This window comes from Lactuca virosa, chromosome 7 (assembly GCF_052849685.1).
Source record: "Lactuca virosa cultivar CGN04683 chromosome 7, Lactuca_virosa_CGN04683_v6, whole genome shotgun sequence".
In the NCBI taxonomy this organism is placed as follows: domain Eukaryota; kingdom Viridiplantae; phylum Streptophyta; class Magnoliopsida; order Asterales; family Asteraceae; genus Lactuca; species Lactuca virosa.
Genome location: NC_136432.1, coordinates 171215101 through 171287189, shown reverse-complemented (window position 1 = coordinate 171287189; position 72089 = coordinate 171215101). Strand labels below are relative to the sequence as shown.

At 38.7% G+C, this 72089-nt stretch overlaps 1 long non-coding RNA gene across 6 annotated transcripts; it reads left to right on the top strand.

The window, feature by feature from the left end:
• The first annotated feature begins 35916 nt into the window (after positions 1–35916).
• On the top strand, positions 35917–48246 carry LOC145123274 (uncharacterized). Of its 6 annotated transcripts, none has more exons than XR_013715081.1 (8): positions 35917–36108; positions 36217–36229; positions 36776–36856; positions 38337–40764; positions 46145–46262; positions 46691–46759; positions 47409–47468; positions 48167–48246. It is a non-coding gene; the product is annotated as an uncharacterized LOC145123274 (long non-coding RNA). The 6 variants fall into 6 exon arrangements; XR_013715083.1 differs by having other exon boundaries at positions 37060–40764; XR_013715082.1 differs by lacking the exon at positions 36217–36229.
• The last annotated feature ends 23843 nt before the right edge of the window (positions 48247–72089 follow it).

Sequence of the window (72089 nt, the reverse complement as noted above, 5' to 3'; positions counted from 1 at the left end):
ATGACCGAGGCGCACAACACTCGTTATTCCGTCCAACCAGGTTTAGATAACATGTATCTGGATCTTAAAAAGATATACTGTTGGCCTAACATGAAAGCAGAGATTGCTACCTTCGTGAGTAAATGCCTTACTTGCGCCAAGGTCAAGGTCGAATACCAGAAACCCTCAGGTCTTCTACAACAGCCTGAGATACCAGAATGGAAGTGGGAGCGGATCAATATGGACTTCATAACTAAGTTTCCCAAGACAACGGGTGGACTTGATACCATATGGGTCATCGTCGATAGATTGACCAAGTCCGCACACTTCCTGCCTATCAAAGAGACAGACAAGATGGAGAAGCTCACAAGAACCTACATTCGGGAGATTGTACGACTGCACGGTGTTCCCATATCCATTATCTCTGATAGAGATAGTAGATTCACTTCGAGGTTCTGGCAGTCGCTACAAAGTTCCCTAGGAACTAGGCTGGACATGAGTACAACCTACCATCCACAGACCGACGGACAAAGTGAGAGGACTATCCAAACCTTGGAAGATATGTTGCGAGCCTGTGTAATAGACTTTGGGAAAGCATGGGATACTCATTTACCCCTTGTCTAATTTTCCTACAACAACAGTTATCACACGAGCATAAAGGCTGCTCCATTCGAAGCCCTCTATGGCCGAAAGTGCAGATCCCCTCTGTGCTGGGTTGAAGTGGGTGACACCCAATTAGCTAAAGGACGAGTTCCTGACAGCACTCTCACGGGTCCGGAGATCATACGGAAAACGACAGAGAAGATCGTTCAGATTCGTGAACGATTGAAAGCCTCTAGAGACCGACAGAAAAGCTACACAGATAAACGAAGGAAACCGTTAGAATTCCAGGTGGGAGACCGTGTTCTATTGAAGGTCTCACCCTGGAAGGGCTTAATACGCTTTGGAAAGCTAAATCCAAGATACATAGGGCCTTTCGAGATTCTCGCTAGAATCGGCCCTGTAGCTTACAAACTTAACTTACCTCGTGAACTCAGCAACGTACATTCTACTTTCCACGTCTCGAACTTGAAAAAGTGTATGTCCGACGAGACTCTTGTAATCCCACTCGACGAGATCGAGATCAACGAGAGCCTCAACTTCGTGGAAGAACCTGTAGAGATCATGGACCGAGAGGTCAAGCAAAAAAAGCAAAGCCGTATCCCGATAGTGAAGGTTCGCTGGAACGCCAAGCGAGGATCTGAATTCACTTGGGAGTGAGAGGATCAGATGAAACTGAAATATCCTTGTCTTTTTACTTAGTTATTTGTAACTACTTATTTGGTTAAACTCTAATTTCGGGACAAAATTCCTTCTAACGGGGGGATGATGTGACAACCCGAAATTTCTATTATGTACAACCATTCACTTCAATAGAAGTTAGAACTGTTTCTGCTAACTTTTAAGCTTTTTGGAGTCAGTTTGAGTGTTTTAAAGCTTAGTACTTCAAGAGATAACTGGAGAGAGGATACTCTAGGGTTTATTGTGCATCAATAAAGTCTCAAAACTCCAAGAGTTTGGAGTTTACGGCCCAAACATGGTGTTTACGGCCGTAAATTCTAAGGAGTATAAATATGACACTTGGTCATTTTATACACTTTTTTACCATTTTCAAGTCTAGAAACTCATTTCTCTCTCAAGTAGCATCCGATTTTCCTTCTTGATCTTCAACTTTATAAGTATTTCTTGCCTTAATTAGTTGATATCCTTCATCATCTAGTGATCTTACATGATTTCATCCATGAAATCATTCCATTTGTTTAGATCTTCAAGCATTCTTCATTTCACCAAGAACACCAAGAACACACACTAGTGTTCTTGGGCCGTGAACACCCTTTCAAGCTCCTTTATTGTAAGTATTCTTACCCTAGAGTGTTATAAGGCTTGTTTCACTTCTTATTCAACTAGAAAACACAAAGAAAACACAAGATCAAAGGTGTTTACGGTCAAGACATGTTCTTGAACCGTAAACCCTAATGAAAGGGCCATTGTGAGCCCTAGTCCCTTACTAAGCCTTGGATACTAGTCTAGATCACTACCTTGAAGTGTTTAGGACCTTAAACATCAAAAAGAGCAAGAACCCATAGATTTTACGGCCGTAAACTCATGAGAAATGGTCCATGGGCCGTAAACTCTATAAATTGGTGCCATTGTGCCACCATGACCTCCTAAGGCTTGGACTTGACTACAAGATGCTTACCCTTGACTTGGAAGACCTTAAAACACCAAATGGTAGAATTTACCATGGGTTTACGGCCGTAAACCTATTGGGACCGTAAACCCAAAACCGTAAACCCAAAACCGTAAACTCATGAAGAGTTTACCCTTGGACCGTAAACTCAAAAGCAAAGCCCTACAACCCTTAGATGCAATCCTTGGTACTTATAGCACTTGAATCAAAGTCTTTTTCATATCCTAGGGTGTCTTAACTTGGTTAATTAGTTGTTTATTGACTAATTGGATACATATATGTGTTATTATATGTTAACTAGGATCCGTGTGTGTGTTCAAGTCTTCACTTGACACTTAGCATCCTATACCATCCGTTCATCCAAACCACTCACAACAGGTGAGTTCATACCCCTTAATCAACATTTTAAATGATTTTAAGTGCTTTTATGAGGGGGGGGATACAAGTTGAACTATTATAGTTATTATTTCAATCACATGTGATTAATAGCTACCAAACAAGTGGATTTCTTACTTTTCAAACTGTGTTATCAAACAAACTACTTCAAACTGTTTTACAAACTCTTTTACATGTTAAATACTTTCAATAAACCCTTTTAAACTTATATTTGTTAAATGTGTATCTATATAGATATAGTTATATAAGTAGGATTGAAAGGACTTAGGACGGATAGCTCACCTTACCTCCTATTCCTTGTTTGGTTGTGGACTTAGGGTATTGGTTGTTTGTCCGAAGGTGGTTTGAATCCTAGTTATATATTATGTATATATATATAGATATAAAAGTTCCTTCTTTCAAATCAATACCTTTGGGTAGCAAAGGTATACAAACATGTTCATACATACAAACAACATTAATAGTAAACTATTATAGGTATAGTTTAGGAAGTTACTAATACTATTACTAGAACAATGAAACATACAATAAGTCAGTTCATACATGAGTCAATACATACTATTATGAGAAACAGAGAGAACATACATACATACTAGACAGAGAGAGAACATACAATATAACTAGTACACACAATACATATACAAGAACACTACTACAGTTATGTGAGCTACGTAACGGGGCATGACATCACCTGTCATGGCTCGTTTTGTATCCAGAATCTCCTTAAGTGGAGAGCGTTGAGTTTGTGTATAGATCTATACTGGATTGACTATCCTACACCTTGCTGCTAGCTACAGTGGGACTAGCAAGTCTACGGGTGCCAAACGTCATTCCTTCCGACGTCTTACATCGTCGTGTTTCTAGTTGGTAGTATGGTACAGGCCGATCACATGGTACTTTAAATAACAATTGGTTTAAGGTAGTTAGTACAGCAGTAGTTACTTAATACAACACTGCAGTACTATTTTATTTCCCATTGCATTCACTTTGTGATCTTCACACAATGAACAGTAATGTAAAAACTATATTTTTGGTTAATGATAGTCAGATTTGGGAAAATACATACTCTTACAAGAGACACACATACAAACACTTGATGCCTTGGTAGAAGGCTACTTTTAGTAGAAAAACATAGGGTTTTCTAGGAGATTCAAACATTTTTCAAACATTTACAAACTTATACATCACATACTTACAAACACTTTCTTACAAACAATGACACTAAAATACTTATGATCTCAACAGCTTTAAAGCTGATAAACTCTTTCAAAATAACTTGTATTCTCAGGTCACTAGTAGACAGGTTCTGGTGCCAGATTTTGAGGAGATGGAGCTCGTTCAAGACTCATCTTTTATTTTGATTTATATTTTTGGTGTCTATTAAACTTGACAGAACATACTTGTATTAAATTATATTATTAATGCAATGGATGATGTTGTTGCTTGTTTACTACTATTCATTGTTGTGATACTGTTTATGACGTCCTCCACCCCCGAACGTTTCCGCCGTTCTGGTTTTGGGGTGTGACATAAGGTCCTATAAATAGGGTGCAAACCCTAAAAATTAGAGTTTCATTTCCTAGCTCCTACTCGTCGATTCCAGGTCCTCCGACTCATCGAGTAGATCCAATAATCCATGCGGGTTAACCCGCCTCTACACGACGAGTTGGGGGAAACCAACTCGTCGAGTAGGTCCATTAATATGTATATAATGCTTTAAAACTTGTACCTGTGATTCGGGGTGTTACAAATATACAAAGATCATTAGCTTCTTGTTGATGCTAATATGGTCTTTTGTTGTCGTTGGCATTGGTGTTGACGCTGGCGCTGGTGGTCAGTGTGTAATGTGTTTGACTCATCAGATCATAAAGTGTGACCTTACAATCTCCCCCTATCTGATGATGTCAAAACTAACCTTTAACATGTTCTTTAGCTTTAATGAATGCTCCTACCCCCCCCCCCCTGAGAAAGTGTATGACTCTTCCCATTTTTGGTTATCCGTAGTACAAGCAGTAAGGGCAATGGAAACAATCAGCGTATCATGGGTTGCAACAGAATGATAGAACGTTGATATACTCCCCCTTAGAATTATAACATCTGATGTTTTCTCCCCCTAAATATGAGAACTTCCTTTCTTGAATTTGATAGCATAGTTTATTCATAGATGAAGGTATACTGAAGATAGCGTATGGAAGACCATGTGCCATGTGTCGAAATGCCTGAAAATATGAATATGTTGTTGTGAATGTATCTCTCCCCCTTTTTGACATCAGTAGCATTATGCTACTGGCGGAAGTGATCAGTGTATCCGAATTACTCCATTAGTGGATCAAAAATGTAGCTGACAATCATGTGAGATTGTGATGTATCCTGATAGTATGTGTTTGAACTATCATTCACTAACATAGTCTTGCGAGGTCTTATCAGTTTATGGTTATATACGCTAAATAATTAATTTCTTTTATTAGAAGAATAAAGGGCAATAATGGAATGATGCGTGTAATACATTCTGGTATGAAATGTACCCATTGGCGTAGAGTGTCGAAGTTTTATCAATGTATGGCTAATACAGTGAATCATTAACCTCTTTAATAGAAGAATTGGTAGGAAAGAATGGGTAGGTGTGGGTAATACATGACGAGACGTGATATACCCATCGTCACAAAGTTTTCAAATTCTCATAAATGTCTGTTTTCTTACGCTGAAACATAAATTTCTAAAGAAGAATATATGGCTAGAATGGATTGGTACATCTGATAAGCTATGGTGCATAGCTTAACCATCGACAGAGATTTTTCAAGCTCTCATCAGCATATAGTATAGTATACTGAATCATAAAGCTTTAAAGAAGAATTTATGGGCAAGATGAGATTGGTGCATTGTTGGGTTTTAGTTCAAAAATAGTTTCATAAACTAGAAAATGTGGCAAACGGAAGACTTTAAATTTAGAACATAACATAAACATTTTATACCCACCAAGGATCTTCTTGCAAGTTAAAGAAAGATTTAAACACGAACCATACAAATGATGAAGAAATACAACCTTTGTTGTTCTTTGGGTCCTCTTGGGAGGCTTGGAAGTTGATGAAGAATGTGGAACCTTTGAGACACCAACAATGACTCAACTTAATGTAGGATGCTAGTCCTTTTGATGAACTCTTAAGCTTGGAAGCAAATACCCAAGTATTTGATCCAAGAGAGCTAATACAAGTAACTTTAAACCTTCTAATACTTTTGCAAGAGAAGAGTGAGAGGGAAAGGAGTGATTTTCGGTCATTTTCATCAAGCAAGAAAGAATGAGTGCAAGCCTCATCTTTTATATGCATAAAGTGAATTTATGGACCATAAGTCGTTAACACTTTAAGACAATAATGTCCCCATGTCATAAGAGTGTCCATGCATTCTTCCTAGACTTTAACGCTTTTGAATAGACAATTCAAGAAGCCATTCCTTTTGATTAAACAATTAGAAAAGTCCATACTCCTCCTTTTCATCCATTAGTTTCGAAATTAATAAGGAAAAGGGAATACACAACTTTTATATTTTATAAACCGAGTTTATAAAATATAAACTTTAAATTTTTGGTAAAAGAAAAAAAAGAATTCATCTAGTCCAAAATCTTGTGCATGACTTATTAACTCATACCGTATGAATTATGTAATGTTACTTGCTAATGAAAATTATTATTTCCATGAAATAAATAATTTCCAATTTAATTATAAAAGTTTATTGAATATTTATTAAAATCAATTTCTAATAAATAATCAATATATGAAGTTGTTATTAGTGTGACCCATTAGTATCATATGTTAATTAGCAATATCACTTTAATATGATTCTTGAGCATACTAGATCTTTCAATCTCCCACTTGTGCAAGATTCATATTAGACTGATATAGACAGTGGTGAACGTTTAGCAACATTTCACTGCCCCCATCAACATACGACTTTGTGCCATTCTATCAACACCTAATTCCCAAAAAGCTCAAAGCTACAATTGGTGTATAAGGTAAGTTTATCAATTATATCTTTGCTACATACATCATGTTGAACATGAGATACAGATCACGATCAATCTCATTAGTTCTTCAGCTTTTGGTAAGGCGCCTTAGATGTCTAACTCTCAACACATAAGAGGAACAAATCCCATCTTGACTACATAAGCCTCTTGCATAGTTCACACCATACCAGAAAATGGTTTTTATAACTGCTCGGTTAAGGAACAACATTTGACCATATCAAAGCATGGTACTCCCTACACTTAAGTCCCACTACGTATCTCAGGTGTTACAGATACAAATATAGTACCTTTTAATCAAGTATCATTCATGATAGCGATCCATGAGATGATATTGATGCGTGTCAGTTCAATAATAGTTCATTGACAAGTACCTATGAAACTTGGTTACAACTACTTGCGTACTTTCATCTAGTGAGAGTCAACCAATCCAATTCATATTAATATTACTTTATAATTGCTCCCACAATTATAACCGACTATGAACTTTTAGAATAATAGCATTATTCATGGATTAAACATGTTACTATAAAACACAACAAGTATTAATGTGATGACTATATCCCAATATTTCATAACATTATCTAATAGTTGTTTTTATAATGTTCCATTATCCAAATACTAAATCCAAATCAAAAACCCATTTCTAGAATAATAAAGTCTTATAGTTGAAGTGTGACCATTCATATACTTAGCTCAAAAGAATGACTTTATCAATGGATCTGACAAAATTTAATTTCTGTGAATTCTGTGAATACTATCATCTCCATACTTAACTATACTCTCGAAGTCACAAAGATTTTTATGTTATCCTCGAACGGCAGAGATCAACATAGTTTTTCAATGATCTCATTCATCCAATCATATTTGAATTCAACTTCTAAAGTAGTGGATTCTTATTATGTAGTAGATTTTGTCATTATGTTTTGCTTGGACCTCATTCCAACAAAACTTACGCTTCATTCCATAATGAAGTCAAAACTTAATTATAAGTTATAATTGTTTATTTCTATTTAGAAATTAACATCTTGTGCAGTTCTTTCCATAAAGATCCTTTCTAAACTGATTGTCTCATATACATTCTCTTATTTCTTCTAAAGTACTCTTAGAATGCTCTCTTAGTCATCTAGTGACTTAACCATGTATTCATTTAGTATCATATGACATGCTTACAACATGATCAAATAGCATGTCCTATGCATAATATGGCTTAAATGATGAATTCATTTGCCAAGCAAATGGAATATGAATCATTTCATCTAGTTCAAACCTATGAGTTATGTACTTTTGAAGCTAGCTCAAAATGGTGCCATATGACAATGCCACGAATTCTGCAAAAGAATCTTGTGTCTTGATCCTTTTCAAGATATTGCTAATATATGTATAAGGACACGAAACTTTTAACATTCATTTCATCTATCCCTTTTAGATTTCACATTCCAAGAATGTATCTTGTTCTTCTTAAGTCTTTCATTTTAGAAACACTTTCTGAGTCAAGGTGAAAACGACCTTGCTTAGTCAAAATGTGATTTCAAATGATTAAGTATGTCTCATTCATACAAGATTAGGAATTTCACTATGCTCCCACTAGTTCTTAGTAAACACACATGTTCTATTCATTTTGATATAAAAACATACATTGTGGTTTTATATTAAAATGATGATTGCAACATTGAGATGTTTGCTTTATATCCACAAGTGGATCTCAAGCTCAACACATTTTTTTAGGATAACATGGATTAAGAAAACATCTAGGCTAATCTATATAGATATCTTCTAGTAGATGTCTAATAAGAAAAGCTGTCTTTCTTGAAATCTATTTGCTATATCTCATATTGAGAATATGAATTTATAGTAAATAATATCCTTGTTGATCTAATCATAGCTACTTGTGAAAAAGGTTTGATCACAGTTAATGTCATAAGTATGATGAGGACCATAGTCAATGACATGAGTATGAGAAAATCCTTTTACTACAATCTTGCTTTAAATGTGTATGGTTATCCATGTAATTTATTCTTTTTAGAAGAATCATTTACTCCTTCTAGCCTTGCTATAAGGATAAATTTTAATCAAGCCCATAATTGATTCTCATACATGGATTACATCTTATGTTCATGACTCTAAGTCATTTATCATATTCGAGATCTGAGATAACATCTTTGTATTTGATGGATTTTCCAGAAACCATCATTAAAAGCTCATTAATGAGAGATTCCACATTTCTCAAGTCATAGATGATTTTTACCAATAATGCGAACAATTTGTGTTTGTGAATAGCTATTATTCAATTTTAACAATCATTGTTAAAACTAGTGGCAACTAATTTCTATATAAAGTTATGGTTCTTGAGCTGCTTCAAGTTCCATGTACCTCCCACTTGCTTTGTCATTAGAAGTTCGCTTTCTACTAACTTAGCTTTCATAAAAATAAGAGAAATTATTGTTGGCGGGTTTTTATATAATAATCTAGGCCACATTTAGAGTATTATACAAATATGTATTTAGTAGATTTTGGGTTTAGAAGCTTTAGTCCAACATCGACTTCAAATCCAAAAAACATTAAGTAAGATGAGGATGAAGCCCTTCCATACTAAATCTTATAAAGTGTTTAATCTACTTATTAGTTGGTATTTGTATTCAAGATACAATTAATAGTGATTGAAGTATTATCCCAAAAAGATTAAAGGATGATATTTCTACTGATTAGAAACTAAATCATACCAAGTAAGATTTAATTCATGCATTGTTAGGACATAATTATGTGGTTTGGGCTAGGCAACTATATGTATAGGTCATGGTAGGGTTTTGGTTGTATTTGGTGTTTGCGGTCAAGTTGTTCATGGTTGTTTGTTGTTCACGGTCGTGAACATGTTCACGACCGTGAACCCTGTTTGCGGTTGGTCTGTCAATATATATAGGAGTCTGTCAGAATATGTCAGTGTGAGAGTAGTGACGTTGCTCAGAGTAGTTCACGGTGTTGTGTGTGTGCTCAAGGTGTACCTGACGTTTTATGCTATAAATATGTGCATTGCTTGACTAATCCGTTTCTCTACCCCATTCTTGTTTGTTTGATTGATTACTTGTTTGATCACTGGTTTGGATCCTTGGATTTGGGACTTTACAATTGGTATCAAAGCAACTGTAAGTCCCAAATTTTCTTGACTTATCAATCAGATCCAATTGATGGTGCGGAATCCCAATCAATTGGATGATGCAAGATCAAAATAGAGAAGAAGGAGAAGAAGAATAAGATGAATCTTGAATGATTTGATGATTAGAATGAAGTTCCTTATAAGATTCATACACACACTATTCTTCTCTCTAGTTACTCTCTCTAGAACACCTTAGAGTACACACACTTAAGCTCATTTCTAGCCCTTTTTTGTTTTATTTCTCCCCCTAAATTTGTACATGGGAGAGAATGAAAATGAAATGCGCAAATTTAAACTACCTAAAAACAAAAATCAGTCCTCAAAACGTAGCATTTTTAGAAAATAGGGGTCTCAAGAAAATTCAAACCGTAGTCTATAAGCTGATCTGTGAGACACTCAACAAGCTACACTTTTACTCAGGAGCGTAGATGACGTTCTCAAAACTCAACACTCCATTTGTAACTCTTCCTTTCTGTGTGATTTTCCCTCCATCTCCTCCCGTGAAGGAAACATAGCCCCCATTAAAAGTCTGAATGACGTGCAGTTGGGAGATGTCTCCTGTCATGTGCCTGGAACAGCTGCAGAGGAATGTCGTCAGACCTTGGTAAAAAATAAGACATTTTGAAGACTAAAAAAAATTAAAATTAAAAAAAATAGTTTAGTTTAAATTTTTAGATTTTGTTTTAATTTTAATTTAATTTAATTTAATTTAATTTAATTTAATTTTATTTTTAAGTCTTCAAAATGTACTATTTTTAAATAAATTGTGGTATTGGGCTTGGATTTGAGGCATCTTGGGTTGCATCCCATGGGTGATGGACCGGGTTTGGTTCAGGTATAAAAGGAGGAGTACACGTCCGTTCACCCTTTCACTCTCACTTTCTGAATACGGCCGTGAACCCCTCACAGATTCTCTCTCTATCTCGATTTTTGATTCATCATTTTTCGTGAAATTGTTTGTTCCTTTGCACAGGTATGCTCATGGCGAACCCTACAAAGATATTTTTCAAGCAAATCCACCGTGAATCGTGGGTTAAATCGAAGAAAAACCACTGTTCGAGGTTCACGGCCATTTGAAGGGTTTACGGCCGTTTGAGGGGTTTACGTCCATTGAAGGGTTCACGGTCGTGAACCCCCTTCTAACCGTAAACCCCAATTTTTGGACATGAACTTTATTTTTCCAACACTCAATCATCAATTAAAGCCTAGTTAAATTGTTTAATGAGTAAAACCTTAATTTTATTTGTTTAATCATTTGGTTTTCTCACTTGGATTGGTTGGTGCAGATCAAAAATGGCTGACTTGAAATTCCCTGACATCCACAACTAGGCTATTTTCTTGGTTGATCCACCTGCAGTCCACACTGATTTCAAGTCCATGGTTCACGGATTGAGGAGATGTTGCCTAGCTTCTGCTCTTACAACCAGTCCTGTCATCTACCAAAGCCTGATCAAGGAATTTTAGAGCAAAGCTGTAGTGCAAAGAGGTGAAGATGATGCTGTCTCCCTAGAAGCAATTGTTAAAGGAAAGAAGATTACTATGACAGAGCAGGTCATCCGTGAAGTACTGCAAATTAATGACAAAAGGGAGTTTCCATCAGTCATTGACCTGGATCAGAATGAAGCGATCATCAAACAGATGGGCTACGAAGGGGTGTTTCCTCTAACTATCAAGAAGCTTCTGCCCCCTTACTAGAGGTTCTTAGCTCATGTGTTCGTGAGCTGCATTTCTGGTTGAAGATCAGGAGCTGGTGAAATCTCCTTACTCAATACGGGTGCTATCGCAACTCTTGCCACGGGTCTAGATTTCAACTTCTCCAAGTATATACTGAATGAAATGGTGGGGAACGTTGAAGGGGAGAAAAGAGACAAGTTTCTCATGTACCCAACATTTCTGCAATTGATCTTCAACAGCAAGCACCCGACGATCGAAAGAAGAGGAGAAACACTCGATGTCAAATCTCTTGGCTCCAACACCTTCGGCCTCATGAAACAGAACCGAAAGGGAAAATTCATGTTTGAGGGAAAGTACCCGTTGGTGAAGTTCGGAAACTTTGCTGAAGTTAGTGATACATCAGCGACTGAAAGCTCCTCAGGTCATATGGAAACAAAAGATGATGTTATTACTGCTTCCGAGCACGAAGAAGAGGAACATGATCATATGATGAATGTGGAGGTGCAAAGTGATTACAATGATGATGATGATGATGATGATAATGGTGATGAGATTTTTGGTGGTGACTTGTCGGGTTTCAATAAAGACTTCAATCTTTAGATCGAGCATAACGATTACTGCCCAACAAATGAAGACCTCGACTCCTTCTTCGACAATATCGATGATGTTGCAAAACATGCAACGGAGATAGGGGAGTTGAAGACGTTCAAAAGGCGACGCCTCCTATTTCAGAACAGATGGCCGATGCTACAATTGATACAGATGCAACATCAAGGATTCCTCCCCTTCATGTTGCCATTCCAACTTCTATGCCATCTGCGAGTGATCCTCTAATGACTAAAACCTTCCAGCCTCCGTTGAAAAGTAGACGTCATGATTCGAGACCGGGAGTGCTTATTAGACATCAGGCCCTGCCAACACAGCCTGCAACCACAGTCGCTACACCAATCATTCCAGCCCAACTTGTTTTTCAAACAGGTCCAAGTGGTGTTCGATCTTCTTTTGAAGCTGTGAGCTCTTCAGCTCCTGGGGGTTCCTCCCCTGCAAGGCCTGCGCATGATGTTGCCTCTATGAGGCTCGCCAGGCTCTTTGTAGAACAAGACTCAGACCTTCCTGCTCATGGAAAATATATATCTATTGGGGAAGGCAGCTTAGGGGGAGCGGACCCATCGACTCCAGAGCTAAGGGAGGAGATCACTATTCTTAAACAACAATTCATTGAAAAAGACCTTCAGATTGGGAATCTTGATATTCGAGTCTCAAAGCTCGAAGCAGAAAACTCTCAGAAGACTGATTAGATCTCCGACCTCCAGCTAGAAAACTCTCAGAAGGCTAAACAGATCTCCAACCTCCAGCTTAATCTTGGTGCCCTATCAGTAGGCTACTTTGACTTAAAAAACAAGATTATTGCAGAATTCGGTGATAAGTTCAAGTCTACAGTTGAAGAGTCTAATGCCACTGAAGATTCTCCCATCATCCATGTCCAGCCTAACATTGTGGATCCACCACCCGTTAGAACCACAAGGATTGTCGATCGATTTGAAAAGGAACATGCCCTAGCAAATCCATGAATCACCATCAGGCAAGCTAAAAGAAAGGTTACAGCTCAGAAGAAAGAGGGATTGCTCTTCATGAAGAATTCTGATGAGAACAGTCCTGGAGACCAGCCCCAACTTATAGTAACCGATCTTGAGAAACGGAAATTCGGTGACAAATTTGGCAATCGATCGGGAATCAAAATGTGGGGATATCACAATGAATTAAAACTGTGGGTGGTGAAAAGGAAGATTGGCAACCCAGAATATTACAAGGATACTCATGATTTTAGTTCTTTGACGAGAGTCGATCTCACGGAACTCTCCGAAGCTCCGTTCCACAACCCTTCTCACGACCCTCAGTCCTTTGGTTTCAAACGGTTTTTGGAAAGGCAGGTCAAGGAAAAGTTGGCTGGAATGAAAAATACAGAATCGCTTATTAGAATAGACCCGGATGTGCTTGATCCTCAAACTAACGAACCAATGAAGATTGTGATGTGGCCTCTTACCAAAAAATTAAAAGAAATTCCTATTCCCCAACACTTTCAAGAAGGATACCTAAACTCTATGTAATTTTGGGCTTTCGATGAGGCCACATTCACAGCAGCGATCAAACTTCCAGATAGCGTTGTTCGTCTGGTTGATGCGAAAGATCTTTTGCGGTTCAAGGAGCGAGATATACACACCTTGGTTAGTCATCAAATATACTGCAAATCGGAGCTTCTGGAGCCAGCGGCCAAAGAATTCACAAGTATGGTTGCGACTATCATTGAAAAGAGGTTATGGATGGGGGCTATTGATAAATCAGATGTGATGCTGTTCAAGAAGACCTGAGTTCATGCTTGTCCCAAACCAAAGGGGAGATTGTTAGGACATAATTATGTGGTTTGGGCTAGGCAACTATATGCATAGGTCATGGTAGGGTTTTTGTTGTATTTGGTGTTTGCGGTCAAGTTGTTCATGGTTGTTTGTTGTTCACGGCCGTGAACATGTTCATGGCCGTGAACCCTGTTTGCGGTTGGTCTTACACTATATATAGAAGTCTGTCAGAATGTGTCAGTGTGAGAGTAGTGACGTTGCTCAGAGTAGTTCACGGTGCTGTGTGTGTGTTCTCAAGGTGTACCTGACGTTTTATGCTATAAATATGTGCATTGCTTGACTAATTCGTTTCTCTACTCCATTCTTGTTTGTTTGATTGATTACTTGTTTGATCACTGGTTTGGATCCTTGGATTTGGGACTTTACATCCTTTATAATCATTAAGGCCTTAGATGGTTCTTACCAGTTTGTATCTCAACTTTTGAAACCTTCAACAAAGATTTCACAATTACTCTTTACCACATAAAATATAATTAAAACTACTATAGTTGTTAATAAAGTTGATTTGGTATCGTGTGCTTAATCTCAGACATTCATTAGAAAGGTAGTCATACACCAAAGTGTATAGTTCCTTAATTATTTTTCTCTACACTTTAGTGAAAATATCATTAGGAATCCTTTACATATAAATAAGGTTCACATATGTCAAGTAAACTACATTATTTTCCTTCAAAATCCCTTTCTTGAAGTTGGAATATGTGAATGCCATTTATATGATAAAGATAACATTGTCAAAGATGAGTTTGATTTAAAACAAGTTTAAGTCAAAAGTGCTTGTATATATATATATATATATATATATATATATATATATATATATATATATATAGAACTTAATTTTATTTATAAAATGTTGATATTTACTTTACAATTCTATTAAGAGATCTAGTCTCATAAATAGAAGTTAATCATTTCAGAATATGAATATTATCGTTATGAAAAACGATTGAGTAAATTATCAAACATTTGAATAAAATAATTGAGACATAAATTTAGAGATGCTAAATTAAAACATACATTGTTCCAAAACAAATATTGTTTTACATTACAAGTACTTTATGTTCTAAGCATAAATAATAAACTAAACTCCGAGAGTGTAGTTCCAACTTGGTTGTGCTCAGCTTGGTTACTCTTCAGTAAATGTCTGCAAGCCATTTACAAGTATTAAATTAAAATTTAAGTACCAAGTACCTAAGTGTTATATGAAAAATATGAGTTCTCTCGAGTAGATACTAGAAGTACTAGTCTCTTTGTAACATCCCGACTCCCAGATATAAATTTAATAGAACAACTCGACGATTTGGAGGCCCTAACCCGTCGTGTAGAACCTGGTCAGCCCGCGTGAATTTTAGAACCTACTCGACGAGTTGGAGGATCCAACTCGATAAGTAGAGGTTGTGCTTGGAAACCCTAATTTTTAGGGTTTGCACCCTATTTAAAGGACCTTAAGTCCTTCCTCCAGCCTCCCCTACCACCTTCACGTCCGAAAGCAAACCCTATTTCGACTAACCTTCTATTTTTAGTGTGTGTGAGGCTAAAAGTATGTGTTTGGCGCTTTTCTTGAAGAGACTTGAAGATTGGGAAGCTTGGAATGAGAAGGAGCTTGTAGATCCAGCATCTACTTCGTTTTGGCATTCATTTGAAGGTAAAAAGTCGTTACCTTGATCATTCTCTTGTTCGATCTCTCCATTCATGAGTTTAGGGTCTTTTTAGCCCATTTTAGATCCATTTTTGGATGTTGAGCACGATTTGAAGTTGTAACTTCAGATCTGGACTCCTCTAGGCCCCCATAGTCATAACGTTATTGGCTTTATCTAGTATTGGCCCTTCTCCATGCCCTAAACCTCTTCCTAAGACTAGTTATGGGTGTTTTAGCCTCTTGAAGCCTTGCATGCACATAAAGTTGGCAACTTTACATGGTAACTATACCCTAGGAGGCTAGATCTACAGTTTGGAACCTTTCTTTTGTTTAAAAATGTCTGAATGAGAAAAGGGTTGAAGGAACTCGACGAGTTGCATAGCCAACTCGACGAGTTGGTTAGGGTTTTCCCGAACCCTCTGAACACTTCATGGACTCGATGAGTTGTTTGGTAACTCGGCGAGTTGACTCGAGTTTTCAGTCTCTGAGTTCTTAAGGAACTCGACGAGTTGCTAGATGTACTCGACCGGTTGGGTCAACATGGACAGTTGACTTTGACAGTTGACTGTTGACTGGGACCATGGTTGACCAAGTTGGACTTAAGGGTATTCTGGTAATTTGGATCTTGATGGAATTGGTCCTATGATAATTGTAGGTGTTTGAGTTTGGAGCTGTGTTTTGGAGTTTGGCATTATCATTCAGTGCTACTTGTGAGGTGAGTTCTTCTCACTATATCAATAGGGTCTAAGGCACCAAGGCCGACCCTTTTTGGATTGTTATCCTAGTTATAGTAGGCTTGCATGCGGTTATGATCTGTTAGATCGGTATCCTGGTCTATAGGATGGTGTTATGCTATTAGGATATGTTAGATCGGTATCCTGGTGGATAGGATGATGCTATCTTTGGTGATCGGGTAGATTGGTATCCTGGTATATAGGATAATGCTATGATTAGTGATCTGTTAGATCTGTATGACTGTCTGTACATGCTAGCTAGCGCATGATATTATATGTTATTTGTATGATTGGGGGTGGGTTGAGGCGGTCCTACTTTGTGCCCTAGGCCGACATACCCACGGCGGCCCGTATAGACTGCAGACCCGGTAGGGCGTACTAGTCAGGCCGAAGGCCAGGAGAACGGTCCAAACAGGCAGAAGGCCCGGAAAGGCGGACCAGACATGCTGAAGGTTCTGAGAATGGGCCAGATAGACTGAAGGCCTGGTGAGGGCGGTCCAGTCATACTGAAGACTCTGAGAGTGGACCAGGTAGACTGAAGGCCCGGTAAGGGGCAGACCAGTCGTACTGTAAACTCTATATATGCATGTTGATTATATGATATTGTTATGGTTTGTATGGCGTTGGTATATTGGGGGAACTCACTAAGCTTCGGGGATACAGTTGTTGATTTTGTTTCAGGTACTTCAGATGATCGCGGGAAGGCGAAGGCGTGATCGTGCACCTCCTCATATTTTATGATTTTGATTTCTGGGATACTCTAACATGAAACTATTTTGAATACACTTTGTAATAAATAATGGTTTTTGAATGGTTGAAAAAGTTTTAAATTGGCTTGAATTTTATGGATGTTACAAGTTGGTATCAGAGCCTTAGTTTGAGTGAATTGGAGGTACACTCGTGTGAATCTAATCTCAAACTAAGGAAAAGATTTTCAAAATGATTTTCAAATGGTTTTCAAAATATTAAAGGAGGATGCAAGTGTACGATAAGCCGGTGCCAGTAAGTAGACCCCAAAGTACCTTACGGTTATTTGATATTGTGATATGTTAGAACAACATGCTAGTGCTAGTCTAGGGATCTTTAGAAATTGCATGATAGAATTGCCTGATTATATGATGCATGATGGCCTAGGGTTTTTCCTTATATGAAATTGACATCATTATTGCAGTTGCATAGTTTATGCATCACGGTCATACATAACTAAGATCTTATAGCCTGAGAATGTTTGGTGTGGCCTTATTTCTTGTTCTTGTTTGATGAAGGGATTAGGGTAGGATCAGGTATTCGAAAGTCTATAGGGTCCAACGTTATGTATGGCTAGCATACATGAGTGCTGCAGGGTTGGTGGAAGTTTCATGGATGAGTTATGCGGGTGAGTCGGGCAGTTATGAGATATTAGCTTTCCTCTAGGAGTGAGGATTGAGTGCTCGCCTATGCTTATCTACATTGTTAGGGCGTTGTGATGATACTTGAGACAAATATGGGTAGGTGTGCAAGCTAGTATGGGCCCATACTACTGAAAGCACATGACCCATATGCGTAGCAAGGAACTCATAACCCCTAGGGTTTTATTGGGAGTTGGTTCCCTGTTGCTATATGGAGTTTCTGATATTTTCCTGGTATATTTTCAGTATGGTGGTTACGAGGCGATTTGTGACCGCATCCGGATCGGGATCAGGGGATGGCAGTCAGGGTGCACCAGCAGAGCCCGAGACTATCAGTCAGATGAGGCCAGATGATTTAGATGCCAGGATTCAGGAGATCGTGCATGATGAGGTTTCTACGTTGTTTCGGGCTCGGTTGTCGGAGATGTTTGGGTCTATTAGGTTGGGTTATGAGCAAAACAACATTCTTATGGTGTTCATGCAAACCCTAATGCTTGGATCTAGTTTTTCTAATTGTACATGCAAATATTTGTCCAAGACTTGCAAACCCTAATATAGCATACAACAAAAACTAAATCAACATAAATAAAGTAGTAAGAATGTTACCTTTGATTGTTGCTTGAAGATCTTGAGCTTTTGAGAACCTTAGCACCTCAAATGTTGTGCCTCTAATTGATCACAAACACCAAAGCAAGTTGGAGAATGATGGAGAGAGAGGAATGGAGGCTCAAAATTGGTTGGAACTCTTCTAGGGTTTTAAGAGGCCGATTTCTTAATCCCAAGGGGTCCTTATGTTGGATTAGTGTCTAAGTCCATAACTATATTTGGTATGTACTTGACCCGATTGGCATGGTCCATTTGGGTTGCATGGCATCATGCATTTGGATAGACTAAAATGAGAGAAATAACACTTAAGGTGTATTAATATATTATAAGTTCTAATATATTAATAAGATTATTTAATTAGTATTGATCAAGAATTAATTTGGAATTAATTAAGTGATCAAAAGGAGACTAATTAAATATATGGGTTGATTGTGTAAATCATCCATACTTGTATAGTGGGCTAATGCTCCATGGATTATAAAGTTGGGCTAAAACCCATAGGATGCTCCATGGTGTTTTAGTACCCAAGGATCATGGAAATGAAAGGCCATGGCAATTAGGGTTTACTTGGTGTAACCCTAATTGTGACACACTATATAATCATCTTATTATTCCAAAAAATGGGCCACTATGAAGGAATGGTGAGGGCTAGCTGATTTCATGAAGTGTCTCATTTCTCTCAAGTTATTCTAAGTGTATTTGGTGTTGTGTGAACCATTTGAGGTGTCACACTTGGGGCACTAGGCTCTTAAGCTCCATGGAATCAAGCTACATCAAAAGGTATGTCTTCTAACTTATATTATTCCATATGAATCAATGTTTTGTATGCTAGTTAGGATAATACCTTGGAATATTCATATTTTCATGTATAATAGAGAAAACATAGATCCAAGGTATTTAGGGTTGCATGTACACTTAGGAGTGTTAGAATGCTCAAAACCTAACAGTGGTATCAGAGCCTAGGCTTGTTTTCTTGTTATACTTGCAAAATTGGCTGAAAAATCGAAGTTTGCTGTTGTCTACTCAGCAGACTCGCCGAGTCCATGAGGGGACTCGACGAGTCCAAGGCTAAACTCATCCAACTCGCCGAGTTGGTTCATGCACTCGACGAGTTGGACCCCCAGACAACATATCTTCGACTGTTTTGGTTGGAATTGGACTAGGAACATTACCCTAAGCTGTTTTTCAACTTATAAATCTGTTTTTGATGTGGTAATGTTCATGCTAATCCAATTTCAAAGATAATTGTCAATAGATTCATGTTTTGTATTAGTTTAATGGTTAGGCTAATTACATGAAAAAATTTGATTAAATTATCTTGTTCTTATGAGTTGCTTAGATTAATAGAAAAGTTATGTGAAATTGTTGTTTTCAATCGAAATTAATCTAAGAGTTGGTTCTAAAATGTGTTTTTGTAACTTGTCCTCAAGTTATGTGAAAAGTCACATTTAAGATTCATAAAAATCATAAATATTTCCATAGGTTATGAATAAAGAAAAGTCACATTCTTTTAATGGTTTAAAGTCTTCCATAACTTGTCCTCAAGTTATGGAACTTGAAGAGTTTTTTTATAATTAAAACCACTTTAAACACATAAGTTATGGAATTGAATAGTTTTGAATAGTTTCAAAACTTGCCCTCAAGTTTTGGAATTTTTAAAGTTTTCCCTTATGAATACTTTAATTCCAAGTTAAGCCCTTAGAATTTTAAAAGTTAAAATTCAACCCTTATACTTTATAGTATTATAAGTTAATAATATATATATGTATAAGAGCAAGTCAGTCTTACCATTAGTAGGCCTCATTCACTAAGCCGGTCTATAAGGGGGGTATAAGGTTACTGCCTATAAAATGGTAGTTTAATGGGTGTCCACTCTCACCCGCCGCTTCCTTGACTAGTGGAGGGTCGTTAGCCGAACGGGTAGGACAAGGACTAGAATTCTCCCTTCATTAAAAGTATTAATGATAAATACTAAGTAACTAAACTTTTATAAATTCCCAATCTTAGTTACTTTAGGAAAATGTGAATTTGGTGCTAACCCCTGAAATTACACTTTGCACTTTGCTTAAGTCGGTTAGTGGAGCGTGTGTGGTTAACCGGCACACTAACCTGGACTTAACAAGGTAGGAAAAGGGTAACTTAATGTTTATCATAGTATCGATGGAGTGCGTGTGGTTAACCGGCACATCGATTGAGGGGTAAATATTAAGGGTACCAAGTATATTTGCATGGTTATTCACACCTTGTTTTATGATCCTCGGCATCCCAGTCACAAAATCTAAGAGGGCACAATCGAGATTTGAACATGCGATTGAACAGTTCAATGAATCTCAAAAGATCTAGGAGTTTCAAATCCAAGTAAAACCTAATTAAATTATTTCGTTTTCATGGTGGATATTGGTGAATCGTCATTCGCCTACCTTCAAATATTTTATAGCTTGGATTACGGCATCCCTCTTCCAAGTTATAAAAGTATTGTGTTGGATCCTAGCCTTAATATTTCATATTGGGTGTTATATTAAGGACTTTAGATCAACTATCTTGAATATCTCCCAAAAGATGTCTAGTTCAGACATCTATGATCTTCCTAAATCTCTTGGAACTTCACTTTCTCCACCTCCTCCAATTATTCTCCCTAACCCACAAATTCAAGGTCACTCAAGCCCTATTGACAAGCAAGGTCTATGTGTGATTGCATCTTGGAGATGAAGTCACATATTGACAAGTCGGGAGAGTTGGGTGTCAAAGTCTTAAGAAAGTTGGATGTTCAATCACTTTCTAAGTCACATAGTGAGTTCCTTTGGGACTACTATGAAACAGACTATGACATGACCCTTAATGATCTTATCTATTTGCTTGGTGCTGCTGAATCAACAATGATTTGAGGACTAGTAAATCCAATTTGATTAGGAGATCAACTTCTCAATGGACATTGACAATGGTAACATTGGATATCTTGAAAAGGCTTTCTCTTCCCAATGGAAAGGGATCGGCCACAGTCAACTCGGTTGACAAAATGGTAAAGAGAAAGGCTACGTCTGCGATAGTCCCATGTACCATTCCCAAAGAGTCCATATGTTTCTCTTGCCAAAGGAAGGGGCATTGATTGCGAAGCTACCTATTTACCTGAAAGATCATAAGGTTGATCAAGTCAAGAAGTTTGACTCTACTTCAGGTAAAGTCCACTATCTAACTCTGTTAAGTTTCTATTGTGAGATTCTTATTACATGATGTGACTGGGTCACATGTTGATGTTTTAAGAATCAAAGAAAAGTGAAGAAACTTAAAGGAAGTATATGCTGATTCTGACCGCGAAGATGGATTTCGATCGCATGGTTCGGTGATCAGAATTTTGAGCTGTTGCTTAGGAGTTATGATATATTGCTTAGGAATAGATAACAACAAGTTTTTCATATGCTTTTGCACTGTAAGGATAAGTTTTTTTGCTAAGTTTTAAAATAAAATGAAATTTTTTTTATTTTATTTATTCTAAGTATCCTTACAATGGCATTTGTGAAAATTTTTTGCTTATATGATTCCATTGATAGCAATATTGGAAAATAAATTTGTTTCTTTCATTTGTGGTAGTGTCTAAATTTACCAAGTAAGGAAAGATTCTCATCACCCATGTTTTCAGTTGGATAGAAACTTGGAATCATACAAGTTGTATTGTATGATGAATGAGAATTTTCATCTTTGGAAAGTTAAGACTAGTTCCTTGTTCACATGTATATGTGAGTCAAGTGAAGAACTAAGGGATCGAGTACACATTCGTGTGCACTGGCCAAGTCCACCACAAAAGATCGATAAGACTATTCGTCATGATTTACTAAAGCTTAGTAAATATGGTTATACTTACAAGTTTAAGTATAATTCTGAAACATTGGAAAAGTTTCAATGAAAGGCAGAACGAATGAGAAGAATCAAATTAGGCAGAAAGATAAAAGTTACTCAAATATGAAAAAATGGGAGAGTACTTTAGTATCATGTTTTGTGATCATCTTAATGATTAAAGAACCATATCACAATTGGTCTTCTAAGGACATCTTAGTGCATTCTTATGGCTAAGAAGAGGAGTCATGAATTGTTGAAATGGTTAAATCAAGAAGACGAGTCATACTTCGTTCCAAAACAAGTCTTAGAGTCATACTCCAAGATTGTAACTTGAGTGACATATCTTAAAGAAAGGTTTATAACACCTGTCAAATGTAAGAGTAAAGTGTGTCCTACTCTTGTACATTTGAAATTGGTAAGTTGTGATGTTTTGGATAAAACAAAGACCAACTAAGGCCAATTGTGTGAAGTGTTTGTCTTGATAAAGAATCCACACTATCTCTTGAATATTTGGCAAGTGAGTCTTATATGTCAAGAGGACAGTGGGAGTCTTAAAGATCTTGAAAAACTTCAAGATCTAATCAAACCTGTAGTTTCTCACTAGCTCACGACTTGAGGTTTATAACCTATCATGTTGACATATTCCTATTTCTGTGACCATTCCAGGTAAAGTTGGCTTTGTATATGAGTTCTGAGAGTTATCAATTGGTTGCATAGCAACTTGGAAGCAATGGCAGGCCCTTGTGCTGCCAGGTGGCAAGAAGTTAAGACTGCACAAGTTCATTCCATATGAGTTTGGATTTGTCACTAACATTGTCTTGTGATCATGGTTTTGACAGATTCACATGGATAGGAACACATACACCATAAAATCTAAGCGTCATAATGTTTCTCTCCGATTCATGAAAACGATGGTGAGGAAACGCTTTCACTAAGTAGATTTTAGGTAGATAGCAATTGTGATATTTGCATTCTCAAAATCGTTAGTGGAGTGTGTGTGGTTAACCGACACACTAACTGTTCGGTTATGAGCATTCTAATACTCCTAAGTGTACATGCAACCCTAAATACCTTGGATCTATGTTTTCTCTATTATACATACAATTATGAACATCCAAGGTATTATCCTAATCTAGCATACAAAATAATAAATATAACAAGATAGAATACATACCTCTTTGATGTAGAATGTCTTCATGAAGCTTGAGTGCCTAGTGCCCCAAGTGTGACACCTCAAATGGTTCACACAACACCAAATACACTTGGAATAACTTGAGAGAAACTTGAACACTCCTTGAAATCGTCTAGCCCTCACACTCACACATTAGTGCACGATTTCTTGAGCCATGGGATTCTTTTATATGGTGGCTATTAGGGTTACACCATGTAACTCATAACTTTACCCATTCCTTATGCTCCATGGATTTTAACCTCCATGGAGTATCCATGGGTCACCCCATGGACTTAGTCCAACATAAGGAATCTTGGATCACAAGCCCACATATATAAGAATGAATGATTTACACAATCAACCCATATATTTAATTAGTCTCCTTTTGATCACTTAATTAATTCCAAATTAATTCTTGATCAATACTAATTAAATAACCTTATTAATATATTAGAACTTATACTATATTAACCAACCTTAAGTGTTATTTCTCTCATTATAGTCTATCCAAATGCATGATGCCATGCAACCCATATGGACCATGCCGGGTCGGGTCAAGTCTTACCAATTATAGTTATGGACTTAGACATTAATCCAACACTAACATGGACTTGTGAGAAATGTCAAAGGTCTAAACAATTGAGACTATGATTACGACATCCCTGTTCATAGTTCTAAAAATTGTTTAGACACACATGTGAGCTATCTAAGTAAATGTGTGTGATTTTGATAAAGTCTTATCAAAGCATCTTGTGTCAGAAATATGAACTTTGGTAAGAAAGTCAATAAAGTATTGATTTCTAGAAGTCCAGCTGATTTCTGAGTACATGTCAAAGCTAGTAGGAGCATAAGTGTTATGCTAATAATCATCATGTTAGTGGGAGCATGGTAATTTTTAGTATTGCAAGATATCAATGTTAATTATAGAAAACAAAAGTTTCAATTCGTGAAGTTGCAGGGGTTGAAAAGTTGTTTTGCTATAATTAAGGGAGAGGAAATTATACTTCATTTCAATTCTAAAAGCTTAGATTGAGGTTTTGATCATCTTTAGTCAAGGATATATATATATATATATATATATATATATATATATATATATATATATATATATATATATATATATATATATATATATATATATATATATATATATATATATATGCATTTCATGTTGGAATGGCTCAACATAAGGAAATTCTATATATGGGTCCATTATTTGCGTTTTAAAATTCGATTATGATTACGACATCCCTTTTCATAATCTGAATATTGAGAACATGGCAAATAGAAACAGAAATAATATAGCAAAAGATTGGTCTAGTCTTTATGTGAGACATCATGAATCGTGTCCCATATGCTTCGGATATAGGATTGATTGCATGTGCTATAATATTCATCCTTTCTAAATTTTTCCAAATGCCCAGAGCATTAAGAGGGAAAAAGTACTAGAACTAGATATGACTAAAATGATTAAGCAATTGTCGAGGACAATCTAAGGTTTACCAAAGATTGGTTGCTCAGGGACAGTTGGAAGTATAGTGTTAATTTTGGAAGGACCATATTGACATATTCTGAAAAGAGGCAACTCTTGTTCAGGAGTAATAGTCAAAAGGGGAATATGGAAATGTTCCCGTAGGTGAAAATTATTCATTAAATCTGTGTAAGATTAGGAAACTTAATACAAGAAAAATGTTCAAAGGCAATGAACTTTGAATATGAGACTTCTGTTCCATGGAGTTGATCTCCATTGGAACACTCTGTAATGTCTGTTGACAAGTCTCTGTGACTTTGTGCATAATCATTACAAGAGGACCAATGCATATAAGTTTAGAATCTAACAGATTTAGGTAAATGGCAGGAATTTGGAATTCTTGCATTTGCGGTAAGGATTTTGGGATTGTGAAATGAGTATCATTGGAATTATGTTCAATCGATCTATTTCACAGAGTAAAGATCATAGACAAACTTAGTGCGCATACTTGGTGTATGGCATAACTAATGTTTGGAAAAACATAGTGTGCATACTTGGTGTATGGCATGACTAGTGTTTAGAAAACCATAGTGTACATGCTTGGAGCATGGGACAACTATTGTTTTTAAATTCAAGTATAAAGTTGATAGTTTGAAACAGTATGCAATGAATGATGGGTAATCAATATGGTGATAAATAAAAGATGTTTTATTTATATTCATAAGTTCTGAGACCATATTGGATTCGATTATTCTTGTGTTTCACTTTGCATGTTTTGACTTCCAGAATAACTAGGTCGTTCTTCCTGAATGACTAAGTTATTCAAACTATCCACAGTCGGTCATATGTTGGAAGTAGATATGAATTAAGACTGTCATGAAGCTGGATTGTAGATGTCCAAGGCATGGGAGATAGCAAGTGGTGCTACAACATTCATGAGTACTCATAAGTTTTGAGTATTGGATTCAACCCACGCTCATTTGAATCACTTCATGGATTTTATCACGAGTGATCATGAGACGATAATATCCTATATTCTTCAAACCTAGAAATATGAGTTGTTACTATGAGTTGGTTATACATTGATTGCACGAAAACGCATTGGTAACTCGATGTTATAAAACGTGCCTTTGTGTATGATTCAAAAAGTAGTAGAACAAGCCATATGAGTCGAAGTTTATCCATTCCTTTTACCCTTAAAGGGATAAAAGCGATATTTGTGGGCCCATCGATGATTTAATGATGACACTTGTGAGTGCTTGGCCAAGCCAGGACTGATTTGATTTGTTCAATTAGTCGATCGTCATAAATCGGAAATCGGGAAACAAAAAATGGACAGAGAGAATGATTTTAATCCATGTCTCAGTCCATATGATATCTAGAATGGAGGAATATATGATCCTTTATCTGATGGACACGTCATTGATTTGTTCAAAGTTCGACGACAGCAGCTTTTAAGAGCTACGATTGCTAGTCGGGTTTGAAGTCATACGCAGTAATAGTTTTAGACTTATCCAAGTGGGAGACTGTTGGATTAGTGTCTAAGTCCATAACTATATTTGGTATGTACTTGACCCGATTGGCATGGTCCATTTGGGTTGCATGGCATCATGCATTTGGATAGACTAAAATGAGAGAAATAACACTTAAGGTGTATTAATATATTATAAGTTCTAATATATTAATAAGATTATTTAATTAGTATTGATCAAGAATTAATTTGGAATTAATTAAGTGATCAAAAGGAGACTAATTAAATATATGGGTTGATTGTGTAAATCATCCATACTTGTATAGTGGGCTAATGCTCCATGGATTATAAAGTTGGGCTAAAACCCATAGGATGCTCCATGGTGTTTTAGTACCCATGGATCATGGAAATGAAAGGCCATGACAATTAGGGTTACTTGGTGTAACCCTAATTGTGACACACTATATAAGCATCTTATTCTTCCAAAAAATCAGCCACTATGAAGGAATGGTGAGGGCTAGCCGATTTCATGAAGTGTCTTATTTCTCTCAAGTTATTCTAAGTGTATTTGGTGTTGTGTGAACCATTTGAGGTGTCACACTTGGGGCACTAGGCTCTTAAGCACCATGGAATCAAGCTACATCAAAAGGTATGTCTTCTAACTTATATTATTCCATATGAATCAATGTTTTGTATGCTAGTTAGGATAATACCTTGGAATATTCATATTTGCATGTATAATAGAGAAAACATAGATCCAAGGTATTTAGGGTTGCATGTACACTTAGGAGTGTTAGAATGCTCAAAACCCAACACCTTATATACCTGCAGAATTAGGGTTTCAGTCAAATCCCTAACTTGGTTGCTTAAGCCCTAAGCAGCCCATAGGAATCTTCAAGAATCAAGCCCTTGGAAGAAATATTTATGGGCTCCCAGAAGATTTCGTCCATCCCTTGCTTAAGGGATCCACATCACAAATTCCAATTATCTTATAATTACAATTCCAGTCCCCTTAATTCAATTAATATCTTTTTGACCACAAAATTAATTCTTAATTAATTCTTGACCAATATTAATTAAACAAATATGAATTCTCTTTTAATATATTATTCAAATAATATATTAATAAACCATAATGACCTCTTTCTCCATTATGCATCCAGTCAAGTTGCTCTGGTGAAGGCAACCCAAAAGGATCATGCTACAACCGGGTCAAGTACATACCAAATATAGTTATGGCTTAGACACCTAATCCAGTAGTCTCCCACTTGGATAAGTCTAATAACTATAGATGCAAGTACGACTTCAAAATCCGATTAACAATCATAGCTATCAAAAGCTGCTGTCGAACTCTGACACGTCTTATAAATAAGGGATATTATAGTCCTCCGTTCTCAAGATATCGTGTGGACAATCGCATTGAACATAGTCATACTGATTGTCCTGCAGTTTGTTTCTAGAGCTATGATTTGTCTGACATAGAACTTAATTGAACACATCAATTAATCCTGACCGGGCCCGACACATAAGTCAAAACAAAATCATCGAGGGGCCCAAATATCGCTTTTAGCCTCACAGGATAAAAGGAACATATAAACTACGACTTATATGCTTGTACTATTTACTCATCAAATCGTACACGATAATGCGTTTTATAACATCAAGTTACTGATGCGTTTACGCATTATCAATGCACAGCCGACTCGTAAACAACAACTCATATATCTAGGTTTAAAGACTTATATGATATTATCATCTCACAATCACTCGTGATTAATTCCATGAAGTGATTCATGTGAGTGCGTGTTTAATCCAATACTCAAATCATATTTCATAAGCACTCATGAACGTTGCAGCACACTTTTGCTATGTCTAAACGCTTAGACAATCTACAAGCCAATTCATAACAGTCTTCTTTCATACTTACTTCCAACGTATGATCGACTGTGGATAGTATAAATAATCTTATTATTTAGGAAGTCAAAAACATGCAAAGTGAAACAATAGTAAATAATTGACACAAGACAGTAACATTACTTATAAATAAAACGTCTTTATTTAATCATCAAAATGTCAATTACAATTTATCTATTACAAGTTTCTAAAGTCTATCTAATCACTAAAACTAATATCGTCCTTCAGTCCAATGCTCCTAACGTGCTGCAAGTGCTTAACCCTACTAAGTCCCTTCGTAAGGGGATCTGCTGGGTTATCCTCTGACGATACCCTCTTTACTACGAGGAGTCCTTCTTCTACCTGATGTCTAATAAAATGATATTTCCTGTCGATATTCCTGGATCTGCCATGATCCCTCGGTTCCTTGGTTAAGGCAACCACACCTTCGTTATCGCAGAAAATCTCCATAGGCTCCTTTATGGCCGGTACAACTCCAAGGTCTCCGATGAAGTTCTTTAGCCATATTGCCTCCTTCGACGCTTCTCTCGCTGCTATATACTCTGATTCGCACGTTGAATCAGCTACAGTCTCCTACTTGGAACTTTTCCATGTCACTGCTCCTCAAAATAAGGTAAAGACCCAGCCCAAATGAGAGCGGAAATTATCCCGGTCAGTCTGAAAACTAGCATCACTATACCCTCGCACTCTCAAGTCACCACTGCCACCGAGGATAAGAAACCATTCCTTAGTCCTCCGATGGTACTTAAGAATATTCTTTATTGCGATCCAATGTGCTCTACTAGGGTTCCCTTGATATCTGTTGACCATGCTCAAAGCAAAGGCCACATCAGGGTGAGCGCATGTCATAGCATACATGATCGAGCCAACATCGGAAGCATAAGGTGCTCGGTTCATCTCTGCTATCTCGACATCAGTACTCGGACTCTGATGCTTAATCAACTTGGTACCAGGGTTCCCTTGATATTTGTTGACCATACTCCTCTTTCTTGGAATTTTCCATGCTAAAACGTTTCAACACTTTATACAAGTAAGTACTTTGACTAAGTCCTATTAGCCTCTTACTCCTATTTCTCAAAATCCTTATCCCTAGAATATTGGTAGCTTCTCTGAGGTCCTTCATAGCGAAGCACTTTCCAAGCCAGAACTTAACCTCCTGCAAGGTTGGGATGTCGTTTCCTATGAGTAGTATGTCATCCACATACAAAATGAGAAAGCTAACTATACTCCCACTGGCTTTGACATATACACATGACTCATCCTCGCTTCTCGAGAAACCAAACTTTTTGACCTTCTCATAAAAACAAAGATTCCATCTGCGCCTTATACGTGTGCACTTTCCCATCCATGCCGGTCTTCTTCTTGAAGATCCATTTGTAGCCGACCGTCTTACGACCTGGCACATTGTCAATCAAGTTCCAAACTTGATTGTCATACATGGACTGAATCTCGCTTTCCATAGCCTCTTTCCATTTTGCAGACTCCGGGCCTGCCATGGCTTCCTTGTAGTTGTTAGGTTCATCCAAATTTATCAGTGTGCTATCACTGATAAACGTATCACCTTCAGTAGTAATATGGAAACCATAAAACTCAGGTGGAACACTAACTCTACTGGAACGTCTAAGAGGTAGGGACTCTGTGACACCCAAATTTTTGCAAAAATTTTAAACTTTTAAAACGCATCTTAAATTAAATTAAAACAACTGAAATAGTCATAACATAATCCATCAACTTAATAATCATATAAAATAAGTGCGGAAGTAATAATAATAATAATAAGGTCCCAACAAAAATAACTAGTAGCGATGTCCCGGTGCTCCATGTCAAGCCTTAGCCTCTTTAATCTTAACACCTGAAAAGTTATAAGGGAAACCGTAAGCACAAAGCTTAGTGAATTCAAACACAGACATTGTACTAACATTCATATTTACTAACCCTAATCCATTTTCCATTTATAATTATATGATAAGGGCAAAGAACGAATCAATGCCTATAATACAAGAAAGACTTGTAGGTTTGAACCGCACCGGGAAGATCCCGTATCATTTGGCCCTAATCACCGCACCTCATGATGAGTATTACGTTGGTGATATTACCTACCCACCGCACCGGTAAATCCATATCCTTTGGTGGTGTCCCCATATCCATAATTAGTTACATACAGTGCACATGTACGAATTAAAACAATGGTTATATAGCGTGCCTTTATAATAAATTCAAATAATCACACACGAGCTAACTAGCAAACGCAAACATCAATACAACGGTGTGAGAGAACTCACCTTGAGTGAGTAGTAAGGATAGCTAACAATCAAATAATGCTACCAAGCTTGAGCAAACTTCAAAACCTCACCTAAGAAGGACTAAAGGTTAGAAAGGAGAAGTAATGAAGCTATGAGTTGAGAAAAGAGTAATCACAGCAAGGTCTCTAAAACAGACCTGCTGTTCAAAACGGATTTACTCCAAAATATAAAACAGAAACATAGCTTTAACAAAATTGTATAGGAAACTATGATTGTTCAGGATTCCAGAACTATAAAGAACTCCTTCTAACTCCAAAAGATGAATTAAATATGAATTTTACAAAATGGTGTATCACTTCTGTCTCCAACAATACAGTCAAGTGATGTTGGCCAATTCTACCCAACTTGTGAGTAGAATTCGTCCAAACCAAAATTCAGAGAAGTAAAGGACATACAAATGAAAGTTTCAGAGTTGGAATTGAACGAAAATCATCTCCCAAGATCCGGATATAAAATTCACATTGTGGACAATCACATCACTAGTAAAACCTGGTGACTGCCCACTGATCTGGAGTGTGGATCCATTATAACCAATTTATAATTGGAAACAACACCTCATCTGCTCCAGATCTTAAATTCATAATATAATGAACATATAGAAACTTGGAATCACTCTGGATCCTTTTCCAAGCCTTAGAAATGATGAAAACAAAATGACATATCAGAACAGACCCGGATTAGACCTAACATCAAAGATGCCATTCTTTCCCATAGATAAATTCCTTATCAGTGAGGTTGGCCTGCTTAAGAAAGTTAGCCAACTCAAATTTTGAACTTTGGGAACTGGTTTGGGGTCGTTTGAGTTCTAGAACTCAAGATAAGAGTTTTACAAAATGACCACAGATCTGATGGAAAACAGAATCGTAGCCACCCGTGATTCCTTTTTGGCTTATCCATCCTTCTCCCTTTGAAACACATTTTAAGATGTGTTCATCATCCCAATTTAGTCCCCATGATCATGGTGGTACTAAAAAGGGTTAGGTATCATTAGGATTTCATTTTGCCACAATATTGTAATAATAATCAACATGAAAATGAACATAAAGCACATAAAATCACCATTCTCCCTTTTAGGGTTTCCATGATCTTTTGCAACATGTAATCCCCTAGATCCATCATCCACCATATATGGGGTGAAGATAGGATCTTGAGATGATGTATAACATACAATTCTTTGCAAATAACAAAAGAGATACAAATCAAATAAGAAGGAGAAGAAGTGAAGATGAAATCATAAAACTAGAACAAGGTTATGAATCAAGTTGTAAGAAATGATAAGGAGGTTCATACCAATACGAATCAAGGCTGGAAATGAACAAGAATTAAGCTCCAAACAACAGCCCCTTGGCTGCTCTTGATCCCAAAGAGAGAGAGAAGGATGGCGTGAGGGCAGTGGCTGAGCCAGGATCAAAGTAAAGGGGTATCCCAATTTTATTTTTAAGGTAACCCAAAAATGTTTTCCGGGGTACTTGGGCTTCCCCGATTCAATTTCGGTTTTCTAAACCCAAACCTTAATCGAATCTTTAGCTAACCTCAAGTCTTGTTATATAAACATGAAGTTGAAGTATATTTTGATACTTGAATCGATGTGGGATTCAAAGTAGATATCAAATGAAGTATGAGGATAACAAGCTTATATAATAGACAAAAATGGTTGAGTTTACATATGTTTGGCGATGTGGGATAGAATAGCTGGGAAAATAAAACAAAAATAAACAAAGAATATGCAAGGAGCAAGAATTGAACCTGAGACCTTTACTTCAATAAGGCAGCGCCTTAACCAGTAGCTCTACTATTTGTTTGTGTTTATAATTGAAGGGATACATATATATACATTATAACGAAAAATTGAATAAATCGTAAACAAAAATTACACTATCGAAAAAAAAGTGAGGGGTATCCCGGGATCCCCTTGGATCCGCCTATGCGTGAGGGAGAGAGAGAGAGAGATAGATAGAATAGGGTTTAGAGAGTTTTTCTTGTGTGTGTTTCAAATGACTCAATTAACACATTAAGTACTATTAACTAGATGGATTTTGCAAATAGGCCCATAGCCCATGGACTTCAATAAAAGGAGTTTACAAGATGATCAAAAGAGTCCAATAACATAAGAAAATCAGACATTGGTTAAATAAATTAACCCAAGGTTACAAGAATAATTAAATTAAAATAACTAAACGTACCGAGAAAAACCGGGGCGTTACAGACTCGTCAATCGGTTCAACATGAGTTTCCTCCTCGGGTTGAGCGCCAGTGTTAGAGGTTCCTTCATCGCTTAATTCTTGAAGCTTTTCAAGATCAATTTGCCTCCCACTATCCTCTTGGCATATTAGTTCTCGCTCTCGGAAAACCCCTCTCCTCGCAACGAAGACAACATTGTCAATCGGTCTATAGAAGAGATATCCAAAGGTCTTCTGTGGATAGCCGATGAAAATACATCGCTCACTACGAGGTTCGAGCTTGTCGTGAGTCTCTCATATTACTAAAGCCTTACAACCCCAAACTGTAACGCCCCGATTCTCAGGTATTGAATTAATATAAGAATTTTCTTGTTTTCAAGGTCTACTCGACGAGTTGGTTTCCTTACTCGTCGAGTAGCAATGGGTTGGTCCGCGTGTTTTAGTGACCTACTCGCCGAGTCCAGTAAGGGACTCGACGAGTAGGAACTGGAATATGAAACCCTAAATTTCTTGGTTTTGCACCCTATTTAAGGATCACTTATCCCCCCTCAGCCTCTCTTACTGCTCCCCTCGAATTCAAAAACCCTAATTCGTGTTGTTCTCTATTTTGGTGTGCTTCTTAGCTTAGAAGAGGGATTTTGGTGAGGAAAGGTTTGAAGACCAAGAAGCTTTGAACAAGGAACAGCTGGGGATCTGAAGTCTACCTCAGTTTATCACCATTTGGAGGTATCAAGTCATCACCTTGAGCTTCTTCTAGTTAAACCCTTTCTATATTGAGTTTTGGGGACCATTTTGGGCTTTTGGTGTTGCATTTCGAGTGATGAACCAAGATCTGAAGTTGCAACTTCAGATCTAGGCTCATCTTGGCCCTTATCATCATAAAGTCTCAGTCTTTAGCATGTTGGTGAAGCTCTCTTGCCTAGAACCCCTTCTTTAGCTTGTTTTAGGTCATTATCACCTTGCATGCACGTAAAGTTTGCAACTTTACGTGATAAACATGCCTTGGGAAGCTGGATCTACAATATGAAGCCTTAGCATGGCTTAAAAATCATCTGTATGGTTGAAGGATTGAAGGGACTCGGCGAGTCGCAAGGTCGACTCGGCGAGTCATATGAAGATAGTCATGTACTCGACGAGTTGGATGAATAACTCGACGAGTTCGATGAAGATTGCCTTGGGCTCGGCGAGTCAGTCGTATGACTCGGCGAGTCGGTTAGGGTTTTTCCCCAAACCCTTGGACACGTATGAACTCGGTGAGTTAAGGGGAACTCGACGAGTCAACCTAGGATTCACGACTTCTCGAGTTCAGGAAGGACTCGACGAGTCGGTGAACTACACTCGACGAGTCGGGTCAACATGGACTGTTGACTTTGACTGTGGACTTTGACTTTGACCAAGGGTTGAACAGTGACCTCTGGGGGCATTTTGGTAATTTGGAAATTTATGGAAAAAGGGTTTTATGGTAACTATAGGTGGTGGAGTTCGTGTTGGTGATTCGAGAGTTGGGCCTATCACTTCAGTGCGACATTTGGGAGGTGAGTTCTTCTCACTACACCAACAGGGTCTAAGGCACCAATGTCGGCCCTTATCGGATTTGTATCCGGGTTTATTGCATGATATGCTTATTGATTTACATCCTGGTAGTTAGGATGGTGTTATTCTTAGTGACCTGTTTAGGTCGGTATCCTAGTATATAGGATGATGCTATGTTAGTGACTGGTTAGGTCTGTATCCTGATTATAGGATGTTGCTATGATTGATGATCTGTTAGATGGGTTTGACTGTTAAATATGCTAGCGTATGATATTATGTGCACATGTTGTTTGATTGGGGGTTGGATTGAGGCGGACCTGCTTTGTGCTGAAGGACAACATACCCAGGGCGGTCCGGATAGACTACAGGCTCAGGAGGGCATGTCAGTAAGACACAAGGCCCGGCGAGCGGTCCGGATAAGCTGAAGGCCCTGCGAGGCGGTCCAGACGTGCCGAAGGCTCGAAGAGCGGTCCAGATAGGCTGAAGGCCTGCGAGGCGGTCCAGTCAGGCTGAAGGCTCATTATGCATGCTGTTTGCTGTATGATATATGATATGATTATGACTGTATGGCGTTGGTATTTTGGGGGTAACTCACTAAGCCTTCGAGCTTACATTTATCGATTATTGTTTCAGGTACTTCTGATGATCGCAGGAAGGCGAAGGCATGATCGTACCGCTCCTCACACATTATGATCTTATGTTTTGATTATGGGATACTCTGACTATATACTATTTTGAAAACAAGTTTTGTAATAATCGTGGGTTTTGAAATGTTTTTAAAAAGTTTAAATTTGGCATGATTTTTATGGATGTTACACAAACCTTGATATGTGCCAACGAGGGAACTTTCCCTGTCCACATCTCATGAGGTGTTTTGTCAACTTCTTAGTTGGGACTAGATTAAGGATATGGGCGGCAGTCTCTAAGGTATACCCCCAGAATGTGTGACAACCCGGAATTTAGGGCTATTATTATAACCGCCAATCTATCCGTGAATCTCATGTTATATCCGAATAACTGATTTTAGTGTATCTTAAGAAGGAAAAGTAATTTCATTCTAACTATAATACGATACTAGATGATATTGCACTTTCAAATGTACAACGAATCAAATCGCACAAACAGTAACCTTAAGATACGTCTGAAAAACTAAAAATTCGTAAAAAGTCATTTTAAGCGAAGCAATTATTTTAGCCTCATAGTACGTGTTTACCTGTTTCCGAAAATATAAAGAACGTCCAAAACAGAGTTTGTATGCAAAAGATACGACAGTTTTAAGAAAACAAGCGGTAAAACACTGTTTTCTTTAATCGCGTAAAACCGAATCGATCTGTTGAGGCACTTACGCTTTGCTGACGGGATTTCCGATAACGTTTTTGGACTCAGGTTATAGTCTATTATTTAATTTCACACTCGAAATATTTTTAACAACAATATTTACAAAAATTGGGAAAACGGACACCGCGAGCCGTTTAGACGCAAAACTTCAAACACAATTTCCTGGAGATCCGTAACTCCAAAAATTAATTTGTTTGATGTTCCGGAATCCTTGAATTAAACTCTATCTAACGGTAATCTCGAAAATTTATCTCGATGCACGGATCCCGATGCACCCAGTTTTGTGTGTTTTGGGCAATTAATGGGGGAATAACCCATGTGGGGCCCACATGTGACCCAAGAAGCTAAAAAGTCCATATTTTCTTCCCTTCTACTTCTTCCCCACGTTATTCTTTCCTCCCCTCTCTTCTCCTTTGTGTGCAAGTCTACCCAAAATGGTACAATGCTTGGTTGGAGGTATGGCCACAAAAGGTTGTGTGTGTCCCTCTTCTAGTATAAATAAGAGCTTTTAGAAGCCATTAAACTCACCAATTCACAGCCACTTCTCTCAAGTTCTCTCCCTCCATATCTCTCTCTATTCCTATTGATTTCTTGATCACCACCCTTAACCACCGCAACCCCATCATAAACCACCACCTCTTAGGCTATTAATACTGCCGCTGTAAGTACTCATCCCCAACATTTCGTTATTTATTTTTTTTATTTTTTTTGTGTATGATCGAGCCTTGACGAGGTCCTGAATCACTTTTTTATCGTTCACTTCATGCAGACGAACACACGAGGTAAATTACCTCCAGTGCAATTAAGTTTAATTGATTTTACTGTTTGTCACATTTTACTTAAATAATGCCCTCATAGTTTGCTGATGTTACGAAATCAACCCCCACCCCTTATACGTCCATTTCAAAATTTACACAACCCTCCCCTTCACTTCAAAGGTTTCTACAAATAGGACCCTAGGTCCCAAACTTCAATTCCAAAATAATTATCAGCCCCCTCCCATAGAATTTGTTTACAAAACTAGTCATAGGTCCCTAAATTTCCATTAAAAATGTTCAAAACCTACCCTCTTTGGAAATCTCATACACAAACAAGTCACAAGTCTCAAAACTTTGTCTATTTTGTTTATTTTAACCCCTCCGTAGAGATTTATTTGCAAAATAAATCCCAAACTCAAACCTTGAATTTAAATAAACAATTTTAGTCCCTTATTTGGAAATTATTAACAACCTTAGTCTATTTAATATATTTAAATTTGTGAATAGGCCTCATATCTTGGTTAATTAACAAACTACCCTCCGAATATTAATTATATTAATATTTCCTAGGAAATCAAAACAATCCCGAAGATTTCGACCTCACGACAACACATCCCGGTTTTCAAAACGACTCGATAACCGCTTGTTAAGGTGAATGTTACGACCCCACTTTTACATATTTTCGGGGGGGGGGGGGGGGGGGGGAATACATGTAGTACTTGTATATCTAGTATATATCTATTTTATAAATACTTTGTTTAAACAAACAACACCACCGTTTTTATGCAATATAAATCACACGGAAATAGTATTTATTACTCTACTATTTACGGTACGGGGAATCTGGTTTGAAGGGCCGAATGGGTTGCTGGATTTCAGAAGTGCTAAAATGCCAAAATGCTCCTGCCCTCGGTGTTTCATGTCTGACCCTCGTCTGTAAATGATAGTGCGTGTACTAAGTAATATTTATCATACGAAATACACAAAAATATCATTGTTTTGTGTAAATACTTTACCAGTTTTAGAAATAATTGTTTAAACGCTTACATGTTAAGTAAACAAAATCGTTTTAAACCTCAATAGCTACATATGTTATGTTGTTAAAGATAATACAACTAATAAAAATAACATATACGTTCCAACTAAAATTGTGCTATGACTGTATAGCCAGTTATCAACTTGGTAGTTTCATTATACCTCATACATACACAAAAATATATATGTTTATATATTTTTAAGAGTTATAGAGCTCGTATCTTAGGCTCATTTATGTGCTTGTACTCAAAGTTTTATCAATTGTTTAAAAAAAGTATCGTACTCTTCAATTTGTACGCTTATCAAATATACTTGTCAATTACATGTTTATCCATATTTGTGGTTGTTAAGTTCAACCTTGGCAGATAACTTTATCTGTATATATGTATGTCTGTTTATGACATAAATATACAGGTTTATACATTTATACAAGTTATAGAACTTGTATCTTAGGCTCATACATGTGCTTGTGTACACTATACTAAGTTTTGTCAACTGTTTAAACAAGTATTGTACACTTTACGTGTATGCTTATCAAATATACTTGTTGCTTATCCGTATCTGCGGTTATTAAGTTCAACCTTGGCAGATAACTGTATCCGTATATTCGTATGTTTGTTTATCCGTATCTACGGTTGTTAAGTACAACCTTGGCAGAAAACTTTATTCGTTACCCGTACAACCATGTATTTGGTTGCTTTCAAACACAGTTTTAAGTATGGAATTACTTATGGAACATAACATTTTGGCTTCAAAGATTCATTACAAACACAGTTTTAAGTATGGAATTACTTATGGAACATAACATTTTGGCTTCAAAGATTCATTACAAACACAGTTTTAAGTATGTAATTACTTATGGAACATAACGTTTTGGCTTTCAAAGATTCATTACAAACACAGTTTTACGTATGGGTTTACTTATACAAACTATACATTTTGGCTTTTAAAGACTCATTGCAAACACTGTTTTAACTGTTGTTATACATACAAAGATAATACTTTTTAGACTTATTACAAGTATTACTGTGTTAGCAGAAAACCTGTGACACTCACCAACCTTTGTGTTGACTTTCAAACTTACATGTATTCTTAGGGGATCATTAGCCAGGCGTTCAGATAGAAGATTAGCTGTGGATTGCAGACGACCTAGCTAGCTTGTTTGTGTTATCTGCTTAGGTGTTTAAGACAACTACTGTACTATTATTATCTGTAAGAACCCTGTATTCAAACTTAATGATGGAATACAAATGCAGCTTTGTTTATCGTTGTACTTGTGCTATATATTCAGTTTATCTGTGATCCATGAACTTAGTCCCACTCTCGGCGTGTTCCGCCTTGGCCGGGGGTGTGACAGAATGAGATGGTTAGCGAAGCTCGACTCATCATGGAATGAACCATGTCCAACAAGGTTCGATTGCGCCTCTCAGCCACACCATTCAACTACGGTGTCCTAGGTGGCGTCAATTGCGAAACAATTCCACATTCCTTCAGGTAGTCGTGGAATTCAATACTAAGGTACTCACCTCCTCGATCGGATCGGAGCATCTTAATTTTCCTGCCCAGCCAATTCTCCACTTCTTGCTTAAACTCTTTGAACTTTTCAAAGGTTTCTGCCTTGTGCTTGATTAAGTAGATATACCCATATCTGCTATAATCATCAGTAAAAGTCACATAGAAGCGGTCTGCATCCCTTGTGGTGGATCTAAAGGGTCCACACACATCCGTATGTATGAGCTCCAATAAACCCTCACCCTTTTCACAAGAACCAGTGAAGGGTGATTTGGTCATCTTTCCAAGTAAACAAGATTCGCACATGTCATCCGCTTTGAGGTCAAATGACTCCAACACTCCATCCTTTTGGAGTTGGGCTATGCGCTTCTTGTTAACATGTCCAAGACGACAATGCCACAAGCATGCTTTGTCCAAACCATTGGACGAATCAATATGCAACACATTATTTCCTAAGTTATCAACAATATTCACAGTTTCATATACTCCATTAAAAGGTAATGCTTCAAAATAGAAAGTACCATTCAAGAAAGCATTAATAGAACCAATTTCATTATTAAACGAAAATCTAAAACCTTGTCTGTACAAACCATGAAAAGAAATAATGTTTCTTGCCATTTCTGACGAGTAGCAACAATCATTCAAATCTAAACCTAACCCACTACTAAGCACTAAAGAGTAAACTCCAATCTTGGTGACAGGCGATGCTTTCCTTTTCCCCATGATCAGGTTCATCTTCTCATGCTCCACATCCCTACTTCTTCTTAGACCCTGCAAATCAGAAAAAATGTGAAAACCACATCCTGTATCAAGGACCCAAGAAATAACATGTGATGAGTTATTACATTGAATATTGTAAATACCTGCGAAGGATGGCTTTATCTTCCCATCCTTGATGTCCTGTAGATACTTCGGGCAGCTTCGTTTCCAATTCCCTTAGACACCTAATCCAACACATTAAGACCGCTATGGTCAAGTACTTTGATGAGCGCTATGCAGCCATTGCTGAGACGGCTGCCGCTGCAGCTTCCACAGCCATAGCAGCTACAGGCAGTGGGGCCAGTCGGACTTTCCAGTACCGGGACTTCGATAACATGAAGCCCCCGACTTTCAATGAGACTCTGGACCCGATCATAACCATGAGGTGGCTATCTGAAATTGATGGATGCTTTTTCACATGCTCTTGTCCTACTGACCAGAAGGTCAGGTATGCTCTGAACCTGCTAAGGTCCGGAGGAAAGGACTGGTGGAGATTAATGACAGGGTTGTATACTGATGAGCAAAGAGCTGTAGTGACATGGGATCAGTTAAGGGAGATGTTCCGCCCCCGCTACATACCACGGGTCGAGCGAGAGTGGCTGGCTCAGGTGCTTTGGATTTGAGGCAGAATGTTGACTCGGTGACGGAGATCACCCATATGTTCACTGAGAGGGCGATGTTTTGCCCGGAGTTTGCTTCCGAGATGGCTCAGATGACACGTTATCTGAGCATGCTCAAGGCTGACATTCGACAGTTTGTTGCTACCCAATATTGTGATACACTACTGGAGTTACAGGAGGCCTCTAGGTGGCGTGAGCTTGAGATTGAGCTGCAGTTAAGAGAGCAGCGGCAGGCCCCGACGCAGTCACAGCCGACGCCGAAGCGGTCTAAGACTATCGATTCTAGGTCTGGAGGCCAGCGTGGCCGCACTTGTGGAAAGTGCAGGAAGTGTCATTTGGGAGTTTGTTGATCAGGTGGTGGGAGCCGTAAGTGCGACAAGGAGGGGCACTTTGCGATGGATTCCCGCCAGTTATCCCAGGCTCAGGGTATGAGGATTTGCTACCACTGCAATCAGGTTAGTCACGTGAAGACCAACTGTCCAGTGCTCGCTGCCAGGCCGACGCAGGCTCCACTGCCGACTACACTGAGGATTACTAACGGGAGTCAGGGTATAGCCGGGCCCCCAAGGGCTCATAGATGCGCCTTCCAGCTCATAGGCGAGGAGTCCAGGGCATCACCATATGTGGTTTCTGGTATGTTTCTATCCCTCATCTTGTTGATATATTTACTTTATGCTTATATGTGTTGTACCTATGTTAGGTATGTTTTTAGTGAACTCTTTACCTGCTCTGGTATTGTTTGACTCGGGGGCGAGTCGGTCTTTTGTCTCGCAAACTTTTAGTAGGGGATTCGGTTTGCCCTTAGGAGAGCTAGAGTGTCCGTTGCGAGTCTCCATCGCCAACGAACATGAGATTTCTGCTTCTTTAGTCTATCAGGGTAGCGTTCTGGAGATCTTCGGGGTATCCTTCCCGATTGATTTGATTCTGATTCCCATGGGGGAAGTCTGTGTGATAGTAGGTATGGACTGGCCGAGTCAATTCGGTGCCATGATCGACTGCGAGGGTCAGCATGTGGTAGTTCGAAACCTAAGCGGGGGAGAACTGGTTATCTACGACGATGACACCAGGTTGGGTTCAGGATTTTGTTCAGCCGCCAGAGCTCGACAGTACATTCAGCACGGGTGTGCAGGTTATTTGGCGTATGTCGTGGATACGCGGGTCAGGGATTAGGTCTCGGTGCCAGACGTTCCAGTCGTCCGAGAATTTGCTGATGTATTCCAGGAGAAGTTACCCGAAGTGCCTCCGGAGAGGCAGGTCTAGTTTAGGATCGACCTCGTACCAGGTGCGGCCCCTATCGCCAAGGTGCCGTACCGATTGGAACCACTTGAGATGCAGGAGCTGTCATGCTAGGAAAGCAGTTCATTCGTCCGAGCAGTTCTCCGTGGGGAGCGGGGATTCTCTTCGTGGAGAAGAAGGATGGTTCACACCGGATGTGCATTGACTACCGGGAGTTGAACAAGTTGACGGTGAAGAAGCATTATCCACTACCACGGATCGATGATCTCTTTGATCAGTTACAGGGATCATCTTGGTTCTCCATGATAGATTTGAGGTCCGAGTACCATCAGGTCAGAGTGAGAGATGACGACGTGGATAAGACCGCGTTCTGGACTCGTTATGAACATGAAGAGTTCGTGGTGATGCCATTTGGGCTCAACAACACACCATCTATATTTATGGACCTGATGAATCTGGTATGAAGACCGATGCTCGATCGTTCAGTCATTGTGTTTATAGATGACATCTTGGTGTATTCCAAGACTAGAGAGCAGCATGAGGAGCATCTTCGGGAGCTATTGGGAGTTTTGAGGCGAGAACGACTTTATGCCAAGTTCTCGAAGTACGAGTTTTGGTTACGAGAGGTGCAGTTCCTTAGACACCTCGTTAACCAGGAGGGGATGTTGGTCGATCCGGCCAAGATCGAGGAAGTTATGCAGTGGGAGGTTCCGAAATCTCCCTTGGATATCAGGATCTTCTTAGGATTGGCTGGGTACTACCGGAGATTCATACAAGATTTCTCCAAGATTGCAGTACCCCTCACTCGTCTGACGAGGAAGGGGGTGGATTTCCGGTGGGGCCCTGAGCAGCAGAGGGCATTTGAGACCCTCAGACAGCGACTTTACGAGGCTCTAGTCTTGACTCTCCCGGAGGGAGTTGAGAATTTTATAGTGTTCTGTGATGCATCCATCACAGGACTGGGAGCGGTCCTCATACAGAGAGGACGAGTGATAGCCTACGCGTCACGACAGTTGAAGCCGCATGAGACGAGATACCCCACGCACGATTTGGAGTTGGGAGCGGTGGTATTCTCTCTCAAGATTTGGAGACATTATCTCTACAAGGTCCGTTGTACCATATACACAGAGCACAAGAGCTTGAGACATATCATGGATCATCCGAACCTGGACATGAGGCAGCGCAGGTGGCTGGACGTAGTCAAGGATTATGACTGCGAGATCCTTTACCATCCAGGTAAAGCGAACGTTATGGCGGACGCCCTGAGCCGCAAGTCGGCTGGATCTTCTATTCCAGTGACATGTATGAGGATATCATTGGATTCTCCACTTGTGAGCTTGATCAGGGAAGCTCAGGATGAGGGTATACGATAGATGAACTGGAAGCTGGAGAGGATTAGGTGCGAGATCACCAGATTCGTGCAGGATATTCGGGGATTGTTGACCTGTTGTGGACGGGTCTGGGTTCTGATGTCTGGTGGGGTCAGACAGATTGTACTGGAGGAGGCTCATAAGTCTCGTTTCTATATTCACCCGGGGGCCACCAAGATGTACCGGAATTTGAGTTTGAGCTACTGGTGGCCGTGCATGAAGCAGGAGTTCGCTTGGTACGTCGAGAGGTGGTTAACCTGGAAGATGGTCAAGGCCAAGCATCAGAGGCCGCATGGCAAGATGCAACCTCTAGAGATTCCCATGTGGAAATGGGAGCAGCTCACGATGGACTTCATCACTAAATTGCCGAAAACGAAAAAGGGTTTCGACGCTATATGGGTCATCGTGGATCGATTGACCAAGAGTGCCCACTTTCTGGCCATTCGGGAGAGTTCATCGGCCGAGAAGCAAGCCGATTTGTATATACGCGAGATCGTTTCTCACCATGGGGTTCCGGTCTCTATCGTTTTAGACCGTGATGTTCGGTTCACCTCTCGTTTCTGGCAGAAGTTCCACGAGGAACTGGGCACGCGACTGCATTTCAGTATTGCTTATCATCCGTAGACAGACGGCCAGAGCGAGCAGACCATTCAGACCCTCGGGGATATGTTACGGGCCTGTGTTATTGACTTCGGTGGGAGCTGGGACTTCTACCTACCCCTTTCAGAGTTCTCCTGCAACAACAGCTTTCACTCCAGCATTGGTGTTCCACCGTAAGAGCTGTTGTATGGACGAATATTTCGTACCCCAGTCTCTTGGGGCGAGGTTGGTCATAGGGTGATGGGTCGGACCAAGGTAGTTCTGTAGACTACCGAGATGATTCAGCAGATCAGGCAGCGGTTGCAGACCACTCAGAGTCAGCAGAAGAGTTACGCCGACCAGCACCGATCTGAATTGGAGTTTTAGGTCGGTGACATGGTACTAATGAAGGTCTCACCCTAGAAGGGTGTGATACGCTTCAGGAAGAGGGGGAAATTGGGTCCCCGATACATTGGGCCATTCAGGATTATTTCCAGGGTTGGCAAGGTGGCGTATAGACTGGATCTTCCGGAGGAGCTCAGTCAGATTCACAGCACCTTCCACGTCTCGTAATTGCGGAAGTGCATATTAGATGAGGAGGCAGTGGTGTCTTTAGATGATATGCAGGTCGATGAGTGCCTGAATTACATGGAGAGGCCAGTGGTTGTTCTGGAGAGGAAAGTGAAGGTTATACGGAACAAGGAGGTACTTTTGGTAAAGGTACAATCGGAGCATCGGAGGGGATCCAAGTGGACTTGGGACCCGGAGGCTGAGATGCGGGAGCATTACCCGGAGTTGTTCGCCGCAACAGACTTCGAAGACGGAGTCTAGTTCAAGTTGTAACATCCCAAGTTCGGAAGCAAGAAGTTGGAGGGTGCTATGTGTAAATTAAGGGAGCTACTCGACGAGTAGGTATGCTACTCGTGGAGTCGGAGCGGGATTTGATCGCGGGTTAAGTGGCCAACTCGCCGAGTCGGAAGATGTACTCAATGAGTTGGTGCTGGAATGAGAAACCCTAATCCTGAGGGTTGCACCCTATTTAAAGGACTTTATGTCCTTCTCCGAGCCTCCTATTCCCCCTTTTTAGATCCAGAAACCCTAATTTTCATGTGAGACTTCATTGTTGAGGAGATTGGAGCTTGGAAGAGGAATTGGTGGAAGGAGCTTGAGAAATTAGAGGCTAGCATCAAGGGGCTTGTGTAGATCTGGGATCTACATCAGTTTGGGTACATCTCAGAGGTAAGGAGCCATTATCTTAAGCTATTTTCCTTTTTGGGTTCATCCTTGGTGGTTGATTTGGAGTTCCTTAGCTTGTTTGAGGCCTATTTCGGGTTTGGAGTTTAGATCTGAGGTTGCTACTCCAGATCTAGGCTTGTGATGGTCCAAATTGTCATAAAGCTTCTGTTTAAGAGTTGTTGGTGAAGCCCCCTAGTCCTTAACCCTAGCCCTAGAGTGTTTTGGGCTTATATCTCCTTGGTTTCACGTAAAGTTTGCAACTTTATGTGAGGGTTAGGTTGTAGAAGAGTGGATCTATGGTTTGGAGCCCCTGCATGGCTCGAAAAGCCTCTGTCTGGATTGAGAACTGGAGTGACTCGGCGAGTCACATGGGTGTACTCGACGAGTTGTATGAAGATTGCCTTGAACTCGACGAGTTGGAAGAACAACTCGGCGAGTCTGTTGAAGATTGCCTTGGACTCGGCGAGTCTGGTCGTAGAACCCAACCTCTTTTGGTTAAAGCTTTGGATTAGTGAGTCGGTTGGCGACTCAGTGAGTTGGACAGGATGGGATTCCGAGATCATTGAACTCGACGAGTCTTGGGGCGACTCGGCGAGTTGAGTCGTGCTATGTGAGTTTCTGAGTATAGGAACTCGACGAGTCGACGGGTTGACTCGGCGAGTAGAGTCAATCAGGAAGGTTGACTTTGACTGAGGACTTTGACTTTGACCAAGAGTTGACCAGTTTGACTTCCAAGGGTATTTTGGTAATTTTGGTATTGGTTATTTGGTAGTGTGCTGTGGTGAAGTTTGTGTCGGTGGTCGGAGCAGCTTGGTCGTATCTTTTCAGTCGGCAATTGCAGGTGAGTTATCCTCACTATATCGACAGGGTCTACGGCACCAAGGCCGGCCCTTTATCGGATGGAAATCCGGGTATTGTTTGTTATGTTATTGCTTTGCTAGATCTGCATCCTGGTATTTAGGATGGTGTTATGTTAGTTACCTGGTTAAGGTCGGTACCCGGTATATAGGGTAATGTTATGCTAGTGACCGGTTAGGTCAGAATCCTAGTTAGGATGTTGATATGCTATGTGATCTGTTAGACTGTTTGTCTGGTTAAGGATTTGTTATGCGATTAATTGTTTATGTGCACATGGTTGTTTGACGGGGGTTGGGTTGAGGCGGGTCCTGCTTTGTGCTGTACGCCAACATACCCAGGGCGGACCGGATATTCCGAAGGCCCAGCGAGCGGTCCGGATAGGCTGAAGGCCCCAAGAGGGCGGACCAGACATGCCGAGGCTCGGAGAGTGGACCAGGCCGACTGAAGGCCCGGTGTGGGCGGACCAGTCATACTGTAGACTCAGAGAGTGGACCAGGTGGATTGAAGGCCCGGTGCGGGCGGACCAATCACACTGTAGACTCGATGTACATGGCTAGATTCGGAGGGTGGACCAGGTAGACTGAAGGCCTGGTGCGGGCGGACCAGTCACACATTAGACCCGTTGTGCATGGCTGTTCTATTTGTGATATGTTATGAGTATGTTTATGTGTGGTTGGTATTTTGGGGGTAACTCACTAAGCTTTCGAGCTTACAGTTTCAGTGTATTGTTTCAGGTACTTCAGGAGATCGTGGCAAGGCGAAGGCGTGATCGTACCGCTCCTCATGTTTTATGATTTATGTGATATGGTTCTGGGGGATACTCTGATGTTTAAACTATTTCGAAAACGAGATGTATGAACTTAATGGTTTTTGAATGAAGTAAAATGTTTTAAATTGGCTCAATTTTTATGGGTGTTACACAAGTGGGGGGGAATTGTAACATCCTGACTCCCATGTATGTATTTAAAGCTTTTATATTCATATTATTCGGGCAACTCGACGAGTTGGAGGCCCCAACTCGTCGTGTAGAACCTGGTCATCCCGCGTGAATTTTAGAACCTACTCGACAAGTTGGAGGACCCAACTCGACGAGTAGAGGCTTTGCTTGGAAACCCTAATTTTTAAGGTTTCCACCCTATTTAAAGGACCTTAAGTCCTTCCTCCAGCCTCCCTTACCACCTTCACCTCCAGAAGCAAACCCTATTTTGACTAACCTTCTATTTTGAGTGTGTGTTAGGCTAAAATTGTATGTTTGGTGCTTTTCTTGAGGAAACATGAAGATTGGGAAGCTTGGAACGAGAAGGATCCTATAGATCCAGCATCTACTTTGTTTTGTCATTCATTTGAAGGTAAACAGTTGTTACCTTGATCATTCTTTTGTTAGATCTTTCCATTCAAGAGTTTAGGGTCTTTTTAGCCCACTTTAGATCCATTTTTGGATGTTGAGCATGATTTGAAGTTGTAACTTCAGATCTGGACTCCTCTAGGCACCCATAGTCATAAAGTTATCGGCTTTATCTAGTCTTGGCTCTTCTCCATTCCCTAAACCTCTTCCTAAGACTAGTTATGGATGTTTTAGCTTCTTGAAGCCTTGCATGCACGTAAAGTTAGCAACTTTACATGGTAACTATACCTTAGGAGGCTAGTCCTACAGTTTGGAACCTTGCTTTCATTTAAAAACGTCTGAATGAGAAAAGGGTTGAAGGAACTCGACGATTTGCATAGCCAACTTGAAGAGTTGGTTAGGGTTTTCCCGAACCCTCTAAACACTGCATGGACTCGACGATTTGTTTGGTAACTCGGCGAGTTGACTCGAGTTTTCGGTCTCTGAGTTCTTAGGGAACATGACGATTTGCTAGATGCACTCGACGAGTTGGGTCAACATTGATTGTTGACTTTGACTGTTGACTGTTGACTGGGACCATGGTTGACCAAGTTTGACGTAAGGGTATTCTGGTAATTTGGATCTTGATGGAATTGGTACTATGATAATTGTAGGTGTTTGAGTTTGGAGCTGTGTTTGGGAGCTTGACATTATCATCCAGTGGTACTTGTGAGGTGAGTTGTTATCACTATATCAACAGGGTCTAAGGCACCAAGGCCGACCGTTTTTGGATTGTTATCCTGGTTATAGTATGCTTACATGTGGTTATGATCTGTTAGATCGGTATCCTGGTAGATAGGATGTTGTTATGCTATTATGATCTGTTAGACCGGTACCCTGGTAGATAGGATGATGCTATGTTTGGTGATCGGTTAGATCGGTATCCTGGTATATAGGATAATGCTATGATTAGTGATCTGTTAGATCTGTATGACTGTCTGTACATGCAAGATAGCGTATGATATTATGTGTTATGTGTATCATTGGGGGTGGGTCGAGACGGTCCTGCTTTGTGCTCTAGGCCGACATACCCAGGGCGGACCGGATAGATTGCAAACCCGGTAGGGCATACTAGTCAGGCCGAAGGCCAGGAGAACGGTCCAGACAGGCTGAAGGTCCGGAAGGGCGGACCAGACATGCTGAAGAATCTGATAGTGGGCCACATTCACTGAAGACCCGATGAGGGCGGTCCAGTTATACTGAAGACTCTGAGAGTGGACAGGTAGACTGATGGCCCGATGAGGGCAGACCAGTCGTACTGTAGACTCTATATATGCATGTTGTTTGTATGATATTGTTATGATTTGTATGGTGTTGGTACTTTGAGGGAACTCACTAAGCTTCGGGCTTACAATTGTTGATTTTGTTTCAGGTACTTCAGATGATCGCGAGAAGGCGAAGGCGTGATCGTGCACCTCCTCCTATTTTATGATTTTGATTTTTGGGTTACTCTAACATTAAACTATTTTGAAAACACTTTGTAATAAATAATGGTTTTTGAATGGTTGAAAAAGTTTTAAATTGGCTTGAATTTTATGGATGTTACACTCTTCCAGACTTTCTTTCCTAATAAGAGGAGTACCTCCTCTTCCAGTGTCCAGTTTCTTCACAAAAGAAACAAGATCTATCTATGTGGGATTTAGTAGATGTCTTGGGCTTAAAGGTGTTCAGTCCATAAAACATGGGCCTCTTAGATCACACTAGGTGACTCTTTTAGCCTTGCATTATTCCAATGTTTAAACTAGCTTTTAATAAAATATCATTGTATTTATTGGAATATTATTTGACCTGTTACATCATCAAATACATGTTTAAATTATCTAAGACTTCCTAGAAGTCATGAATAACTATTCCTAGCTTGATGTTAGAAGCATCTTTAGCATCACAGTGATGCCTTTACTAGGTATCATGCTCAGGTTTATTGCTCAAAGCAAATAGTTTAGGACTAGGACCTTTAAGTGCATACAATTTCATATCTCTCACGAGATTGTCTCTTAAGACATGAACCCATTCATTGAAGTTGTATCTAGTGGATTTTATTGTTTCATTAAGTCATTAAAGAAAATGATAATTCATGATAATGAGAATGAATTATTTAACTACAAAATTTTAACAAAATTCATTTAGTATTTTCAATATTTAATCTTCAATAATTAATACCCTTTTAGTTTCCAAAAACATTAATTATCAAAGTATAGGATCCAATATGCAAAACAAATAAATGGTTAGGTATCCTTTATCCTATCCATTTGAATTCAACCCGGTAGATATTGATTATCAATTATATCTTGCTATATAATTCCTCGATTTGTGGGATCTCTAATAACAAATTTAATTAGACATATTTGATCCCATCTATGCCTCAGATCTCTCTTGCTTAGGTATCCTTTATTACAAAAGATTTCCGATGAAATCGTCCAATTTGAAAAACATGTGTAATCGGCCTATAACTTGGTTATAGAAATCGTGAAGACACCTCGACTATCAAAAGATAACACTAAGCGGTTAGGTATCCTTTATCCCACTAGTGCATACAAGAGACGTGCGAGTGTTCTTCAAAAGGATTGCAAAGATTTGAGGTTTGTAAAAAAAGGGTCTTTATATGTTTTATAATTCTAGTTGAAAAACATACGATATCATGTTTATTACATGCATATAATAAACCATTGTATAAATTGTTCAAAAGAAAATCTTTTTTAAAGGTTCTATATAAAAAGATAGTTTTTATATAATTTTACGCAATTCAATTTTAATAACCGGTATTAAGTTTGAGTGCATTTGAACCTTTTATATCTTTAATAAAACTTCATTTTATTACTTATATATTTGGAGTTTGTATAAGTTACAAAAAATCACTTTTTTAAAACTTATAATAGAGTATTTCAAAATTTGTCATTATTAACGATTTTATAAAACCGGGTTATATTTTAAAATAATAATTTGTTACATCTTATGTCCAATTTTGAAAACCAAACTCAATGTGATGTTTATTTTGTCCAAAATTATTTTAGAATGTGAAAAACTTATTTATCAACTATACATAATAATTGCATAAGATAAATAACACAATCATGCATAAAAAGATATGTGCATAAACATAACCATTCCTAAAGGGAAATTTAAAAGGATCAAAAATATTCTTGTATTATTGTTGTAGAAGCTTCCACTTGAGTAAACACTCATTGCTTGTAAAAGATTGGAAAAAAATCTTCTTTAAAGGAAAAATTCTGCCACATGCAACACGTTTCAGGAAAGGGTTGCAGAAAGTGTTGCATGAGGTTAACATCCCTTTAAAGAAAAGGCTACTGTTGACAACATTCATGACATTTTTCAGAAAGTGTCATCTTTCTGTCCAGCACTGATGTAGACTCGAAAATTGCCTTTTGTCTTCAAAAAATGGCTCTAACTTCATTTCTTGTTACATTTTTGTACAAATAAATTATTTCTAAAAACTAATCTATTACTTTGCAAAAATAACCAAAAAAACTAATCTATTTAATTATTACATACCATATGAATAAATAAATTATTACAACCATTTTTATAACAAAAACAAAAAACACAACAACACAACAATCATAATGGTCATTGGCTAGTTTATGCACATTATACATATCAACATACATATAAAACAACCTTTGTTTTTCTAAGACAACTTGAAATGAGTAAAGATGCATGAAACTTTTGTCACATAAAAAAACAATTATAAAGTTGTCATAGAAAATATGTATGAACTTATTTTTATACAAAAACAAGTTATCCATATTCTCCAAAAACTAAGATTTCCAAAAATAAAAAAATCTAACGAAACTTGCAAGGTGGCACTGATACCAATTTTTGGGTTTTAGTTCAAAAATAATTTCATAAAATAGGAAATATGGCAAACGGAAGACTTGAAATTTAGAACATAACATAAACATTTTATACCCACCAAGGATCTTCTTGCAAGTTAAAGAAAGATTTAAACACCAACCATAGAAAGGGTGAAGAAATAACAACCTTTGTTGTTCTTTGGATCCCCTTGGAAGGCTCGGAAGTTGATGAAGAATGTGGAACCTTTGAGACACCAACAATGACTCAAATTGATGTAGGATGCTAGTACTTTTGATGAACTCTTAAGCTTGGAAGCAAATACCCAAGTATTTGATCCACGAGAGCTAATACAAGTAACTTCAAACCTTCTAACACTTTTGCAAGAGAAGAGTGAGAGGGAAAGGAGTGATTTTCGGCCATTTTCATCAAGCAAGAAAGAATGAGTGCAAGCCTCATCTTTTATATGCATAATGTGAATTTATGGACCATAAGTCCTTAACACTTTAAGACAATAATGTACCCATGTCATAAGAGTGTCCATGCATGCTTCCTAGACTTTAAGGCTCTTGAATAAACAATTCAAGAAGCCATTCCTTTTGATTAAGCAAGTAGAAAAGTCCATACTCTTCCTTTTCATCCATTAATTTCAAAATTAATAAGGAAAAAGGAAGACCAAGCTTTTATATTTTATAAACCAAGTTTATAAAATATAAAATATAACTTTTTAGTAAAAGACAAAAAGAATTCATCTAGTCCAAAATGTTGTGCATGACTTATTAATTCAGACCATATGAATTGTTTAATGTTACTTGCTAATGAAATTATTATTTCCATGAAATAAATAATTTCCAATTTAATTATAAGAGTTTATTGAATATTTATTAAAATCAATTTCTAATAAATAATCAGTTATATCAAGTTGTTGCTAGTGTGACCCATTCGTATCATATGTTAATTAGCAATATCACTTTAATATGATTCTTGAGCATACTAGATCTTTCATGCATGTGATAGCATACAGTACATAGACTAACCATCGATACAAATTTATAAACTTTATCAGTGTATGGTATATCACAATGAATCGTTAAGTTTTATTGAGAAGAAAATAAGGAGAGAGTAGAATGTTTCAATCACACCGAAGTGGAATCAACGTGAATCATAAACAGTGTCAGTTCATCAACAAGAAGTGGTTTATCTTCCGTATCATAGAGTCAAGTTTCAGTCTAGAATTTTAGAATTCACCATCAATTCATTTAATGTTGTACAACACAAAATATGTAAGGAAATAAAAACGTAAGAAATGGTCAACAGAAGAATAGTTAAAAAGGAATATAAAAATTATTCAGAGCCCCTTTACCTAGCCTTTTTAGGGTTAACGCTCGTTTCAGGTATCAATTATTTCCCAAGATTTTAGGGTTTTAGACTGGAACTCGACGAGTTGGAGAGCTCCAACTCGTCGAGTAGAAATCATTTTGGACGCGGGACTTAGGGTCTAGTCGACGAGTTGGAAGGCCCCAACTTAACGAGTAGACACTATAAAGGAAAACCCTAATTTTCCGGGTTTTGTACCCTATTTAAAGAACTTAACCATTAGGGCTGGCCTCCTTACCAACCTCCTTACTCAGAGAAACCCTAGAACCGCCTCCCCTTCTTATTCATTGAAGTTTTGAGTGTCGTGGTGTGATTCTTGAAGGAATCCTTGAAGAGAGAAGTAGCAATCTTGGAGGAGTGATCTTGGATCCAGAAACTCTACATCAAGGGCTGCATTTTGAAGGTATAAAGCCAAAACCTTGACATGTAGTGTATTAGATCTCATCTTTTGGTAGTTTAGGGCTTATTTTGGGACATTAGGTTGGATATCCAATGATAAGAGGTTTCCAAAGGTTAAGAGTGTATATCTGGCCTCTATAAGACCTCTAGAGGATTAAAGTTGCAAAATTTAATAGCCTCCATGTCCCATTCATGCATTATGTCCACAATGAAGACTAAAATCGACCTTGGAGAGTATTTCACGCATGCATGGACGTAAAGTTAGAAACTTTACTTGATTTGTCCACCCTTGGACTTCAGATCTGTGTTTTGGGTCGATGGAATGAGAGTTTAAGGGCTTAATGAGTCAAAACCTTCCTCAAAGGAGCTAGGGTTTGAGTCTAAGGCATATTAGATGGTCTCTGGGGGTAAAGTTGGAGATTTTACCCTTCTAGACGTCTCTATGGTTAAGGATCTATTGCATGGGGCTTTAGATTTGACTGGAAAAGAGTGAATGCATTAAGATAGGGGAAACTCGACGAGTTGCCCTGACAACTCGACGAGTTGGGACAGGTTTCCCCGTTTATGGATGCTAAGCAACTCAGCGAGTTGATAAGATAACTCAGCAAGTTAGCTAGGGTTTTTTATGGTTTTCTGAACACTGAAGGAACTCGACGAGTTTCTTGATGCACTCGATGAGTTGGGTCAACATGGACTGTTGACCTTGACTTTGACCATGGTTGACCAAGTTTGACTTTGAGGATATTCTTGGTATTTTGGGATTTTGACAAGTTAGTCACATGATGGTTGTAGGCAGTTGAGTTGGAGATGCGGGTTGGGACTTATCATATCTTATCAGTTCAACATGCTTGAGAGGTGAGTCTTCTCACCATACCAATGATTCTAAGGTACCACGGCCGACCCATTTTATGATATGTGGATTGTTGATTGATTATGCGATATGTTGGTATGACATTTGCATGGAAGAGCCTGGGGGTTCCCGTGACAGTAGATTGAGACCATGTGGGGGTTCCCATAGCATCTGGTGTAAGACCTTGGAGGGTTCCCATGGAATCATATTATATTTGCATGTTTAGCTTGTATGATATTTTCTTGGTAGTGAAGACCATGTGGGGGTTCCTATGGCAGTTAGTAAAGACCTTGTGGGGGTTCCAATGGCAGGAAGACCATGTGGGAGTTCCCATGACAGGTAGTTAAGACCACGTGGGGGTTCCAGTGGCACTAGGTATAAGACCTTGGAGGGTTTCCATGACATCCTTATATGTTGTATGCATGTCTTATGTGGTTTATGTAGCTTTTATAGCTAATATGGATTATGTGATTGTGAGGATTGTGTGGGGTATGATCTGGGGAACTCACTAAGAATTAGCTTACAGTTTGTTGATTTGTTTCAGGAATTTCTGAGCCTAAGGGCAAGGGCAAGGCTTAATGGTGCGACATGCACTCTCCGACATTTTATATGGGGACACTCTGATATTTGAAATAAAATGTTGATGTTATGAATTCTGGAAACAATTGTCATTTGGATTTCATATTTTATGGGAATGTTTTGATTAATTAAAAATGAAAATTTTGTTTGAAAATTTGGGTTGTTTCAAGTTGGTATCAGAGCCTTGGTTTGAGGGATTCGGGCACACTCTCGGGTGTGTCGGGACTCAAACTATGGAAATGGTAAAAAAAATTTCAAAAATCAAAAGTTAAAAACTTCTTAAAACCGAAAAATGGAGAATGCAATGTGCGTGATCGACCGAGCTCAAGTAAGTGGTTCACCAATATGTTAGCCATGTTATACTGATATTTGGATTATGATAGTCTGATGGATTTTGCTATGTGTATGCTTTAAAAATTCTATACGGTTAGGATCTTATAGTATTAGAATGATTGATTTGGCCTTATTTCCTCTTTCTTGTTTGGTTGTGGTCCTAGGATAGAGTTTTTTATTTGAAAGTCTATTTGATCCTTTTCTGTGTATAATTTGCATGCATAAGGCAACCTGATTGATTTGAGATCTGATTTGATGGGATTGAGCAAATCTTAGGATAGCCTACGATTTGAGTTATGTTGTAGCCCGTGAGATATGTTTTGTTCTGGGACGAATTAGGGTTATCAGGTAGAGCTTTGGGGAAGGTACATGTAGGTGTGGAAGGTAGTATTGGGACCATACTACTGAAAGCACAAGACCTGTACTTGAACTAATGTTAGACTTGGAAGATCTAAGGAGAACCGGTATGGGAAGATCCACTTTTTTTGGACATTCTGATCATTCTGTCTTATGGTATTACAGATCAGAATGGTGGTGACACGACTGGGAACAGGGGGATCAGGATCAGGACCAGGATCCGGATCTGGGTTGGCCGACAGTACATCACCCATTGATGAGAGGCTGCGCGAACTCATAGCAATCGAGGTACGAGGAGAATCCTTGACGCTACCCCAGTGATTTTTGGGACAGTCAAGGAAGGGATGATGGAGATCATGGAGGAGCAACTCAGGTCTTTCCAATCCAAGATTGTTGCAGGTCAGGTTGGGGCCCGAACTCCCTCGTTCCGGGAGTTCAAGGCATACAGAGCGCCTGAGTTCTTTGGGGTCAGAGACCCCATAGGTAGCCAACGCTGGGTGGCAGACATGGAGAACGCCCAGCGCACGAGCTTTTTCCCTGATGCGGAAAAGGTGGGGTTTGCTTCATGCATGTTGAGAGACCGAGCCAGGGACTGGTGGGAGGAGGTGACTAGCCAAGTGGGAGCAGCCGGTATGGCTGAGATGACATGGGCAGAGTTTGTCAGACGCTTTGATCTAGAGTTTTCACCACCTATTGAGGTACAACGACTAGTGAGGGAGTTCCAGGAGCTCCAGCAGACCACCGAGACTGTGGCCGAGATCACCGCTAAGTTTCGGGAACGAGCACTGTTGATCCCACAGTATGCTACAGATGAGGACATGAGGAGGAAGAGGTATCATTCCATGCTGATGGATGATAACCGAGAGTTTGTGAGCTTTACAGGGTGCAAAACCTTAAATGAAATGGTGGAGAAGGCCGGTGAGCAGGAGATGGAGTTGGAGTTCCGCACCAAGCGGAAGCTAGAGCAGGTTCGGACAGCTGTAGGTCAGGCTAAAAAAGCCTAAGACCTATGATTCTTCGGGTAGGGGCCAGCAGAGCTGTGGATGGTGTGCCAAATGTGGGAGATCTCATGGTGGAGTTGATCGGGGCACGGGCCCGGTATGTTATACGTGTGGTCAGTCGGGCCACATGAGCAGGGATTGCCCCAAGAAGGGCTTGATTTGTTTCCACTGCAACCAGACTGGCCATAAAAAGGCCGATTGTCCAAGGTTGCAGGGAGGAGGAGGAGCGGTGGCGACGCCTGTGACCGCTACCATAAGGATCACTGATGGCCGCCCTGCTAAGGCGGATGCCCCTTCGGTGAAGAGCCGCGCATTTCAGTTGACTACCGAGAAGGCTCGGGCAGCACCAGACGTTGTGACTGGTACGTATTTTATATTCCTGCTCGATATTGAATTGTATTGCTTATGTATATATGTGCTTATGTATAGGGACCTTTTTGTTCAATGGTATGTCGGCTCACGTTCTATTTGATTCGGTTGCTACCCGATTGTTTGTATCCGTTGCGCTTGGCAAGAAGTTCCGGGACGCGCCGAGGACTTTGGATTCCCCACTTGAGGTTGAGATTGCGGATGACCGCACTGTGAGTGCTGCGAGGGTGTATTGGGAATGTGTTCTGAATGTGCTTGGGGAGAGGTTTCGTGTTGATTTAGTCCTGATACCTTTTGAGGGCTGAAGGTGATCGTCATGATGGACTGGTTGGGGGCCAATGGGGCCATGATAGATTGCAAGCACCAGCTGGTGAGGGTTCGAACCCCGAGTGGGGGAGAACTGGTTATTCATGGAGAGAGAGCCTCGTAGGGGCCAACCATCTGTTCGGCTGCAAGAGCGAGGAGACTTCTCCATCAGGGTTGCTCAGGATTTTTGGCATAAATCTCGGATACGAGGGTTGAGACCCCAACAGATTTGGATAGTGTTTTGGTTGTACGAGACTTTCGGGATGTCTTTCCCGACGAGTTGCCAGGAGTGCCTCCGTAGAGGGAAGTTGAGTTTCACATTGATTTGGTGCCGGGTGCCGCTCCGATAACTAAGGCACCGTACCGACTAGCTCCACCCGAGATGCAGGAGATGTCTACGTTGCTTCATGAGCTACTAGACCGAGGGTTTATTCGTCCGAGCAGTTCCCCGTGGGGAGCACCTATCCTGTTCGTGGAAAAAAAGGACGAATCACACAGGATGTGTATTGACTATCGGGAGCTGAACAAGCTAATGGTGAAAAACTATTATTTGCTCCCGCATATCGATGATTTGTTCGATCAGCTGCAGGGTGCATCTTGGTTTTCAAGATTGATCTTCTGTTGGGGTACCATCAGATGAGGATTAGGGATAATGATATACCGAAGATAGCTTTCAAGATGTGGTAAGGTCACTATGAGTTTGTGGTGATGCCTTTCGTGCTCACCAATGCCCCAACAGCATTCATGGATGTCATGAACAGGGTGTGTAGACCGATGTTGGATTGGTCAGTGATCGTGTTTATCGATGATATCTTGGTCTATTCTAAGACCAAGGAGCAGCACAAACAACATCTGAGGGAGGTATTGGAGACACTGAGGACGGAAAGGCTTTATGATAAGTTCTCAAACTGTGATTTTTGGTTGAGAGAGGTGCAGTTTTTTGGGCACATCGTCAACCAAGAGGGTATTTTGGTTGATACAACCAAGATTGAGGCAGTGATGCGGTGGGAAGTACCAAAGAATGCATCCGAGATTCGTAGCTTCTTGGGTATAGCGGGGTACTATCGGAGATTCATCCAGGATTTCTCCAAGATCTTCGTACCTCTAACTCACTTAACCAAGAAGAATGTGACTTTTCGGTGGGGCCTGGACCAGCAGTTGGCTTTCGAGACCTTGAGACAGAGGTTATGTGAGGCCCCGATTTTAGCAATACCCGATGGGTTGGATGATTTGCTGGTGTACTTTGATGCATCCAACACAGGGTTAGGCGTTGTACTGATGCAGAGGGGGCATGTGATCGCGTACACCTCGAGGCAGCTGAAGCCTCATGAGGCGAACTACCCCACTCATGACCTGGAGTTGGGGGAAGTGGTGTTCGCCCTCAAAATATGGAGGCATTACTTGTATGGAGTTTGGGGCACCATCTTTACTGATCATAAAAGCTTGAAGTATTTGGTGGATCAATAGAACCTGAACATGCGACAGAGGAGGTGGTTGGATATACTGAAGGACTATGATTGCGAGATTTTGTACCACCTAGGGAAGGCCAACGTGGTGGACGATGCTTTGAGCCACAAGGCGGCGGGTGCTCCGATTCGGGATGTTTGTTTGAGGATAACGGTAATCTCTCCATTGTTGGATATGATCAAAGAGGCCCAGGTGGAGGGTTTGAAAAAGGAGAACTGGAAGATGGAGCGGATTCGGGGTCAGTTGCCCTTGTTTGTTCGGGATAGTCGAGGTCTTCTGACACAGTGTGGCCGGGTGTGGGCACCGGTAACTGGGGGTGTGAGACAGAAGATCTTGGAAGAGGAACACTAATCCAAGTTCTCTGTTCAACCGGGGGCCACGCAGATGTCTAGGGATCTGAGGTTGAGTTACTGGTGGACCTACATGAAGCGGGAGATTGCGTTGTTCGTGGAGCGGTGGTTGACCTGCAGGAAGGTCAAGGCCGAACATGAGAGGCCTCACGGCAAGGTTCAGCCGTTACCCATTCCCATGTGGGAATGGGAAGAGATCACCATGGACTTCATCACGAAGTTACCCAGTATGGCAAGGAGTGTGGATGCCATATGGGTTATTGTGGATAGATTGACGAAGAGTGCCCACTTTATTCCGATCTCCGAGAGCATCTCCGCTGAGAAATTAGCGGATATTTACGTACAAGAGGTGGTGGCTAGGCACGGGGTGCTAGTGTCAGTAGTCTCTGACCGGGATGTCCGATTTACATCCAGATTTTAGAGGCAGTTCCACGAGGAACTGGGTACTCAGTTACATTTCAGCACGACTTACCACCCGCAGACAGACGGCCAAAGTTAGCGGACGATTCAGACGCTCGAGGATATGCTATAGGCATGCGTATTGGACTTTGGAGGGAGTTGGGATACATACCTCCCACTAGCAGAGTTTTCATATAACAATAGTTATCATGCTAGTATCGACCGACCCCCGTTTGAGATGTTGTATGGTCGGAGGTGTAGATGTTGGGTTTTGAGCATTCTAACACTCCTAAGTGTACATGCAACCCTAAATACCTTGGATCTATGTTTTCTCTATTATACATGCAAATATGATTATCCAAGGTATTATCCTAACTAGCATATCAAAACATTGATACTAGGATACTAAAATAGATAGAATACATACCTTGTTGTTGTTGCTTGACTCCATGAAGCTTGAGAGCCTAGTGCCCCAAGTGTGACACCTCAAATGGTTCACACAACATCATGAACTCTTGGAATAACCATGAGAAGAAGACATACATGTTCAAATTGGCTAGCCCTCTTACATATGTATCACTAGTGCCAATTTCTTGAACTAAAGGGGTTCTTATATAGTGTGGCTATTAGGGTTACACCATGTAACTCATGACTTTACCCATTCCTTATGCTCCATGGGTTTAACCTCCATGGAGTATCCATCGATCACCACATGGGTTAAACCCAACATAAAAGAATCTTGGATCATAAGCCCACATATATAAGAATGAATGATTTACACAATCAATCCCCATATATTTAATTAGTCTCTGTTTGATCACTAAATTAAGTCCAAATTAATTCTTGATCAATACTAATTAAATAACATGATTTCATATTAATATAATAGAACTTATAATATATTAATATGTCACAAAATGTCTTTTCCTCATAAACGGTCTATCCAAATGTTCCGATGCCATGCAACCCAAATGGACCATGCCGAGTCGGGTCAAGTACATACCAATTATATTTATGGACTTAGACACTAATCCAACAGTCTCCCACTTGGATAAGTCTAAAACTATTATTGCGTATGACTTCAGGAACCAACTAGCAATCGTAGCTCTCAAAAGCCGCTGTCGAACTCTGACCTTGTAGATGAACTCTGACCTTTGTCAATGACTTGTCCATTAGATAAGGGATCATATATTCCTCCATTCTAGATATCATATGGACTGAGACATGGATTATAATAATTCTCTCTGTCCATTTGTTGTTTCCCGATTTCCGATTTATGACGACTGACTAATTGAACAAATCAAATCAGTCCAGGCCCGGCCGAGCACTTACATTTACATCATCAAATCATCGAGGGGCCCACATATATCGCTTTTATCCCGAAGGTAAAAGGAATGGATAAACTTCAACTCATATGGCTTGTTCTACTACTTGTTGAATCATACACAAAGGCACATTTTATAACACCGAGTTACCGAATGCGTTTTCGTGCAATCAATGTACAACCAACTCATAGTAACAACTCATATCTCTAGGTTTGAAGAATATAAGATATTATCGTCTCATGATCACTCGTGATAAAATCCATGAAGTGATTCCAATGAGCGCGGGTTGAATCCAATACTCAGAACTTATGAGCACTCATGAGTGTTGTAGCCCCTTGTCCAACATCTTAGACCTCCACAAGCCAACCCATGACAGTCTTGATTCATATCTACTTCCAACATATGACCGACTGTGGATAGTTTGAATAACTTAGTCAATCAGGAAGAACGACCTAGTTATTCTGGAAGTCAAAACATGCAAAATGAAACACAATAATAATAGAATCTAATATGGTATCAAAACCTATGAACATAAATAAAACACCTTTTATTTATCACCATATGATTACACATTATTCATTGTATACTGTTTCAGCTATCAACTTTATTCTTGAATTTAAAACAATAGTTTTCCCATGCTCCAAGCATGTACACTATGTTTTCTAAACACTAGTCATGCCATACACCAAGTATGCATACTATGTTTGTCTATGATCTTCACTTTGTGAATTAGATCAATTGAACATAACTCCAATGATCCTCTTTCACAGTCCCAAATCCTTACTGTAAATGCAAGAATTCCAAATTCATGCCATTTACTGAAATCTGTTAGATTCTAAACTTATATGCATTGATCCTCCTGTAATGATTATGCACAGAGTCAGAAAGACTTGACAACAACCATTACAGAGCATTCCAAGGAGATTAACTCCTTGGAAACATCCTTCTTGCATTAAGTTTCCTAATCTTACACAGATTGAATAATTTCCAACTTTGAAACATTTCCATATTCCATTTTGACTATCACTTCTGAACAAGAGTTGCCTCCTTACAGATTATGTCAATATGGTCCTTCTAGAATTATCACTATACTTCCAACTGTCCTTGAGCACCCAATCTTTGGTAAACCTTAGATTGTCCTCGACAATTGCTTAATCCTTTTAGTCATATCCAGTTCTAGACCTTTTCCCTTCTTAATGCCCCAGGCATTTGGAAAATTTTAGAAAGGATAAATATAGCACATGTAATCGATCCTATATCCGAAGCATATGGGACTCGAGTCATGATGTCTCACATAAAGACTAAACCAGTCTTTTGCTAAAACATTTCCATTTCTATTTGCCAAGTTCTCATAATTCATATTATGAAAAGGGATGCCGTAATCATAATCGAATTTTAGAACGCAAATAATGGACCCATATATAGAATTTCCTTATGTTGAGTCATTCCAACATGAAATTCATATATATATCCTTGACTAAATACGACTTAAAACCTCAATCTAAGCTTTTAGAATTGAAATGGAGTATAATTTGTCTCCCTTAATTGTAGCAAAACAACTTTTTCAACCCCTGCAGCCTCACGAATTGAAACTTTTGTTTTCTATAATTAACATTGCTAACTTGCAACCTTTATCATAATTATCATGCTCCCACTAACATGATGATTATTAGCATAACACTTATGCTCCCACTAGCTTTGACATGTAATCAGAAATCAGCTGGACTTCTAGAAATCAATACTTTATTGACCTTCTTACCAAAGTTCAGATTTCTGATACTAGATTGCTTTGATAAAACTTTATCAATATCATACACCTTATCTTAGATAGCTCATAGGTGTGTCTAAACAATTTTAAGAACTATGAAAAGGGATGCCGTAATCATAGCCTCGATTGTTTAGTCCTTTACCGCTTCTCACAAGTCCATGTTAGTGTGCCGGTTAACCACACACGCTCCACTAACGACTTTGAGAATGCAAATATCACAATTGCTATCTAGCTAAAATCTACTTAGTGAAAGTGTTTCCTCACCATCATTTTCATGAATCGGAGAGAAACCTTATGACACTTAGATTTAATGGTGTATGTATTCTTATCCATGTGAATTTGTCAAACCACAATCACAAGACTAGGATAATGACAAATCCAAACTTATATGGATTGAACTCAATCTTAATTTCTTGCCATGTGGCAGCTCAAGGGCCTGCCATTGCTTCCAAGTAGCTGTGCAACCAATTGAGAACTCTCAGAACTCCTATGCAAAGCCAACTTGAATAGGCACAGACATGTCGACACGATAGGTTATAAACCTCAAGTCGTGTGCTAGTGAAGAACTTCAGGTTTTATTCTTGATTAGTTCTTGAGACTTTCAAGACCTTTAAGACTCCCACTGTCCTCTTGACATATAAGACTTTCTTGTAAGATATTCAAGAGATAGTGTGGATCCTAATCAGGACAAACACTTCACACAATTGGCCTTAGTTGGTCTTTGTTTTATCCAAAACATCACAACTTACCAATTTCAAATGTACAAGAGTAGAAAACTTTTACTCTTACATTTGACAAGTGTTTTAAACCTTCTTTAAGACATGTCACTCAAGTTACAATCTTAGACTATAACTCTAAGAATTGTTTTTGGAACGAAGTATAAATCATCTTCTTGATTTAACCACTTCAACAATTCATAGCTCCTCTTCTTAGCTACCAGAATGCACTTAGAGGATAAATTGTGATAAGGTCTCTTAATCATTAAGATGATTATATAACATGATACTAAAGTACTCTCCCATCTTATCAGATTTGAGAAACTTTTATCTTTCTGCCTAAGTTGATTCTTCTTATTCGCTCTCCATACATTGAAACCTTTTCCAATGTCTCAGAATTACACTTAAGCTTGTAAGTATAACCATATTTACTGAACTTTAGTAAATAATGACGAATAATCTTAACGATTATTTGTGGTGGGCTTGATCAGTGCACAAGAATGTGTACTCGATCCTTTACTTGACTCACACATCCATGTGAACAAGTAGTTAGTCTTAATTTTTCCAATGCTTGAAAGTTCTTATTCATCATGCTATACAACTTGCATGATTCCAAGTTTCTATCCAACTGAAACTTAGGTGATGAGAATCTTTCCTTATTTGGTAAATTTAGACACTACCACAAATGAAAGAATCAAATTCATATTTCCACTCTTGCTCTTAATGGAATCTTATAAGCAACAAAAGTTTTCACAAATGCCATTGTAAGGATATTTTAAAATAAATAAAATCAAAATTTTTTTTCTTTTATTTTAAAACTTTGCGGAAAAACTATCCTTACAATGCAAAAGCACATGAAAACTTTGTTGTTATTTTATTCCTAAGCAATATATCATAACTCTTAAGAAGTAGCTCAAGAATCCGATCTTCAAACTATGCGATAGAAATCCATCTATGCCATCAGATTCAACATATTCTTTCTTTAAGTTTCTTCACCTTTTCTTTGATTCTTAAAACATCAACATGTGACCCAGTCACATCATGTATCAAGAATCTCAGAATAGAAACTTAGTAGAGTTAGATAGTGGACTTTACCCGAAGTAGAGTCAAACTTATTGACTTTAATATCCTTAGGTAAATTCGGCAGCTTCGCAACTAATGCCCCTTTCTTTGGCAATGGACCCTTGATAATGGGACTATCTCAGACTTAGCCTCTCTCTTTACCATTTGGTCAACCGAGTTGACTATGGGCGATCCCTTTCCATTGGGAAGAGAGAGCTTTACTGGATATCCAACGTCATCATTGTCAATGTCCATAAAGTTTTAGGAAGTTGATCTTAGCAAATAGATAAGATCATTAAGGGTCTTGTCATAGTCTGTTTCATAGGAGTCCCAAAGGAACTCACTATGTGACTTAGAAAGTGATTGATCATCAGCTTCCTCTAGACTTTGACACCCAACTCTCCCGGCTTGTTAATATGTGACTACATCTCCAAGATGTGATCACACATAGACCTTTGCTTGCCAATAGGGCTTGAGTGACCTTAAACTTTTCAGGAACTTGTGGGTTAGGGAGAATAATTGGAGGAGGTGAAAGAGGTATGATTTCCATGGGACATCATCTTCATTTAGGAAAGTTTATTTCAAGAGATTTGGGAAGATCATAGATGTCTGAACTTAGACATCTTTTGGGAGATATTCAAGTTAGTTGATTTAGAGTCCTTAATATAACACCCAATATGAAATATTAAGGCTAGGACCCAATAACCAATTTATAACTGGAAGAGGGATGCCGTAATCCAAGTTATAAAGTAGTTAAAGGTAGGTAAATGACGATTTACCAATTTCCACCATAGAAAAACGAAATATAATTAAGTTTTAATTGGATTTGAAACTCCTAGATCTTTTGAGATACATTGAACTTTCAATGGCATGTTTGAATCTCGATTGTGCCCTCTCAAGTTTGTGACTGGGATGCCGAGGATCACAAACAAGGTGTGAATAACCATACAAATTGACTTGGTACCCTCAACAATATTACCTAATCGATGTGCCGGTTAACCACACACGCTCCACCGATCTATAATAAAGTTAAGTTACCCTTTGCCACTCTTACTAGTCCATGTTAGTGTGCCGGTTAACCACACACGCTCCACTAACGACTTGGTAAGGTACAAAGTGTAATTTTATGGGCTAGCACCAATTTCACATTTTCCTAAGTAACTAAGAATTGGGAATTTATAAATGTTTAGTTACTTAGTATTTATCATTAATACTTTTAATGAAGGGAGAATTATAGTCTTTGTCCTACCCGTTCGGCTAGCGACCCTCCACCAGTCAAGGAAGCGGTGGGTGAGAGTGGACACCCATTAAACTGCCATTTTATAGGCAGTAACCTTATACCCCCCTTATAGACCGGCTTCGTGAATGAGGCCTACTAACGGTAAGATTGACTTTATCTTATACATATCTATATAATTAAAATTATAATAATAGTATAAGGGTTTGAATTTTAACTTTTAAAATTCTAAGGGCTAACTTGGAATTAAAGTATTCATAAGTGAAACTTTTCAAATTCCAAAACTTGAGGGCAAGTTTTGAAACTATTCAAAACTAATTAATTCCATAACTTATGTGTTTAAATTAGTTTTAATTAAAAAAACTCTTCAAGTTCCATAACTTGAGGACAAGTTATGGAAGACTTTAAACTAATAAAAGAATGTAACTTTTTTTTATTTTATAACTTATGGAATTAATTAAGGTTACACATTTTATTACTTAATGAAGTGACTCTTGAACCTCCATAACTTGAGGACAAGACTCTTCATTTTTTGTAACCATTGCCAACTTTTATGAGTTTTATGAAACTTAAATGTGACTTTTCATATAACTTGAGGACAAGTTACAAAAAAACATTTTAGAATCAAATCTTAGATTAAAATGGATTGACAACACATAATCAATTAACTTTTCTATTAATCTAAGCAACTCATAAGAACAAGATAATTCAAATCAAACTTTTTCATGTAATTAGCCTAATCACTAAACTAATACAAAACATGAATATATTGACAATTATCTTTGAAATTGGATTAGTATGAACATTACCACATCAAAAACAAGTTTATAAGTTCAAAAACATCTTAGGGTAATGTTTCTAGTCCATTTCTAGCCAAAAAACTCGAAAATATGCTGTCTAGGGCTCCTACTCGTCGAGTGTATCAACCTACTCGCCGAGTAGGATGATTTTCTTCATGTACTCGGCGAGTTCATCAGTGGACTCGGCGAGTACAGTGCCCAGAATGCCCGAAATTCGACTTTTTCAGCATTTTTCAGCAATTTGCATCAAGTATAATTGAAAACAAGCCTAGGCTCTGATACCACTGTTGGGTTTTGAGCATTCTAACACTCCTAAGTGTACATGCAACCCTAAATACCTTGGATCTATGTTTTCTCTATTATACATGCAAATATGATTATCCAAGGTATTATCCTAACTAGCATATCAAAACATTGATACTAGGATACTAAAATAGATAGAATACATACCTTGTTGTTGTTGCTTGACTCCATGAAGCTTGAGAGCCTAGTGCCCCAAGTGTGACACCTCAAATGGTTCACACAACATCATGAACTCTTGGAATAACCATGAGAAGAAGACATACATGTTCAAATTGGCTAGCCCTCTTACATATGTATCACTAGTGCCAATTTCTTGAACTAAAGGGGTTCTTATATAGTGTGGCTATTAGGGTTACACCATGTAACTCATGACTTTACCCATTCCTTATGCTCCATGGGTTTTAACCTCCATGGAGTATCCATGGATCACCACATGGGTTAAACCCAACATAAAGGAATCTTGGATCATAAGCCCACATATATAAGAATGAATGATTTACACAATCAATCCCCATATATTTAATTAGTCTCTTTTTGATCACTAAATTAAGTCCAAATTAATTCTTGATCAATAGTAATTAAATAACATGATTTCATATTAATATATTAGAACTTATAATATATTAATATGTCACAAAATGTCTTTTCCTCATAAACGGTCTATCCAAATGTTCCGATGCCATGCAACCCAAATGGACCATGGCGAGTCGGGTCAAGTACATACCAATTATAGTTATGGACTTAGACACTAATCCAACAGTAGAACCCCCGTTTGCTGGGGTGAGGTAGGGAATCGAGTCACGGGGAGCACCGAGGAGGTGCTCAAGACTACTGAGTTGATTCAGCAGGTACGCGATAGGCTGCGAGTCGCACAGAGCCGTCAGAAGAGCTATGCTGACCGGCGCCGATCGGACCTCGAGTTCCAAGTGGGGGATTTCGTTTTGTTGAAAGTATCATCATGGAAGGGTGTCATTAGGTTTCGGAAGAGGGGCAAGTTAGGGCCCCGATATATCGGTCCCTTCAGGATTACTGGCCGGGTGAGCAAGGTGGCTTATTGCTTGGATCTGCCCGACGAGCTCAACCCGATTCACAACACCTTCCATGTGTCTCAGCTTCGGAAGTGTGTCACAGACGGGGCCGCGGTTGTTTCTCTGGATGACATTCAGGTGGATGAGAGCCTGAACTACATTGAGAGGTCCGTTGTAGTTCTGGATAGGAAAACTAAGGTCCTTCTCAATAAGGAAGTGAAGCTAGTGAAGGTGCAATGGCAGCACCGAAAAGGCTCCGAATGGACATAGGAGCCAGAAGAAGAGATACGAGACTACTACCTAGATTTGTTTGTGTCCGCGGACTTCGAGGACGAAGTCTAGTTCAACTGGGGGAGATTTGTAATGCTCGTTTCATGTATCAATTATTTCCCATGATTTTAGGGTTTTAGACTGGAACTCGACGAGTTGGAGAGCTCCAACTCGTCGATAGAAATCATGTTGGACGCGGGACTTAGGGTCTACTCGACGAGTTGGAAGGCCCCAAATCGACGAGTAGACGTTGTAAAGGAAAACCCTATTTTTACAGGTTTTGTACCCTATTTAAAGAACTTAACCATTAGCGCTGACCTCCTTACCAGCCTCCTTACTCAGAGAAACCCTAGAACCGCCTCCCCCTCTTATTCATTGAAGTTTTGAGTGTGGTGGTGTGATTCTTGAAGGAATCCTTGAAGAGAGAAGTAGCAAACTTGGAGGAGTGATCTTGGATCCAGAAACTCTACATCAAGGGCTACATTTTGAAGGTATAAAGCCATAAGATCTCATCTTTTGGTAGATTAGGGCTTGTTTTGGTACTTTGGGTCGATGTCCCAATATAAGAGGTTTCCAGAGGTTAGGAGTGTATATCTGGCCTCTATAAGACCCTAGAGGATTAAAGTTGCAAACTTTAATAGCCTCCATGTCCCATTCATGAATTATGTCCACAATGAAGACTAAAATGGACCTTGGAGAGTATTTCACGCATGCATTAACTTTACGTGATTTGTCCACCCATGGACATCAAATATGTGTTTTGGGTCGATGGGCTGAGAGTTTAAGGGCTTAATGAGTCAAAACCTGAGTCTAAGGCATATTAGATGGTCTCTGGGGGTAAAGTTGGAAAATTTACCCTTCTAGACGCCTCTATGGTTAAGGATCTGTTGCATGGGGCTTTAGATTCGACTGGAAAGGACTGGATGCATTAAGATAGGGGAAACTCGACGAGTTGGCCTGACAACTCGACGAGTTGGGACGGGTTTCCCCGTTTTTGGATGCTATGAAACTCGGCGAGGTGATAACATAACTCGACGAGTTAGCTAGGGTTTTTTCATGTTTTTCTGAACACTGAAGGAACTCGACAATTTGCTTGATGCACTCGACGAGTTGGGTCAACATGGACTGTTGACCTTGACTTTGACCATGGTTGACCAAGTTTGACTTTGAGGATATTCTTGGTATTTCGGGATTTTGACAAGTTAGTCACATGATGGTTGTAGGCAGTTGAGTTGGAGCTGCAGGTTGGGACTTATCATATCTTATCAGTTCAACATACTTGAGAGGTGAGTCTTCTCACTATACCAATGGATCTAAGGCACTAAGATCGACCCATTTTATGATGTGTGGATTGTTGATTGATTATGCATTATGTTTGTATGACATTTGCATGGAAGACCCAGGGGGTTCCTGTTGCAGTAGATTGAGACCATGTGGGGGTTCCCATGACATATGGTGTAAGACCTTGGAGGGTTCCGATGACATCCTAGTATAGTTGCATGTTTAGCTTGTATGATATTTTCTTGGTAGTGAAGACCATGTGGGGGTTCCCATGACAATTAGTAAAGACCATGTGGGGGTTCCCATGGCGGGAAGACCATGTGGGGGTTCCCATGGCAGGTAGTTAATACCACGTGGGGGTTCCAGTGGCACTAGGTATAAGACCTTGGAGGGTTTCCATGACATCCTTATATGTTGTATGCATGGCTTATGTGGTTTATGTGGCTTTTATAGCTAATATGGATTATGTGATTATGAGGATTGTGTGGGGTGTGCTTTGGGGAACTCACTAAGCATTAGATTATAGATTGTTGATTTGTTTCATGAAGTTCTGAGCCTAACGGCAAGGGCAAGGCTTTATGGCGCGGCGTGCACTCCCCAACATTTTATATGGGGACACTCTGATATTTGAAATAAAATGTTGATGTTATGAATTCTGGAAACAATTGTCATTTGGATTTCATATTTTATGAGAATGTTCTAATTAATTAAAAATGAAAAATTTGTTTGAAAATTTGGGTTGTTTTAATATGTAAATATATATATATATATATATATATATATATATATATATATATATATATATATATATATATATATAGACACACACGGGTATATCATACTTTATAAAGAAAAGATGACCCTAAATGCACTAAATACCAATCTGTTTTCAATTTGCGCATTTTTTTTTGGTTTTTGCAAATTATTTTGATTTCTTTACCAAAAACAAAAGTACATTGACATTTGGTATATTTTCCATATTTAGGTGGCAAATTGACTAAATAGTAATGTACTTTGAATTTACACCTCTATGTTTTTGGTTTTTTGCAATTGGTTTTCATTTTTTTTACTTTAATGATAATTTCCAAGTTTAGCAACGACATTCATATGCAAAAAGACTTTCATTGATATAAATTACTCAATTTCTCAAAATACAATGTCGTAATATGAAAAATATTGAAAGTGTAATGCTATAAGTGGATCAATATTAGAAGTATAATGGCTTAATATATCAATATCAGAAGTATACACAACACCTCTCTTTCATCTCAATCACCAGAAGGTAACAATGAACTTTCAATGTGTTTGTTTGTTATAGCAGTCTCCTGTTAAAAATAAAGCAAAAACTATAAGGTAGTATAATACAATCGAGAAAATAATGGAATGGAAAGGTTCATTCCATTGTAATACATACTTTGATGAGGATAAAGGGAAGCTAGCTAGTTGGAGATTAAACCAACACGAGCCCGATTTTGAGTTGATACAAAGTATTTCCTTTTTTCTTCAGCTCGTCGGTTAATCCATGCAGATGTTCCTTTGCTATATGCTACAATAAAATAAATGCCATGAGCTTTTAAAGATGCAAAATAGAAGTATGTAATTGCAACTTGAAAGAATAAAAAGTTAATCAATTACCTTACAATAAGGATACTTCTTTTTTGAGATGAAATGAAGACAATATAATACAATGGATATTTTGATATAGCAAGATAACATGTGCAGTTTAAGGGCAGTATGTATTTACTAACCATTTTTGAAAGAATTTTTTTTGTATATGGTCTATCAACCCCTCTTACCCTTACATAGTGTATATATAGAGGTTCATCAAGTGCTTCTGTATCATTCCTTCACCTATGGTACAAAGACAATATAAATTCAAGATAGGATAACCAAACCTTATATAAACACTTTCCGCACTCCCGAAAAAACTCATGACCCACACAAAATGAAATGGAATGAGTCATTACATTTCAGTTTTAAGTTTGTTGGCATGTAGGAATGGAGTAGGTTTTCATATGAAATAGTTGGTTAGTAAATCATAACTAATGAACTTTTTACTAATTAGAAAACAAGAAACATTAAGCAAAATATTTACAACTATGTGTTGGAATAATGTAGAATTAGTAGCATATAAAAACACCAAAAGATTTATTCTTAAACTTTACCTCAAAAAGATGACGTCTAGGTGAAGCTGATGCAATATCCATAGTCAACGCAACAAATGTTTTTAGTTTTATCGGATATTTTGTGGCACCAACACCATCTTCAACATAATCTTCTTTTATTTCTAAAATCAACCTGAAATTTAATGTCTAGATTATATGCTATTTATCGATCTGTGGTAGGCACTCCTTAATCTGCTTTCTCTAATGGAAATTTGATTGCGCCATATGTTCCTTCTCCATTCTTTTCAAAATTTTCATGCTGCAAGTGTAGAAAATAATAAATTATTAGAAGAAAAGTTTACTTTAAAGGAATAAAATTCCATTCGATGTTCATATTATAGAATATGTATGGCTTGAATATCTTTCTTACATGACTGCAATATCACAACTGCAAACTTCAATTCATGTTAGATTAAGAAGAAAGAAAAAGAACATCATCTTTTCTTCCATCACCTCTTGCTCGATTTGAGAAGCCAAAAAAAAACTATGTCAAGATATATGTTTTATTCCCATGTTATCTTGAAACTTCATCCAAAGGAAATATAAAACAAAGCATATAATATTATTGATTAAAATCAGTAAGAAAAACAATGCCCGATTACCCAAAAAGATTAAAAATGATCTCTAAAATAGGAAACATATTAATTACCAGGTTAGGTTAGGTTAGGAAAAAACGATGTTGGAGATGTAAGTGGACCTCCGTACTCCCGTATATTGAATTCCATAGAGAAAGCAACCCAAATAATTCGAACCATTCCAAGTCCTAAAATTTGACAGTTATGTCTAATGAAGTGGAATTAATTCACACATATACAATAAAAACATAAAGAAAATAGAAGTTATTGTCTAGTAGAAACCTCTTGTTAGAAGAAGTTTTAATGTAATTTCAAGTTCAACCCTTTAAACCACCACATTCTTGGACCTAAAAACAATCATAACATGAAACAGGTGGATACGGTTGATGAATAGGGAATCTTATTAAAAACACATTTAGTGTCTTAATCTTCCTTTTGCTTTGTGGTATTATACGAAAAGTAAAATAAAGTAGTAAATGAAGTTTATGTGTTTGATTATTAGTCAAATATCAAATTCATTAACTCAAACTGACCAATTGTAATGCCAGGAATCCCATCGCCAGTGATTGTTGGCTCTTTATAGACAGGGACATTAACATCATTACAAAAGTTCGGTCAGTATATAAAGAACATAAAACAACCAGCCTAGAAAACAAAGACTTTATGTATTCACATTATTAACTATTCAACCACTTTACCAATATAGTACTTAATGGAAAATAAAATAGAATAAAAACAACCCCTTAAGGCCTTAACCATGTTGTTATCTACCTGATCATAGAATCAGAGGATCCTGATAAGCAGAACCTGCAACCATTTAATTAAAAAAGTCAACCATATTAGTTAAACATGCAAATATCGCCACAACCAGATAAAGAAAATGCATCATATGATACACCTCCTTGTAGAGTCAAGAGGCAAATCACTTACATTATCTATGTGTCGTTGACGCTTCATTATTTTTGAAGCAATTCTAGAATCTCAAACTCGTACATCCTATAAAAAGTTCAACATTATTAAGATACAATATACACACAATCCATGTAATGATTGTAAATTTGTCAAGTAGCCAATTGTAACATCTAAGATTTATCAGGTTTGCTCTTGAATCCTTGAAGTTTGATTTTTTTGCATTTAGGTCACCGAATTAAGATTCTTGAAATTTTGT